The sequence below is a fragment of the Triticum urartu genome, chromosome 5 (assembly GCF_003073215.2).
Source record: "Triticum urartu cultivar G1812 chromosome 5, Tu2.1, whole genome shotgun sequence".
In the NCBI taxonomy this organism is placed as follows: Eukaryota; Viridiplantae; Streptophyta; class Magnoliopsida; order Poales; family Poaceae; genus Triticum; species Triticum urartu.
In genome coordinates this window covers 501060470-501117335 of record NC_053026.1, presented here as the reverse complement: position 1 = coordinate 501117335, position 56866 = coordinate 501060470, and the positions used below count along the sequence as shown (strand labels likewise).

Below are 56866 nucleotides of genomic sequence, written 5' to 3'. Positions count from 1 at the left end.
GGGGAGGGGAGGGGAGGGGAATGGGGGTGGGGTGGGGGGGAGGATGGTTCGATCGGTCTGTCGGGTGGGCGGCGGGGCTCTTATTGGGCCGGGGGAGGGGAGGGCGTGCGGTGCCGTGGCGCCGTGGATGGGAATGGAAAATGGATCCATCTGCTGCTGCTACTGCTACGTGTTGTAGCTGCTGCTGGTTCGACCCACTCCGGCTTCAGTTTCGGTTTGGGTTTCGGCTTGGCTTGGGTTTTGGTTGGGGTTGGATTTCTCTTGAATTTTTCTGCAGAGCACGACAGCGAAGTATTTTGGACTACTACTATAATAAAACATCTTCTTTTGAGAAGAATATGACGATTTTGTTTTAGGTGGAAAACTGTGGGCTGGGCCCCACCTGTCGGCTAGATATTATGAGATATTTGTTGCGCTTTGCACGCACTCGTCATTTGGGAAATGGGGAGCTAGCCCATGCGTGTCATTGGAGATACTTGAGTGCTTTTTTTTTTCTTTAATAACACGGTATAGACACATACCCTTATGCACTCGCCCGTATGAATGCATGCACTCATATCTCAACCCTATGAGCACCTTTGAGAGACTAAGCGGCACGTTGTCTTGAGATTGACAAAGTCGTCATATACGCCTTCATAGTCAAATGGAACATTTCTCCCGCTAAATGCACTCTGAAATGTGCTAGTTTTTTGTTAAATACTCTTAGAATGTTATATTTCTTTCAAACATGGATCCATGGCTCTCACATGACGTCGACGGTTTCAGTTACTGCTTGCTATTTCTAAATATGGATCCACGGGCACACGTGTCACCGAGGTCACATGCAGTCGGTGCTTTCTGAAACCGGCGTAACTTTCCTGACAGAGACAAAACGGCCAGCCAGGGTCCGTCCCTATCTTTCCGCTTGGTCCTTTTCTCTTGTTCTGTAGTCCAGCACGAACAGGGCACTCCTATCCGGGCAAAGATGGCCAACTGCTGCATGGTTTGGCCCCGATCAAATTTCTGCACCACCTGCGGCGCTTGGCCGGTTCAGTCAACAGAGACCCGAGGATTTTGCTTGCACACACACGGGGCCGGTGTGAGACGCAGGCCACAAGGCGTGATGCAACGGCCCGCGCATCACTTCACCAGGCTATGATACTTACTATATGGTCTTTCTTCCTCTCATCATAATTTCCACAGGTTCCAAGAAACGAGGGAATTACCATCAATCACGTCATAGTAACTATCATCGGCTTCCCCCTTTCTTTTCCAGAATAGAGGCGACAAACAAGCATACGGAAGCTAAAATTAACTCTCAAGTTAGGTCATACACATACGCTGCTGTTACCAGTCTCTCTCACACACACACACCGACAAACCTATGTCTGCTGCTGCAATTTTCTCTCACTAATACTTGTAAGCTGTAACTGAAAATATCCTCCTCTGATGGGTGACCCGACGAGTCGTTTCTCCCGTCGCAGACATCCTCCTACACCACCCCGGAGGGTAGCCGTAGCACCAGCTGCCCGCCGACCAGGCTGCACCGCCACAAACGCCCACCGTATTAAGCAATGTGCTTCAGGGTCAGATTCTGACATATGTGCATAGTGGATAGATGGTGAACTTACCTCTTCACATAGTAGTAGCAGAAATCCGCGAGGATGAAGGTCTGCACGATTTCTGACAGGAGAACCATGGATGGCCACAGCCCGTAGCCCAGCGCAGTCAACAGACGCCCACGGGAGTCCAGAACCTACACAATTCACACAAGCGTCAATGAGGGTTCTGTTTTCGGAAACTCGCCGACAAGAAAACTTGCAAATGCACATGTATAGCCGTAAATAGAATTTTTCCTGGCATGTTATTAACCATACAAATTGCACTTCTTGCAAGGTGAACAAGAATGATGGAACATGTCCAGTGAATAATGATGCCCCCCAAAATACACACATTGAGGAAACTAAGACATAATAACTCATACCACGTGACGCATGTGGTAAGCAATCTAAACAAGTCAAAATAAAACACATAATAACTCATCACAGACAACGGTGTAAAGACACAGTTGACAGCAACAAAAATGAAATGAAGACAGAATGCCACCATGCAAATCACACTTACGAGATGAGCAACAAACATGACTCATATGTACTGCATAAAATAGGCTCGGGGAATCTTTTCAGAAGACAAACCTGGAGAACCCAGTGGGCACAGCTAAGAAACCTCGCAACCCCCAGCGCAAACACATAGTGAGCTGTGAACGGTTCCACAATCTGCACAAGATGGTTTGTCAGCAAACTTCACCTCGAGTAAGGAATTGCATTTTTATAGTTTACCTTGGTATTTTGCATCAAACGCAGTTGCGGCAGCACTGAGACAGCTTCCAGGTAAACACAGAACGCCCAGCTAAACCGGTTTGCGATGTTGTGAGACGTTGAAGGATGAACAACTAGTGCCAACACAGCACAAGGTATCACCTACAAATAACGTAAAATAAATGGGAAAAAAATTAAGTCCGCATGTATTACAAGTTAAGAGGAAGAGATTTGCAACTGAATAAGCAAAACAATCTGGTAGTTGTTTCAGCGCTTTAAGTTAGTTATACATGGTTTTCTTAACACTTCTACTCCTACTACCCATTAACCAATAAGATTTTACCACCACAAGTCATCCAGGGTGAGAGCCCATTAATTATCTTAAAACATTTTACCAGAAGATATGCAGATAGATCGGGCAAGATTATCACACTATGTTAAAGATGAAGGTGCCTGTATAGCACTATGATTTTCTAACTGAGCGCAAAGCTTACAGATAAGAAAGGCAGCAGACCCAGTAAAACAAAAAAAAGGAGTGATGCAGAGCACAAGTTGGAATAGTTCTATCTTTCATGCAAGGAAGCCACGGAAAGAATATAAATAGCAAATTGAATATGCAGAGAAGTAAGCAACTAATTAGCTGAGCATTGGTAAGTCAATTTTTAGCTTATTTATCAAGCTGCAACAAAAGTGTGAACATCACAGCCCCAGCTTATGAAAACCCAAATTTACAAAATTAGGTAAAGGAGTTTGTGTATTCTTACCACATAGTACAATGCAAAGTTGTCCTTGTCCACCATATAAGTTGACCTAAGTTTGAACCGAATCATGTAAATAACAAAAAGTGTAGCCACAAGTGTAGCAGTATCCAACACTGTATGGATGTCATATTCCATGACAAAGCTGCAGTATAGTCTAACAGCTAGAAACAATGCAGTTAAATCCTGAGTCTTAAGGGATAGTCCTGCAAGATTTAAGAGAGAGAAGTCATCAGATACTTAGTAAAACAGAGAGCGCAAGTAACACCACAAAGAAACACATAAATCATAAGAGTGATTATAAATGCTAGCAGGTTTATACATTATAATATTACCTATCTCACGTGTTTACATGTTTGAAAAGAGAAACTTTTCTGAGTAAAGCAAATACCGTACTCACAAAAATGTAATATATGGTCACAAACCATGTAGACAAAGCACAATAAAACATACACATGGCTGAAGAAAATTACGGAAATTTTGACAGAAAAACTATTTCTAAGTTGGGATCAGAAACTAAAATTTTGATGATTCCAAGCTGGCTTATCACAATCATACCAACCATCAAATGTAAATTTATTCATCCACGTGCCAAAAAAGTATGCACATATTATTTGCCAGTTGAGGATTGAAGATAGCACTGAAAATTTGTACATTAACAAGGATATGGTTGTTACAAATCAACTTCCTTTTCTACAGATTTAAGTCCAGATGGACCCAAAATGCACTCAGAAGTCAGCACATTACCTACCAACCACACATATAGAACTAAAGAAAATGTGTACGATGCAAATTAAAATTGTAGACTAGTACATTGATATTGCCACATATGATAATTCTAGGAAAAAAGGATAAAGCAGTTGGCTTTGCATACCAACACCAAATCGACCGTAAACATACGGACCTTGAAACAAATCTACATAGTTTCATTGTAAAAGATCATGCAAACACAATTTCAATACCAAGGCCTCTAAGCAGAAGAGGCTAGAAAAATCAAAAGCTGTAAAACAACATAATCGGATAAAAGGAGACATTTTCTCCATCTTGCATCGGCATTGAATCATTGAGCATATTCCCTCTAATTCCGTGCATAACCAAGCCAAATCATAGTATCATATACACCTTAATCAAATGCATCCTCGCAGCCATGATTGTTATCACAACTTTCCAACTTTCTAATAGTATACCAGATCAGTAATTAGCTTCTTCTTATACACCAAAATTCGAAACCAACAGGGTGCCTACGCATCACTCCAGCTCAGTGAAGAAATCAAATCTTAGGAAATTGCCACTACCAAACGCGAAATTCAGGCAAGGAAATACTAGATCGAAATAAAATTCCAATCTGGGTGGCTGCCACCACCTAGATTTCACCAGGACAAACCACCAATCCGCCGATTTTCTTTTTCCTCTTACGAACTGCGCCGGAGAAACGTTTCCGAATCGCGCGGCCAGTCAGAAGGCCCCTAAAAAAAATCACGAGCGGCGTCCACGGATCGATGCGCGGCCGTGAACGGGAGCGGCAGGGGAGGGGCGGGGGCACTAACCGGCGCAGGTCCTCTCCTTGGTGAGCTTGTAGATGAGCACGGCGATGCCGAGCGCGTGCACGGCCTCGGCGGCGACGAAAAGGTTGTCGTGGTCGTGGACGATGAAGCGGATGAAGACGAGCGCGGCCATGCCGGTGACCACGGCGAGGAAGGCCTTGACCTTGGGCGGCTGCCGGCGCACCCACGCCATCACCACGCCGAGCGGCCGCTTCGACGCCCTCATCGTCGCCCGTCGCCCGTCGCCGCCTCCGATCGGAGAACACGGGATTTATTTCCTTTTTCTTTTCGTTTATTTTTCCACCCTGCCTTCGCTGCGGCGGCGTTCGTACGCGTGAGTTATTTTTGGAGGCTACGGGGGGGAGGAGGAGGAGGAGGAGGAGAGGGGGATAGATCGGGCGCAGTTATGGCAGGACTTCGTAATTTCAGCGTTCCGGACGGTATAGGGGGAGGAAATTAATGGGAGGCGTGAGACATTGACGATTTTGGCCCTCTGGTTTAATAATTCCTCCTTTTATGTCACGATTGTTTGGAAGAAAAAAATTGATAAGAACGCAGGCTTTATTGATGACTTAAGGGCATCTCAACAACGACGGCCCGCAAATTTTCTTCCGCATCCATCCGCCGATAAAAGAGGGGTCAGTCTGTGGACATGGATGCGGGAGACGGCCATTCAACATTGTCCGCATACATTTGAACAACAATTCAAACTAATTGGACGAAATTCGTTCAAACACGACCGGATTTCATCACATTTCGGATATACTTCAACTAAATGTGGTGCTCGTCCGGCTCTGGAGGTATAATTAATTAACCTAATCTATGATCGCCGGTGCCCGTTCCCCGTGTCCGGCCATGAGCCCTAAGAACTGAAACTTCGCCTTCTTCAGTTCTGCCTCGGCGCTCTTCAGCTCCGCCTCTGGAGCCACGGGAAGTGAAGTTGTCCGTCTCCACGTCGCCGCCAAGCGGCAAATCGGCCGACGATGTTCAGCCCACCAAGCTTGGCTTCCACACGAGGGGAGGAGCTGTGGCCTTCTTGGGACTCGAGCGACGGTGACTGTTGGGGATATTACTACTAGACGTAAACTGGCCAGGAGTAGCCGGATTAACTTTATGAAGATTAGAAGCCCATGAAGACGTAAGAATGATGGCGCTTTATGAAGGCCCAAGGCCCAAAGACGAGTTAAAGCTTGTAGATGTAAACCGACCTTATTATGTAACTTGCATTGTAAGGTAGGAAGTATAGAGACCGAACCGGACACATTTATGATCCGGCTTCGGGACTCTGTAAACCGGCGGGCGTCAACCTATGTATATAAAGGGACGACCCGGCAGCGGTTTAGGGACAACACACAACAACTCGAGAGCCAGTCAAAGCGGATTCGCTCCCTGGTCATCGAAACCCTAGCAATACCAATCACAACTAGACGTAGGCTTTTACCTTCATCGAAGGGGCCGAACTAGTATAAACTCTCCGTGTCCCCTTGTCCGGTTTAACCCCTTTAAGCTAACCCATTGCGATGGCTTCACGAATAAGTCCTTTCACAAGGACATCTGCCGTGACAAACCCACGACAGTTGGCGCCCATCGTGGGGCTATCGCATGATGGTTTCAAGTTCTTGAAGGGCAGCTTTGATGGACTCAAGGGATACGCTGTGGGCCGGATGACAAAGATCCGTCGCGGCAAGCTCTACATCGACAACGCGGGATGGGGCCCCGAGGCCGATTCAATCGAATACGGGTACCGGGTCCCCTTTGGTGGGATTCACGTCTTCATCGGCAAGATTGGCGAACCGGGCCCTGAGCCGGACACCTGCACCGACATCATCGAGACGGCTCAGCGTGCAAACCCTTCCTCGGTTCAGCCCATGGCAAAGCATGTTTTCGTAGGTGTCATCCACGGAGCTGAATATGAGGACGGACCGGTATCCGATGGAGAAACCGTTGTATGCTCCGACGACGAGTCCTCTGGAGAAACCGAATCGCTCTATCATTTGCAGGATGGTCGGATTAGTGGAGGTTCCGAGGGCAACAGTATTCCGGACTCCCCTGATCTGCCAAACCGGGCCGCTATCTTCATGGCCGGTACACAATCAGCGCCCCACTCATCAACCGCCGCAGCAATGCTCTCCGGTTCAGCAACAACCACGCCGGTAGGGGCAGGGAGCTCTGCGCCACCTCCGGCTCAAGTTCTGTCTGACTTGTTCGACGCTTTGGCAACATTGATGGCCGCGAAGGTGGACGCGGCAGCCCGGGATCAGCACAACGCGGAGATCGCAAAGGTGAAAGATCAGATAACTCAGGCTAAAGCGGACCTAGCGGCAGAGAACGCTAGGATGGCTACAGAACGGGCCGAGTTGGAAGCTCAGGCCTACCGGCTTAGGCTGGATCAGAATGCTTCAGAAGAAGTCATGAGAAGAAGATACCGATCGCATCTCCCGCCGAGTTATGAGCCAAGAAATCTCTTCAACACGCCAGGAGCAGGAACTAGTATCCAGCCAATATTAAACCGGACGGAGGCGCCAGGAACAGGAGCGCTGGTTCAGCCGCGCACGATAGACCCGCCTCGTCAGAACAACATTGTGCCATAGTATGTTCCAACACCCCCCGGGCATTACTCCAACCCGTTGGACAACATTGTGGCCGCCGCTTCACGGTTGGCAGCCCTCCCAACCGACGGCGAATCACCAGTTGCGATTGAGGCACGACGGGCCAGAGATCTCCTTCAAACAGCTCCAAACCAGCAGCAGGCATATTCACACAGTCGTGAGAGGATTCATTCCACCCCCCATCCAAGCCAGAGCTACAACAGGCATGTTGAGGATGAACCGGTCGTGTCAAGCAGTGCACGTCGCCGTAACTCGCCGCGAGGGCACAACCCGGCACGGGGAGGTGCTAATGCGCAAGATGTGGTGGATCATGGTCGCGCAAGTCGAGAGGCCGAGTTAGCAGCTCTGCACGGAGCCCGTCAACCTACTCCGGTTCACCCTACCACTTCAGTAGAGCTAGGTGTGGTATTCAGTTCCTTAGGGGTGCCGTGTCTCACCCCCGCTTTGCGTAATGTGCGATTGCCCAAGGATTTCAAAGGACCTCGTAAGGTACCCAATTACACCGCCGATCTGCAACCAGAGGCATGGGTTGAAAGCTACGAGATGGCAATGGAGATGTTAGATGTGGATGAAGCAGTATGTGCTAAATACTTCACCATGATGTTGGAAGGAACAACTCGTACTTGGTTGAAAAGCTTACCAACTAACTCTGTCGGATCATGGGCTGAATTGAAGCACCGGTTTATCCAGAACTTCAAAGATACTTGTAAGCAGCCCATGTCAATTGTGGATCTGGCCGCTTCTGCATTCATCGGATCGTAGCAATGCAGATACCGCAGTGCTAACGTTGGAGGGCAATTGCCGTTTTCTGCCGCTCAAACAGAAGTTAGGAAGACTCAAACGTCACTGCAATGATATGTCAACACTTATGGCCGCTTTGGTTAAGTATGCTGACTCAGATAATACCAAAGACCCTGACTCAAAGGAGGACAAACTGGGGAAAGGAAAAAAGAATGGCAACACCAAGGGTCAGCAGCATAATCTGGCAGGCCATGGGAATAATGGTAAGCGCAAAGCCGACAACAGTTTGGACTTTGTGGCTAACACCAATGCTCAGGAGAATGGTCAGCGCCGTAAGAGCAAGCAGCCGTAGAGGGGCGGAGGTCCAGGCTCCAATTTGGAGCGCCTGTTAAATCACCCATGTCCAAAGCATGGATCAAAGGAGAAGCCAGCATCGCATCTTTGGAAGGATTGTTATATTATGCGAGATTTCAAGAATTCCAATGCGTTTCAGTATGATAATGGCCCGCCCGGCGGTCCAGGAGGTGGTTTCCACGGGCCGGGTTACGGAGGCGGCAACTCCGGTTCAGGATTTCAGGGCAATCAAACCAGACACAACAATCAAGGGAACCAGGGCAACCAGGGAGGTTACAACCATCAGGGGAACCAGCAGCAGCAGCGACAGTCGGGTTATCAGAGCAATCCTAAGCAGTTAAATAGTGGGCAATATCATGTCTTCACCACTAGCTTGTGTAAGCGTGATCAGAAGCTTCACAAGAGGGCGGTGAACTCTGTTGAACCGGTGGTGCCTCAGTATTTGCGCTTGTCTGAGCAACCCATTTTATGGAGTAGAGAGGATCACCCGCCCCGGGTTGACAATCCGGGTCATCTAGCCTTAGTGGTGGCCCCTCAAGTTGGGGGATATAAGTTCACTAAGGTACTCATGGATGGGAGAAGTAGTATCAACATTCTATATTATGATACCTTCCGTCGTATGGGGTTGACAGATAAAAATCTTAAACCATCAAACACCGTTTTCCATGGTGTGGTGCCTGGTAAGTCTGCATATCCAGTGGGCAAGATAGCCTTAGAGGTGGCTTTTGGAGATGATCATGATTCAAGATCAGAAACATTGACTTTTGAGGTGGTGAAAATCAAAAGTTCGTATCACGCTTTGTTTGGGCGACAGGCTGATGTCTACTACACAACCTTCTTCTTGTAGACGTTGTTGTGCCTCCAAGTGCAGAGGTTTGTAGGACAGTAGCAAATTTCCCTCAAGTGGATGACCTAAGGTTTATAAATCCGTAGGAGGCATAGGATGAAGATGGTCTCTCTCAAGCAACCCTGCAACCAAATAACAAAGAGTCTCTTGTGTCCCCAACACACCCAATACAATGGTAAATTATATAGGTGCACTAGTTTGGCGAAGAGATGGTGATACAAGTGGTATATGGATAGTAGATAAAGGTTTTTGTAATCTGAAAATATAAAAACAGCAAGGTAACTAATGATAAAAGTGGGCGTAAACGGTATTGCAATGCTAGGAAACAAGGCCTAGGATTCATACTTTCACTAGTGCAAGTCCTCTCAACAATAATAACATAATTGGATCACATAACTATCCCTCAACATGCAACAAAGAGTCACTCCAAAGTCACTAATAGCGGAGAACGAACGAAGAGATTATGGTAGGGTACGAAACCACCTCAAAGTTATTGTTTCCAATCAATCCGTTGGGCTATTCCTATAAGTGTCACAAACAGCCCTAGAGTTCGTACTAGAATAACACCTTAAGACACAAATCAATCAAAACCCTAATGTCACCTAGATACTCCAATGTCACCTCAAGTATCCGTGGGTATGATTATACGATATGCGTCACACAATCTCAGATTCATCTATTCAACCAACACAAAGGACCTCAAAGAGTGCCCCAAAGTTTCTACCAGAGAATCACGACGAAAACGTGTGCCAACCCCTATGCATAGGTTCATGGGCGGAACCCGCAAGTTGATCACCAAAATATACATCAAGTGAATCACGTGGTATCCCATTGTCACCACAGATACGCACGGCAAGACATACATCAAGTGTTCTCAAATCTATAAAGACTCAATCCGATAAGATAACTTCAAAGGGGAAACTCAATTCATTACAAGAGAGTAGAGGGGGAAGAAACATCATAGGATCCAACTATAATAGCAAAGCTCGCGATACATCAAGATCGTATCATCTCAAGAACACGAGAGAGAGAGAGAGATCAAACACATAGCTACTGGTACATACCCTCAGCCCCGAGGGAGAACTACTCCCTCCTCGTCATGGAGAGCACCGGGTGTTGGGGAACGTAGTAATTTCAAAAAAATTCCTATGCACACGCAAGATCATGGTGATGCATAGCAACGAGAGGGGAGAGTGTTGTCTATGTACCCTCGTAGATCGGAAGCGGAAGCGTTAGCACAACGCGGTTGATGTAGTTGTACGTCTTCACGGCCCGACCGATCAAGCACCGAAACTACGGCACCTCCGAGTTCTAGCACACGTTCAGCTCGATGACGATCCCCGGACTCCGATCCAGCAGAATGTCGGGGAAGAGTTCCGTCAGCACGACGGCGTGCTGACGATCTTGATGTTCTACCGTCGCAGGGCTTCGCCTAAGCACCACTACAATATTATCGAGGATTATGGTGGAGGAGGGCACCGCACACGGCTAATAAATCTCAAGGATCAATTGTTGTGTCTTTGAGGTGCCCCCCTGCACCCGTATATAAAGAAGCAAGGGAGGAGGAGGCCGGCCCTAGGAGGGGGCGCGCTAAGTGTGGAGTCCTACTAGGAATCCCTAGTCCTAGTAGGATTCCACCTCCCATATGGAATAGGAAAAGAGGAAGGGAAAAGAAGAAGGAAGGAAGGGGGCGCCCCCCCTTCCCTAGTCCAATTCGGACCAGACCAAGGGGAGGGGTGCGACCACCCTTGAGGCCCTTTTCCTTCTTTCCCGTATGGCCCAATAAGGCCCAATACGTATTCCCGTAACTCTCCGGTACTCCGAAATATACCCGAATCACTTGGAACCTTTCCGATGTCCGAATATAGTCGTCCAATATATCGATCTTTACGTCTCGACCATTCCAAGAGTCCTCGTCATGTCCCCGATCTCATCCGGGACTCCGAACTCCTTCGGTACATCAAAACTCATAAACTCATAATATAACTGTCATCAAAACCTTACGCGTGCGGACCCTACGGGTTCGAGAACAATGTATGTAGACATGACCGAAGACATCGTCTCCGGTCAATAACCATAGCGGGACCTGGATGCCATATTGGCTCTACATATTCTACGAAGATTATCCGGTCAGACCGCAATAACAACATACGTGTTCCCTTTGTCCATCGGTATGTTACTTGCCCGAGGATTCGATCCTCGGTATCCAATACCTAGTTCAATCTTGTTACCGGCAAGTCTCTTTACTCTTTCCGTAATACATCATCTCACAACTAACATATTAGTTGTAATGCTTGCAAGGCTTATGTGATGTGTATTACCGAGAGGGCCCAGAGATACCTCTCGACAATCGGAGTGACAAATCCTAATCTCGAAATACGCCAACCCAACATCTACCTTTGGAGACACCTGTAATGCTCCTTTATAATCACCCAGTTACATTGTGACGTTTGGTAGCACCCAAAGTGTTCCTCCGGCAAACGGGAGTTGCATAATCTCATAGTCATAGGAACATGTATAAGTCATGAAGAAAGCAATAGCAACATACTAAACGATCGGGTGCTAAGCTAATGGAATGGGTCATGTCAATCAGATCATTCAACTAATGATGTGACCTCGTTAATCAAATAACAACTCATTGTTCATGGTTAGGAAACATAACCATCTTTGATTAACGAGCTAGTCAAGTAGAGGCATACTAGTGACACTTTTTGTCTATGTATTCACACATGTATTATGTTTCCGGTTAATACAATTCTAGCATGAATAATAAACATTTATCATGATATAAGGAAATAAATAATAAACTTTATTATTGCCTCTAGGGCATATTTCCTTCTTCACTTCGGACCAACAAGGTTGAAATTAACGCAATAAATAGAACCCCAGTACCACAACTTAGTCCAATAATAACTCCTGCAAAAGTATATACGTAATATTTAGACACATTTTTTTAAAAAAAGGATATATTCTCAGCCTCTGCATCTGGACGATGAATGCATCCATTTTATTAATTATTTATAAAGACCTTACAAATAATATATCAATATGCTAGAAGCCATCATCTTGTCAACACACATGTCGCTACTCCTATCCCCTTGATGAAGATGTGCCAAATGTCCGAGCCTAATACCAAACATACATCACATCAAATCCTAACATCTAATGTCGGATGCCCCAACTAAGCCACAATGCCGGAATTGGGTCACACATCGGTCTGACGCACTCTCATAGGCCGCCGCCACCTCCAACCGCGTATCCATCTCTAGAGCAGGTACTCATGCACCAACCTTGGCAGGCCTACCGTCGACGCCACCATGGCGTCAGACAATGCCACCATCCTGCGCGTGTCCATTCACACACGCCCATCCCTGAAACTCCGCAGCGCCATGCCGCAGTGATCCGCCGTCGGCCTTGCGGTAGATGTAACACCGTTCCTCCTCTTGTCACCTCCAGCCATCACTTGCTCCAAAACGATGCCCCCAGGAGGAGAAGCGATACTGAGAACGCCATCATCGTCCGATCTGGGAGACCCAACTCTAGGGTTTCCCCCAGAGCATCCCGAACCTGGTCACGCAAACTGCAACGACGATGCCCCGACAAGGAAACGACATCAAAGACGCCGCCAATGTCCGCCATGACCATAGTCGGCGTGATTTTCCTCAGCAGTTGCACCACCGGGCATGCGCTATCGGCGTCGCTGCTCCCTTCAACTGGAGCAAACTCCAAAACAATGCCCTGAAGAGGGTACGATACAAAAGCAACACAATCGCTAACAAGGACCAGACAAGGATGGAATCTCGTAGATCCACCCAGCTGCCGACATGTCACACCCACCACCGTGCCGACCGTGACTCCAAGACCAAGCCCACGCCTGGGCACAGATCCGGCCACGCCACCACCGTCCCTGGCGACGGCGACGTCCCAAATCGAGATCGAGACGACCCCGACCGAAACCCCGCCACCAGCGCCACCACGACGCACCACTGCCTCCTAGCCAAGAGGCCGCCGAATCCAGCCATCCCCGCCACCGAGAATCCAGCCAGACGTCGCGCCCCTCGCCGCCGCATAGCCGACCCATGATGCCGCCACGACGACCAAAGGAAGGAGGAAGAGACCGCGCCGCCGCCCGCGCCGCACGGGCTTCGCCCAGCGGACGCACTCCGGCGGTGGCGAGGCGGGAGGGGGGGAGGAAGCGTTGGAGAGGAGCGAGTCGCTGGCCGTCGATCTAGGGCACCCGTGACGTACGCGCGGGGCGCGTCGAGGGAGGAGGGGTGTGAATAGTTTTTTTTTGTCTGTAACTACTTTGTCGTTATTTATGTGTTGCCGAAAACACTTTCGATTCCATTGTTTTTAGATTCAGCGGACCAATGCTCTGGTCCTAGTTGATGTTAAAAATAAAAATAACCAAAGTTTGGCAGTGGGCCAGTGACAACTGACAAAACCTCTCTACATTGCCAGGCAATGAAAAGAAAACTACCGTGTTGCTCTCACCAAAACATAATATTTAAATGATAAATAGCAAAAATCTCTTTTCAGATTCTAAAATGGTTGTAATGTTGTCAATGGTTATAAGACGAATAAAGCAAGGTGATAACTTCAGGAGGTTTACCTATCAATCCATTGGTGCAAGAGTTTGTTTCCTTTGCAAAATTACCGCCAAAAGGACATAAACAATGGTATCCTCCAACTATGTTTTAACAAGTTGCAGACTTAGGGCAGGGACTTGGACTATGCTCACATTCATTGACATGTGCAGTGAATATCCAAGAAAAAACACCTAATCCCATGTGAGACTTTTGAGGTAAGATAAGAAAGATATGGATATTGGGGTATTAGTAGATAACTATAGAATACCACTTGATCTAGGCTTCTTATTTATTCTAAGAAATGATTTGCAATTCTACTTAAATGAATATATATCAGTCAACATCAAAAGTTACAAACAAAGGTATACGTACCATTTTTCAATCAATGATGGAACTGAAATGGCATTCAAGATGCAAGACAAGTATAATGAAACAAACTAACAATTTGATCAATATGAGATAGAAAAAAAGTGAGTACAAGACTTGAGTATGACGGTATGTTCTCCTTTACAGTTTTTCCAACAACATATTCATCTACTATTACATAAGTACTCGATTCTCAAGAGACAAAACTTACATATTATAACCCCTACTTTGCATTTCTCTATTCGGATTTTTTTGCATGCATATATGAGAGGGGAAATGGTACACATGAAAATTAATACAATCTAGGTGTGTGTACCGCTTATCCGCTAGAGCAATTGCATAGATACCCTAAGCCATTGGGTGAATTCACGCACACAGTGTTTCCGGTCCGACATGCATAGGAAGACATGTTTCTGCTCGCCACCTCACATGTTACATTTCCAATTGCCCAGTCAAGCACCACCGGTTGCCGCCCTTTTTAGGTATCATTGAACCTTGTCGTGGTTATATACTGAGTTGAAAACAAAATTCTCCGCTTCCACCACCATGGAGTAGCCGCATGGGTTGAAGTGCCAACTAGTCGTACTGTTGAGGTAGTCGACATCATAGAATACGGCATGGTAGCTTGTTAATCCCATGGTAATGGTGTTTTGGCAGCAGCCTATGCCGACGCACGAGCCATTTGCCAGTTCGTCCGGGCTCCAACACACCGATATACACCCTGCTACATACCTCGATTTGCCTGTGTAAATGTATCCCATTGAGTTGCAACCAATGCTTATGAACTTGTTCTGCACGTCCGAGAACCGATATGGCCATGCTAAGTAAAAATCCCAAGGGCGCAAATCCATTTTTGCTGTACTAGAATTGTAGCAATATGATGGGATGGTCATTAAAACTCTGGATTGACCGCGGGATGCTGAGATGTTTAGAACCTCCTGTTCATGAATGAATGGCCTCTCAATTCCATCAACAGTCCTGCTGCAGTTGACCTCGAACCTTTGTTCGATGGCACAACCAATAGCAATGCCACATGGGTAGGGAATCTCAATGTCACCGCAATGTGTTCTGCATCTGTGCTTAGGTTGCGCCAATGACATAGATGCGAGGTTCAACAGGATTATAACGGCGCCGAGCAGTATCATCGAGGCCATATTAATTCTCTGAAATTGGTGTCACCAAATTAAGTGTCTGTTGTGCTAAAGGAGAACAGAAAACATCTTGAAAAAACTTTGATTTTATCACTTTTAATTGGCTGGTAGGTTGAAAGTTTCAATTCCTGTGTATGTTCTTGTTTAACTTTTATATATGCTAAAGAAACAACAACCTGAAAAATAAGAACAGGGTTGAATGAATGGGTTTCAATATTTGTATCAAAGAGCAGTAATCTTACAAATAAAAATGGCATGTTAAATTTCTGGTCAGTCCGTCCGACTCATATTAATTCACGCACCTTTAGTACAACGTTAGTACAAAATTATACTAAAGCAACATCAATTAATATGGATCGGGGGGAGTATTACTTTTTGACACTAGACAAAGCATACATTATATTAGAAGGTCTCTTCATATTTCATTTATATGTTCAACAATACATCTTGCTTTTGGGTTGTTGTGCGCCGCTTTCGTCCAAAATATATGACGCCTTGTATGGAACGACGAATTAGTTTTCCCTAGTTTCTAAAAGATCCATGACATGTGAATTACCACTGTTGTAACAAAAAGTGCCATCAGAATCACAACATCAAAATTATCAAGCCAAACCAAAACGTGAATTACTAATGTTGGAACCAAACATATATTATTTTTTGGACAGTACACAGAACATATATATTAGAAGGTGTCTTCATATTTATCTCTCAATTTCTAAAATTTCCATGGCATGCATGTAAATTGCTAATGTTCGAACCAAATGAAATTGTAGTACTACATGATTAATCATAGTCAGGGAGGCAACTCTACAAGGCGGCTTGCGGTGGTCCTAATTGCAATTGGTGAGAACTTTTGGAACATAGATAGCGGAAAATGAACTTTAAACATTAGGAATTTATTAGATGCTAGTATTTTCTTAGCTTTATTACCGGTCGCTTCCAACAATTAGCTCTGAACATTAGTAATTAGGATTGTGGACACTTCCGATTCCACAATTTTATCAGAGCCAAGTCACTGGATCACATATTATTTACACTAGAGTGCTATTTGAAAACATCGAAACCATCAAGTCAAACTAGAACGCTAACAACAGAAACAAAGGGAGAAGAAGCAAAATCCAGAAAGTCCACTAATCTCGGAAGGAAGTGGGTACCGTACCAGGGGTAATGGCTGACTGGGAGCACAATGATCGATGTGATTGAGGTGATGCCGGAGCGAAGCGAGCGTGTAACCAGACAAGGGGACGAGGTGGAAATTGAACATATATAGGGACAGCCTTTTAACGTGGTGACTCTTTTTGAAATGTTCAGCAGGGAGATTTGGTCAAAACTCCAACCAACCGGTGCCACTAATTGATTGTTAACCTGTTGAGTGGGGCGTAAGGTTTTGATTTATGGTGGAACTAATTGTATTATTTTGGGAAAAAGTCACCATACCATTACTCAAAATCTAGCATCACAAAGCACACACAAACACCCCCCCCCCCCCTCTCCAAAAAAGAAGAATTTTTTTTAGAGCAAAAGGGCACGCAGCCCCGATTCCATTGCAAGCAACGAAACCAGTGTGACAAGCATTCACCAATACAGCCCGCGGAGCACAACAATACAGCTGTCTCAGCACAAGATAGAAGCTACCTGGGACTAAACTGCACCAGGCTAAACAGCTAACATCAAGCTCAAGTCTACTGAATAGAAAGTAAAATATAAAAGGTACACAGGGGGATCTTCATCTAGTCTACTCTTCAAACAGACAGAAAGAGAGTAACAGCAGCATTTTTCAATCCTCTTTCTTCTTTTTTACTCATCAGTCCCGCCCCCCTGTGCAGCTTGAAAGGATCAACCGGGGTCTGGCCACATCAGCATAGGAGGATCTCTGGCCAGCTTCTCGAGTTTTTTCACCATAGCAGAGACCTGTGTTCTTGCATCGCTTGAGAACAGGACCTCCCACGCTGCTAGCTCCAAGGCCACCTGTCTCCAGATTTTCTGCATACCACACCATATAGATCGATTGAAACACAGGTCATTCCTGATCTTCCAGAGAGCCCACATCACAGTTGCATGTAAAGCATTCACCACTGCGTGTTTCTTATTGGACACCCACCAGGTCGCAAGATTCTCAATATTAGAGATCTTGCCAACTCCTGATATGTCCGCAATAGCTCTCCAGAGTTCAATCGACACTACACAATCAAAAAATAGATGGTGGCAAGATTCTACTTCAGAGCAAAACACGCAGGTCATGTCTGGGACATGCTGCCTCTTATCAAGATTGTCCCTGGTTAAGATCTTATTATTATAGACTAACCAAAGAAAAATTTGTACTCTAGGGACAATCTTCAGCTTCCACACATGCTGTGTATGGACAGGGAATATACCTCTAAAGTTTACAATGTTGTAAAAGGATTTAACCAAGTATTGCCCATTTGCACTATACTTCCAAACTGGAGTATCCTCACAATCTTTAAAAGTAATAGTACCAGCAATGGAGACAAGGTCCATCCAGTCAGAGATTTGATCACCCCTCAGACACCTCCTAAAATTGATCTTAAGATCAATTCCATCCCAGATTTTATAAATAGAAATGTTGTGCTCATTAGCCAAAGAATATAAATCCCAGAATTGAGTGGATAGTGGTGCATTCCCAAACCACTGATCCTCCCAAAAACGAATCTTCTTGCGAAGTAGAAATTATATGTAGGTCTTTGAGGATATCGGACGGTCTTCCACCTCCACTGATGGCGCGTTGACAGTGCCACTCCACTATTGAAGCAAACCTAGATTTGTTGCCTGTGGCTGGGAAGTCATCGAGGCTATGGTTCAGCCGGACTAGCGCGAGGAGAAGTCAACCCGAAGTGGTGCAGTCATCGTTGAAGCAGGGTACAAGCCTGAGAACAAAAACCCTAGACTTTGTCGGCGTCATCTTGTTGGTAGCATCAAGGTAAACCAAATCCTCTAAGACAGCCCTCACAGCCTCAACCTCACCACTCAGGCCTAATTTGGTTTCAAGAGTGGGCCTAATTTGGTTTCAAGGGTGAGGTAACCCAGGGCTCTAATCCCCCACGAAGGGATTTCCATGGACGTAGGGGATCCTGTCCTCCCAGCACAGGGATACCAGCACGTTGGTTTGGACAAAATAGGGGAGAGGGGAGAAGATCAGATCACGTCCCGAAAAAAATGCTAGAAACCTTCATGCTGAGGAAAGTTGGTTGGATGACAAAGCACGGAGGCTGGAGAAGGCGGAGGCCATCAGCTCAGTCGCAAGGAGAGTCACAGGCGAACGAGGCGAGGATTTTCTCCCTGACCTGTCGACACCAGGATATCTGACCCGGGGACAGGCCGTGGAAAGGCCAAGGATCTTCTCCCCTCACATCCTACCAAATGGGTTTGTTTACTTCCCCAGGTGCAACTTAGCCCGTGGTTTGCCCAACCGGGGAAAAGGCTGGAATCGCCTCAGGATCCCTTCGAACCAATCAGGGTGCCAGACCAGGGAGATTTAATTCCGACAGCCGATGCCATCACCATCCAAACACCGCCGGGTGAGACACAAACCTAGCCTAGACTATTGGACACACGCAAAACAAGGTCCCGTCGTTTCCACCACCCCTCCCCCTGCGAGTATCCGACAAAGGTGAGGAAACCCTGGTAACACTGTGTTGGTCGAGGCGTCCTTCTCTGTCTCCCCTCTCTAAGAGCATATCCAGCCGTTGCGCCCCCAAGACACGCCGAAAATCGCCGCTTGGGGGCGAGCCGGCATTTTTTTCGGCATGGGGGCGAGCACGTCCCCAGCCATCGCCCCTAGGTCGGGCCTCAGACGTCCCCACAGTTCGGCCAAATTTCAACAAACACGGCCAAATTTCAACAAACACGACATATTTCGACGAAATTTAGACGTTTTTTACATGAATAAAATGAACGGAAAAAAACCATAAACTACGGGCCGAAGTAGGCGCTGAGCAGGGCGTAGTCGTCGTCGGCGTCGTCCTCCTGCTTCTCCTCCTTGACACGGCCGGCGCCGCTGCTCGACCCCTCGCCCCGGCGCGCTGCTTCACGGCGGCGGTGTTCGGCGATCTCCTCCAGAGCGCGGCGCTGGCGGTCCAGCTCCATGCGCGCGTAGTCCTCGCGCGCCCACTTCAAGGCGGCCTCTTCTTCGTCGGCCTCCTCGGCGAGAGCAGGCTCCGGCTTCAAGGCGGTGAGCCCCGGCTCCGGCTTCACCGTCGCCAGCCCTGGCTCCCTCTTCGGCTTGACCAGGCGAGGAGGGCCCGAGGAGGAGGAGCCACGGCCGCCGTCGTTGATGACGAGGCCAGCGTCGCGGGTGCGCCTACTGAGCGGCGTCTCGGACGGCTCTGAAGGAAATATGCCCTAGAGGCAATAATAAAGTTATTATTTATTTCCTTATAATCATGATAAATGTTTATTATTCATGCTAGAATTATATTAACCGGAAACGTAATACATGTGTGAATACATAGACAAACAAAGTGTCACTAGTATGCCTCTACTTGACTAGCTCGTTAATCAAAGATGGTTATGTTTCCTGACCATGAACAATGAGTTGTTATTTGATTAACGAGGTCACATCATTAGTTGAATGATCTGATTGACATGACCCATTCCATTAGCTTAAGCACCCGATCGTTTAGTATGTTGCTATTGCTTTCTTCATGACTTATACATGTTCCTATGACTATGAGATTATGCAACTCCCGTTTAGCCGGAGGAACACTTTGGGTGCTACCAAACGTCACAACGTAACTGGGTGATTATAAAGGAGCATTACAGGTGTCTCCAAAGGTAGATGTTGGGTTGGCGTATTTCGAGATTAGGATTTGTCACTCCGATTGTCGGAGAGGTATCTCTGGGCCCTCTCGGTAATACACATCACATAAGCCTTGCAAGCATTACAACTAATATGTCAGTTGTGAGATGATGTATTATGGAACGAGTAAAGAGACTTGCCGGTAACGAGATTGAACTAGGTATTGAGGATACCGACGATCGAACCTCGGGCAAGTAACATACCGATGACAAAGGGAACAACGTATGTTGTTATGCGGTCTGACCGATAAAGATCTTCGTAGAATATGTAGGAGCCAATATGGGCATCCAGGTCCCGCTATTGGTTATTGACCGGAGACGTGTCTCGGTCATGTCTACATTGTTCTCGAACCCGTAGGGTCCGCACGCTTAAGGTTACGATGACAGTTACATTATGAGTTTATGCATTTTGATGTACCGAAGGTTGTTCGGAGTCCCGGATGTGATCACGGACATGACGAGGAGTCTCGAAATGGTCGAGACGTAAAGATTGATATATTGGAAGCCTATGTTTGGACATCGGAAGTGTTCCGGGTGAAATCGGGATTTTACCGGGTTACCGGGAGGTTACCGGAACCCCCCGGGAGCCATATGGGCCTTCATGGGCCTTAGTGGAAAGGAGAAAGGGGCATCCCAAGGGGGCTGCGCACCTCCCCCCTCCCCTAGTCCTATTAGGACTAGGAGAGGTGGCCAGCCACCCTTCTCCCCCTTTCCCCCTTGGGAATCCTAGTTGGAATAGGATTGGGGGGGGGGAGTCCTACTCCCGGAAGGAGTAGGACTCCTCCTGCGCCCTCTCCTTGGCCGGCGCCCCCCTCCCCCCTTGGCTCCTTTATATACTGAGGTAGAGGCACCCTAGAACACACAAGTTGATCCACGTGATCTATTCCTTAGCCGTGTGCGGTGCCCCCTGCCACCATATACCTCGATAATACTGTAGCGGAGTTTAGGCGAAGCCCTGCTACTGTAGTACATCAAGATCGTCACCACGCCGTCGTGCTGACGGAACTCTTCCCCGACACTCTGTTGGATCGGAGTTCGGGGATCGTCATCGAGCTGAACGTGTGCTCGAACTCGGAGGTGCCGTAGTTTCGGTGCTTGATCGGTTGGATCGTGAAGACGTACGACTACTTCCTCTACGTCGTGTCATCGCTTCCGCAGTCGGTCTGCGTTGGGTACGTAGACAACTCTCTCCCCCTCGTTGCTATGCATCACATGATCTTGCGTGTGCGTAGGAAATTTTTTGAAATTACTACGAAACCCAACAGTGGCATCCGAGCCTAGGTTATTTATGTTGATGTTATATGCACGAGTAGAACACAAGTGAGTTGTGGATGATACAAGTCATACTGCCTACCAGCATGTCATACTTTGGTTCGGCGGTATTGTTGGACGAGACGACCCGGACCAACCTTACGCGTACGCTTACGCGAGACCGGTTCCCTCGACGTGCTTTGCACATAGATGGCTTGCGGGCGACTGTCTCTCCAACTTTAGTTGAACCAAGTATGGCTACGCCCGGTCCTTGAGAAGGTTAAACCGGAGTCTATTTGACAAGCTATCGTTGTGGTTTTTGATGCGTAGGTGAGATTGGTTCTTACTTAAGCCCGTAGCAGCCACGTAAAACATGCAACAACAAAGTAGAGGACGTCTAACTTGTTTTTGCAGGGCATGTTGTGATGTGATATGGTCAAGGCATGATGCTGAATTCTATTGTATGAGATGATCATGTTTTGTAACCGAGTTATCGTCAACTGGCAGGAGCCATATGGTTGTCGCTTTATTGTATGCAATGCAATCGCGATGTAATGCTTTACTTTATTACTAAACGGTAGTGATAGTCGTGGAAGCATAAGATTGGCGAGACGACAACGATGCTACGATGGAGATCAAGGTGTCGCGCCGGTGACGATGGTGATCATGACGGTGCTTCGGAGATGGAGATCACAAGCACAAGATGATGATGGCCATATCATATCACTTATATTGATTGCATGTGATGTTTATCTTTTTATGCATCTTATCTTGTTTTGATTGACGGTAGCATTATAAGATGATCTCTCACTAAATTATCAAGAAGTGTTCTCCCTGAGTATGCACCGTTGCCAAAGTTCGTCGTGCCCAGACACCACGTGATGATCGGGTGTGATAAGCTCAACGTCCATCTACAACGGGTGCAAGCCAGTTTTGCACACGCAGAATACTCAGGTTAAACTTGACGAGCCTAGCATATGCAGATATGGCCTCGGAACACGGAGACCGAAAGGTCGAGCGTGAATCATATAGTAGATATGATCAACATAAACGATGTTCACCATTGAAAACTACTCCATCTCACGTGATGATCGGTTATGGTTTAGTTGATTTAGATCACGTAATCACTTAGAAGATTAGAGGGATGTCTATCTAAGTGGGAGTTCTTAAGTAATATGATTAATTAAACTTAAATTTATCATGAACTTAGTACCTGATAGTATCTTGCTTGTTTATGTTGATTGTAGATAGATGGCTCGTGCTGTTGTTCCGTTGAATTTTAATGCGTTCCTTGAGAAAGCAAAGTTGAAAGATGATGGTAGCAATTACACGGACTGGGTCCGTAACTTGAGGATTATCCTCATTGCTGCTCAGAAGAATTACGTCCTGGAAGCACCGCTGGGTGCCAGGCCTGCTGCTGGAGCAACACCAGATGTTATGAACGTCTGGCAGAGCAAAGCTGATGACTACTCGATAGTTCAGTGTGCCATGTTTTACGGCTTAGAATCGGGACTTCAACGACGTTTTGAACGTCATGGAGCATATGAGATGTTCCAGGAGTTGAAGTTAATATTTCAAGCAAATGCCCGGATTGAGAGATATGAAGTCTCCAATAAATTCTATAGCTGCAAGATGGAGGAGAACAGTTCTGTCAGTGAGCATATACTCAAAATGTCTGGGTATAATAATCACTTGATTCAATTGGGAGTTAATCTTCCGGATGATTGCGTCATTGGCAGAATTCTCCAATCACTACCACCAAGCTACAAGAGCTTCGTGATGAACTATAATATGCAAGGGATGAACAAGACTATTCCCGAGCTCTTCGCAATGCTGAAAGCTGCGGAGGTAGAAATCAAGAAGGAGCATCAAGTGTTGATGGTTAACAAGACCACTAGTTTCAAGAAAAAGCGCACAGGGAAGAAGAAGGGGAACTTCAAGAAGAACGGCAAGCAAGTTGCTGCTCAAGAGAAGAAACCCAAGTCTGGACCTAAGCCTGAAACTGAGTGCTTCTACTGCAAGCAGACTGGTCACTGGAAGCGGAACTGCCCCAAGTATTTGGCGGATAAGAAGGATGGCAAGGTGAACAAAGGTATATGTGATATACATGTTATTGATGTGTACCTTACTAGAGCTCGCAGTAGCACCTGGGTATTTGATACTGGTTCTGTTGCTAATATTTGCAACTCGAAACAGGGACTACGGAATAAGCGGGCACTGGCAAAGGACGAGGTGACGATGCGCGTGGGAAACGGTTCCAAAGTTGATGTGATCGCGGTCGGCACGCTACCTCTACATCTACCTTCGGGATTAATATTAGACCTAAATAATTGTTATTTGGTGCCAGCGTTGAGCATGAACATTATATCTGGATCTTGTTTAATGCGAGACGGTTATTCATTTAAATCAGAGAATAATGGTTGTTCTATTTATATGAGTAATATCTTTTATGGTCATGCACCCTTGAAGAGTGGTCTATTATTATTGAATCTCGATAGTAGTAATACACATATTCATAATGTTGAAGCCAAAAGATGCAGAGTTGATAATGAAAGTGCAACTTATTTGTGGCACTGTCGTTTAGGTCATATCGGTATAAAGCGCATGAAGAAACTCCATACTGATGGACTTTTGGAACCACTTGATTATGAATCACTTGGTACTTGCGAACCGTGCCTCATGGGCAAGATGACTAAAACACCGTTCTCCGGTACTATGGAGAGAGCAACAGATTTGTTGGAAATCATACATACCGATGTATGTGGTCCGATGAATATTGAGGCTCGTGGCGGATATCGTTATTTTCTCACCTTCACAGATGATTTAAGCAGATATGGGTATATCTACTTAATGAAACATAAGTCTGAAACATTTGAAAAGTTCAAAGAATTTCAGAGTGAAGTTGAAAATCATCGTAACAAGAAAATAAAGTTTCTACGATCTGATCGTGGAGGAGAATATTTGAGTTACGAGTTTGGTATACATTTGAAAAACTGTGGAATAGTTTCGCAACTCACGCCACCCGGAACACCACAGCGTAATGGTGTGTCCGAACGTCGTAATCATACTTTACTGGATATGGTGCGATCTATGATGCTCTTACTGATTTACCGCTATCGTTTTGGGGTTATGCTTTAGAGACGCCCGCATTCACGTTAAATAGGGCACCATCAAAATCCGTTGAGACGACGCCTTATGAACTGTGGTTTGGCAAGAAACCAAAGTTGTCGTTTCTTAAAATTTGGGGCTACGATGCTTATGTGAAAAAGCTTCAACCTGATAAGCTCGAACCCAAATCGGAGAAATGTGTCTTCATAGGATACCCAAAGGAGACTGTTGGGTACACCTTCTATCACAGATCCGAAGGCAAGACATTCGTTGCTAAAAATGGATCCTTTCTAGAGAAAGAGTTTCTCTCGAAAGAAGTGAGTGGGAGGAAAGTAGAACTTGATGAGGTAACTGTACCTGCTCCCTTACTGGAAAGTAGTACATCACAGAAAACTGTTTCAGTGACACCTACACCAGTTAGTGAGGAAGCCAATGATAATGATCATGAAACTTCAGATCAAGATACTACTGAACCTCGTAGATCAACCAGAGTAAGATCCGCACCAGAGTGGTACGCTAATCCTGTTCTGCAAGTCATGCTACTAGATCATGATGAACCTACGAACTATGAAGAAGCGATGGTGAGCCCAGATTCCGCAAAGTGGCTTGAAGCCATGAAATCTGAGATGGGATCCATGTATGAGAACAAAGTATGGACTTTGGTTGACTTGCCCGATGATCGGCAAGCAACTGAAAATAAATGGATCTTTAAGAAGAAGACTGACGCTGATGGTAATGTTACTGTCTACAAAGCTCGACTTGTCGCAAAAAGTTTTCGGCAAGTTCAAGGGATTGACTACGATGAGACCTTCTCACCCGTAGCGATGCTTAAGTCCGTCCGAATCATGTTAGCGATTGCCGCATTTTATGATTATGAAATTTGGCAGATGGATGTCAAAACTGCATTCCTGAATGGATTTCTGGAAGAAGAGTTGTATATGATGCAACCGGAAGGTTTTGTCGATCCAAAGGGAGCTAACAAAGTGTGCAAGCTCCAGCGATCCATTTATGGACTGGTGCAAGCCTCTCGGAGTTGGAATAAACGTTTTGATAGTGTGATCAAAGCATTTGGTTTTATACAGACTTTCGGAGAAGCCTGTATTTACAAGAAAGTGAGTGGGAGCTCTGTAGCATTTCTGATATTATATGTGGATGACATATTGCTAATTGGAAATGATATAGAATTTCTGGATAGCATAAAGGGATACTTGAATAAAAAAAATTCAATGAAAGACCTCGGTGAAGCTGCTTACATATTAGGTATTAAGATCTATAGAGATAGATCAAGACGCTTAATTGGACTTTCACAAAGCACATACCTTGACAAAATTTTGAAAAAGTTCAAAATGGATCAAGCAAAGAAAGGGTTCTTGCCTGTGTTACAAGGTGTGAAGTTGAGTAAGACTCAATGCCCGACCACTGCAGAAGGTAGAGAGAATATGAAAGATGTTCCCTATGCATCAGCCATAGGATCTATCATGTACGCAATGCTGTGTACCAGACCTGATGTGTGCCTTGCTATAAGTTTAGCAGGGAGGTACCAAAGTAATCCAGGAGTGGATCACTGGACATCGGTCAAGAACATCCTGAAATACCTGAAAAGGACTAAGGATATGTTTCTCGTATATGGAGGTGACAAAGAGCTCACCGTAAAAGGTTACGTTGATGCAAGCTTTGACACTGATCCGGACGATTCTAAATCGCAAACCGGATACGTGTTTACATTAAACGGTGGAGCTGTCAGTTGGTGCAGTTCTAAACAAAGCGTCGTAGCGGGATCTACATGTGAAGCGGAGTACATAGCTGCTTCGGAAGCAGCGAACGAAGGAGTCTGGATGAAGGAGTTCATATCCGATCTAGGTGTCATACCTAATGCATCGGGTCCAATGAAAATCTTTTGTGACAATACTGGTGCAATTGCCTTGGCAAAGGAATCCAGATTTCACAAAAGGACCAAACACATCAAGAGACGCTTCAACTCCATCCGGGATCTAGTCCTGGTGAGAGACATAGAGATTTGCAAGATACATACGGATCTGAATGTTGCAGACCCGTTGACTAAGCCTCTTCCACGAGCAAAACATGATCAGCACCAAGCCTCAATGGGTGTTAGAATCATTACAATGTAATCTAGATTATTGACTCTAGTGCAAGTGGGAGACTGAAGGAAATATGCCCTAGAGGCAATAATAAAGTTATTATTTATTTCCTTATAATCATGATAAATGTTTATTATTCATGCTAGAATTGTATTAACCGGAAACGTAATACATGTGTGAATACATAGACAAACAAAGTGTCACTAGTATGCCTCTACTTGACTAGCTCGTTAATCAAAGATGGTTATGTTTCCTGACCATGAACAATGAGTTGTTATTTGATTAACGAGGTCACATCATTAGTTGAATGATCTGATTGACATGACCCATTCCATTAGCTTAGCACCCGATCGTTTAGTATGTTGCTATTGCTTTCTTCATGACTTATACATGTTCCTATGACTATGAGATTATGCAACTCCCGTTTACCGGAGGAACACTTTGGGTGCTACCAAACGTCACAATGTAACTGGGTGATTATAAAGGAGCATTACAGGTGTCTCCAAAGGTAGATGTTGAGTTGGCGTATTTCGAGATTAGGATTTGTCACTCCGATTGTCGGAGAGGTATCTCTGGGCCCTCTCGGTAATACACATCACATAAGCCTTGCAAGCATCACAACTAATATGTTAGTTGTGAGATGATGTATTACGGAACGAGTAAAGAGACTTGCCGGTAACGAGATTGAACTAGGTATTGGATACCGACGATCGAACCTCGGGCAAGTAACATACCGATGACAAAGGGAACAACGTATGTTGTTATGCGGTCTGACCGATAAAGATCTTCGTAGAATATGTAGGAGCCAATATGGGCATCCAGGTCCCGCTATTGGTTATTGACCGGAGACGTGTCTCGGTCATGTCTACATTGTTCTCGAACCCGTAGGGTCCGCACGCTTAAGGTTACAATGACAGTTACATTATGAGTTTATGCATTTTGATGTACCGAAGGTTGTTCGGAGTCCCGGATGTGATCACGGACATGACGAGGAGTCTCGAAATGGTCGAGACGTAAATATTGATATATTGGAAGCCTATGTTTGGACATCGGAAGTGTTCCGGGTGAAATCGGGATTTTACCGGGTTACCGGGAGGTTACCGAAACCCCCCGGGAGCCATATGGGCCTTCATGGGCCTTAGTGTTAAGGAGAAAGGGGCAGCCCAAGGGGGCTGCGCACCTCCCCCCTCCCCTAGTCCTATTAGGACTAGGAGAGGTGTCCGGCCACCCTTCTCCCCCTTTCCCCCTTGGGAATCCTAGTTGGAATAGGATTGGGGGGGGAGTCCTACTCCCGGAAGGAGTAGGACTCCTCCTGCGCCCTCTCCTTGGCCGGCACCCCCCTCCCCCCTTGGCTCCTTTATATACTGAGGTAGAGGCACCCTAGAACACACAAGTTGATCCACGTGATCTATTCCTTAGCCGTGTGCGGTGCCCCCTGCCACCATATACCTCGATAATACTGTAGCGGAGTTTAGGCGAAGCCCTGCTGCTGTAGTACATCAAGATCGTCACCACGCCGTCGTGCTGACGGAACTCTTCCCCGACACTCTGCTGGATCGGAGTCCGGGGATCGTCATCGAGCTGAACGTGTTCTCGAACTCGGAGGTGCCGTAGTTTCGGTGATTGATCGGTTGGATCGTGAAGACGTACGACTACTTCCTCTACGTCGTGTCATCGCTTCCGCAGTCGGTCTGCGTTGGGTACGTAGACAACTCTCTCCCCCTCGTTGCTATGCATCACATGATCTTGCGTGTGCGTAGGAAATTTTTTGAAATTACTACGAAACCCAACACGAAGGTGGAACCAAGGTATTAAAAGTAGAGTTCGAAAGGCGCACTTCCGCAGAAACAAAGGTCTTTTCTTGGAACAACTGATCTCATCGGATGAAAGTGCCATGCATAGCACTAAAATATTTTTTTTGGATGGGTTAGAAAAGGCAACCGGCAATTTTGACTCCACACGCATTCTAGGCCTTGGAGAGCATGGTACCGTTTACAAGGGGATTTTATTAGATAGGCGCGTGGTGGCCATAAAGAAGTCCAAATTGGTTGATCAAATAGAGATTGATCAATTCATTAACGAGCTTGCCATTATGTCACAAATCAATCATTGAAATGTGGTAAAACTTTTTGGATGCTGCCTCGAGTCAGATGTACCTTTGCTTGTGTATGAGTTCATATCCAACGGCGCATTGTCTGAAATCCTCCATGGTGACAACCTCAGTTCCAGGATCTCTTTAACATGGGACGATCGTATTATAATTGCTAGTGAGGCTTCAAGTGCTCTTGCTTACCTGCATTCCGCTGCTTCTATACCAATCTTTCACAGAGACGTGAAATCTGCCAATATACTCTTGACTCATAACTTCAGTGCGAAGGTTGCAGACTTCGGAGCGTCAAGATCCATCTCCATTGATGAAACTCGTGTAGTCACAGCAGTGCAAGGTACATTTGGATACCTGGATCCCGAGTATTACCACACAAGCCAACTAACTGAAAAGAGTGATGTTTATAGTTTTGGTGTGATAATTGTCGAGCCCCTTACAAGGAAAAAGTCGATCTTTCTCAATTCCCATGGTGAAAATAAAAACCTATGCCATTACTTTGTTCAAAGGCAACAAGATAACACCATCAAGCAGATCGTCGATGTTCAAGTTCTTGAGGAAGGTACGGAAAGACAGATCGACGAGATGGCCTCCCTTGCGATGGCATGCTTAAAGCATAGAGGAGAGGAGAGGCCTACCATGAAAGAAGTGGAGCCAAGACTGCAGGCCATGAGAGGGAAGATGGTGATGAAGTGAAAGTGCGTTATATCGACTAGAGGGGGGGTGAATAGGTGATTTTGATGAAAGTCTTCAAAACGTGGGAGTTATGAAGACAAACAGCGAAGATATGCCTATTACTATGCAGCGGAAGTTAGATTACACTAGGCAAGCCATGGTCAAGTATTCAATAGAGTGAAAGCACAATGACAAACAGCTGCAGTGTAATAAGGATCAGGTAGGAAGAAGTTATGAAGCCAAACAGATCATACATTCACGTTGTGAAGACAAAAGATGGAGCAAGCATGCAATGGCTTCACAATGAGTAACAGTAAGAAAAAGGAAGTGAAGATGTAACCAGTGACTCGTTGAAGACAATGATGTGTTGGACCAGTTCCAGTTGCTGTGACAACTGTACGTCTGGTTGGAGCGGCTAGGTATTTAAACCTTAGGACACACAGTCCCGGACACCCAGTCCTGAACACGCAGCTCAGGACACCAAGTCCTCACCGTATTCTCCTTGAGCTATGGTCACATAGTCCTCGCCCAATCACTCTGGTAAGTCTTCAAGGTAGACTCCCAAACCTTCACAGACTTCGTTCACTGGCAATCCACAATGTCTCTTGGATGCTCTGAATGCGACGCCTAACCGTCTGGGGATGCACAGTCCTCAAGTGTAATAAGTCTTCAGATCACACAGACAAGAAGACTTAAGTGATGCCCAATGTTCTCTGGCTCTGGGTGGTTAGGGCTTTTCTCCTCGCTAGGAATTTTCTCTCAAAGGCTTCGAGGTGGGTTGCTCTCAAACGACAAAAGCCGTGCACTGAAATCTGAGCAGCCAACCGTTTATGGTTGTAGGGGGTGGGCTATTTATAGCCACTTGGCAACCCGACCTGATTTGTCCGAAATGACCCTGGGTCACTAAGGAACTGACACGTGTCTCAACGGTCAGATTTCAAACTCTCATGGCAACTTTACTTGGGCTACAAGCAAAGCTGACTTGTCTGGCTCTGGACAAGATTCGCTCTCATTGTCTTCACTTGAAGACATAGGTTTTTGTTTTAGGCATCACTTCAGTCATTCTGACTGGTTCTCCTGGACCCCACGTATCAGTACGGTGGTTCCTATGACTCAACACAAAAGAAAAAGAACTATGAAAGATCTAAGTCTTCGAGCTCCATAGGCTTCATAACGTGTCTTCTTTTGTCATAGTCTTCAATGTGAATATCTTCATATACCACTTTTGGCTTCAATGTCTTCATACATTTTTAGGGGTCATCTATGGTAGTAAAACCGAATCAATGAGGGACTTCTACCTGTGTTATCCTGCAATTCTCACAAACACATTAGTCCGTCAACTAGGTTTGTCGTCAATACTCCAAAACCAACTAGGGGTGGCACTAGATGCACTTACAATCTCCCCCTTTTTGGTGATTGATGACAAACTAGTTGAAGTTTTCAACGGGGAATATAGTCTGTGAAATTGTAAAGGATAAGGAATTGTCTTCATAAGTTGCAAGGGCTCCCCCTGAAGATGTGCATATAAGTTAATTTGCTTTTGGAATGCAAATGCACATGGCAGGTTGTACTTGGAGATCCACTTCAGCTTATGATGACAATCCACTATGCATGTGAAAGTATATAAAGATAAAGACATGCATAATGGAAAATGGACGTCTGCAGAATGAGATAAGTGCGGAATTTATCTTCGCACAATAGGGTGGCAAACAAGTAGCAGACGACCATCTGGTTTAAGTGTTACAACTCGTAAGAACCAAATGTAGCAAAAAACGAGAGTTGTAAGCACGAAGCAAAATATAACAAAACATAAAGCACCCGCCCATATGGACCCGCTTGAAGACTATCAACCCATATGCTTCTCCTCCTTTTGTCAGTAAGGACCAAAAAGGTTTGAAGACATAGAGTGTCTACTCGTTCCCAGGAGCAGCAGGGTCGTTGGAGGTGTTTGGCGGTGCAGAAGAGCTTGGAGGTGCTGAAGCAGGTGGCGGTGAGGTAGCATCGTCTTCTTCATCAATGATTCTGACAGTGACTGTGGCAGCAGATGAAGAAAACTCAGAGTCTTCAAGTGATGGTGTGCTTCGCATCACAGCCCTTCTAGGAGGTGTGGTGTCAAACTTGAATCGCTCAGTGAAGCCATCCTCTTCAAGTTCAGCTTCAGTACACATCATTGATAGCCCTTTCCATGTACGACGACAGGTTTCATGGGTAACGAAAGCATTCTTGGTGGCAAGATTTCGAAGACGGTTGACATCCACCAAGAGGCTTTTCATCTAACGCTTTAGCCAGTCATGATGCCTATCTTGTTTTTGATGAAGGGCCACAAGAAGCTCTCGGTCATTGAGAACACGAGCACGCTTCTTGGGTCTTGAAGCAGTTGCACTATCAGTGGCTTCAGTTGAAGCAGGGTGTGGCGCACGTGTAGTGCCAGCCAAAGGATACACCCTGGAGATGGCTTCAACACCTTCATCGTTCTGAGTGAAGCTCTGGTGTTCTGCATTCTGAAGACTCAAAGGTTGCTTGGCAGGCTCAGGATATATAGCTTCAGCAGAGGTATCCACATCTGGCAAGAAGATCCGATGGTTGCGGGCTGAGGGCTGATATGAGATCGCAGAGTGAAGCTTGATCAGTCTCATTACCCAAGGAGCATAGTACTTTAAACCAAACAGATCTGAGCCTGATGCAGCTAGTTGGCGTATGAAGAGATTCTGTGCGTTGAAGCATTTGCCATGAAGAATACAGAATATCAGAGTCTTCATTGCACCCTCGATCTTGGCATTTGGAGAGTGCCCTTTAATAGGCCAGAGAGTCCGTCGGAGAATGTGATAGATGGTTCTGGGCAGGTACTCAAAGTCTTCAACAAAGAACTCTGTTGGATAAGGAGCATCGTGGGGCAATGGCTTCATCATGGAGAGCATCTGACTCATATTTGGTCCAGGCCTCTGGAATATGCTCTCAAGAGCTTCAGTGTGTAGTGGACAGCCTTCCTCGAAGAGTTCGCCGGGAGTGGGCAGGCCGGTGAGCACAATGATATCGAATGCATTGGCTTCGTGATGGACATTGCCGGTCATCCACTCCAAGGCCCAAGTCTTCGGATCTCTGTTGTATCCTTTGATGTGTAGGGTGGCATAGAATTGCAACAGAAACTCTTCATTCCAGTGCTCTTCATCAGTTATAAACTGCAGCAAACCCACTTGCTTGAAGCAATCCAGCGCTTCCTCTAAACAGGGCAGACCAGCAATGGCTTCAACATCAAGGCGCTTGTGCGGGAAGATGCGACCTTGGTTGTATAGGATGCATGAATAGTAGCTGCGCTGAGGATAGCTCCAGAACCTATCTGATGAAATCCTTTCCCTTGAATAGGGGTTCTTGGAGCTGTTGAAGAACGTATTATCTGCCTTGAAGCTATTGATGTTAAAGGAGCCAGGTGCTGATGCAGGACCTGGGAACCTTGGCAGCCTTGGGGCTGGCTTCTGGACATGAGGCCTATGCTCAACATGGTAATCAAATTGAGGACCTGCAGCAGACTCAGGAATAGAAGTGTCTGGATCAGTAGCTTCGCTGTCTTCTGAAGCTTTTGGTGGGGAGGGCTCCACATTGGCTTCAGTGTTGGTTGTGGCAGCCTCAATATTTTCAGCCTCCGCTTGACTAGCTGGAGGGTCAGTCACAAGCACGTTCTCCTAGAGAACTGCTTCTTGGTGGAGCATAGGAGTGGGCTCTTGTGGTGCTTCTTCTGCGGCTGATGCAGCCGGAATGTCTTCAGCATAGAGTTGAGGCCTTGGACCTTTGCGAAGCCTGCGGAATGCAGACGACACCTGTGGGGTTGGTGTGGGCTGGGCCTCATTGTCTTCTTCCTCTTGAGGGCGATCCGCCCATGACGCATCTTGTGCAATTGGCGTCAAAGGACGACCAATGCTGATGAGTTCGCTTTGTTCAGACTGAGGAAGGGCTGCATCATCTTGTACATTGTCCTGATGACCAATGTCTTCAGCAGCAATGGGATCGGCTGCTGGTATGTCTTCAGCTTCAAGAGCCTCTGTGGACACAGGCTCATGAACTGTCAGTTGTCGTTCTGCGTTGGGGTGAACCATAGAAATAGGTTCAACTATCAAGGGCTCTGTGGGAGCAGCCCGAGATTTCTTGATCTTTCGCTTCTTCTTGCTGGGGGCAGTAGGAGAGGCTTCAGAGCTTTTCCTCTTCCTGGCTTCAGCCTCAGCAGTTCTTGTCTTCTTGAGCTCTGAAGCTGTTGACCGGCTCTTTGGCTTCGAGCCAGTCGTTGCAGTTGGGAAGACAATTGGAACTGCTTCTTGCCTAGGTGCCTCTGGTTCAGCCATAGCAGGCTTCTTCTTCTTCTTCGCGGCCATCTTGGGGTCGATGCCAGGACGCCCAAGTGCCTTGCGCTTCTTAGCCTCATTGTAGGCTTGTACACATCTTTCAGCCAGAGACTTCATCCGCTCACGTGAACCCTGAGCTTCTGCACGCTTCTTCAGAAAATTTTCCTTTAGCTCATGCAACATGGTCTTGAAACTCTTCACTTCTTGCACGCTGAGCTTGGCCATATTATTCTTGAACTGAGCCTTTTCATGATCAATTTTCTGCTTCAGTTCAACAATGCGCTGGGCAATTGCAAGTTCTGAAGCAATAGCGCCTTGGAAGGCGACGCTGAGGCCAACGGGCAGCTGCAGATCTTTGAAGCTGATGTTTGGTGTGGCAAACCATTCGTCGATGAAGTTGTGGATGATGGCGACATCAAAGAGAGGCAAATTGTTGAAGATTTCAGCTTCTTCTCTGCTCTTGATGAGCTGCTCTAGAGCGTCATCTCCAAGATGTTCATCACTTGACAGATCAATGGCTTCGCTGCGCAGAATGGCAGCAGCTGTGAGCTCTTTGCCGGTGTGTGGCTGAGGCACCTTGGCCTTCTGGGGCTTGGAGACGCGGAATACGTCTTCAGACTGCACACTGTCTTCAGGAGGTGCAGTTGCCAATGGCTTCGCCCTTGAGATTTTTGATGAAGGGGCCGGCTTTGAAGCTTTTGGCTTCTTCGACTGCTTTGGCTTCGGTACAGCAAAAGCTTCATCAGACTCAGTGTCAGCTGGAGGGTCATTCACGGCAGTCCCTTGGGCTAAGATGCGGGTGATGAGGCCCTCAAGGATGGCATACGGACCGATGATATTGGGTTCTGCGTCGCGTGTGCCATCTGCCCTTGGTGTTGAGGGACCAGGGTTGAAGTCTAACCCCAACTTCTTCTTGTTCTGCTTCGCTGATTGTTGGGCAAACTGAAGTTGTGCTTGAACAGATTGTCGTCACGACACCAGAGTAGTGACGACGGATGTGCATCATCAGGCTGTGGCCCACGAACCATGCATGGATAGAAGCTTTGGGAAATAGCTTCATCTCTGGACCTGGGTACAAGGTTCTTGTATAAGATGTCTCCCCACGGTCTTTTGATGGCACTTTTCTCAGCATACTCTTGGGTTGTGAAGCGGTATTTGAACCATTGTTCTGCCCAATAGCGTCGAATCCATTGGATTCGGGTCTTGCGCTGCCCATAATTCTTTTCAGGATCTGTTTTATACATTTCTGCCAGGTCTTCAGGCAGATCTTTGGAAGTTCCTCCACGTCGCTGTCTGCCCCCCTTCCTTGCTGCTGCTTCTGAAGCCATAAACTTTAACTTGAAAGGCTTCAAAACTTTCAAAGGCTTCAAAGGCTTTCTTTTGCTGGACCAACAGGAACTGGCTTCAGGAGAATTTATGTGATGCTGTAGGAATTCTGCAAATGAATGCAGACTATGAGAACCAAAGGATTCTCCCACAGACATGTACCTGTGACAGCATTAAGGTGCGAGGGAAGGGGAAGAGGTCATATGCATTCTCAGAAGATTTTGAAGATTAATCAGTTTAGAAGACATTGACCTCATCGTGCGAAGACATTCACTCATAGATAAGAAGTTGGTTCCAGATTTGTACGAACCCACAGATCAGTACAAGTGTGGAATCTAACTACTTCATGAAGCACAAGTGAATATACTAGGCATGTTATGAGATGCAGATTGAGAGATCTAACTTGTGTGAAGAGAAACTTCTTATGGTAGAAAGTGACAGAACCATGAGATCAAAAGGGGCTGTAAAAAGAAGTTTTATTTACCACACTTGGAACTGCTAGATGGAGTGGGAGATGATGCCGAGCAGTTCAATCCTCCGTGCCCTAACTTGGCGACGGAAGACACCTACGGCGACGGCGAAGAGGACGATGTCCGCGATCGGCGTGAAGACGGCGTCGGAGAAGTTGCGGCAGCGAAGCGCTTCGTCGCCGGCGTCGTCGAGAGCTAGCGGTGGCGCTAGGGTTCGTGCGAGGGTGGAAAAAGGAGATAATGACCGCGGTAAGTGTGAATTTATAGGCACAGGGGCGGCACTGTGCTATTACACAGGTGCCCCTGGCGATTCGCATCTGAGGAACGCGTGGCCAGTTTGCGGAAGTTTGGGGTTTGTTCCACATCCCACGCACGCCTGGATTGTCGGGCGGTCGTTCCTGCTTCTCCGGATTTTATGTGGAGGAATGATCATTGAAAGCGGACTTTTATGGTTGTCTCTATATCTTCTGCTGACAAGGACGCAGTGAAGACATTCGACAGTTTCAATAGAATGCATATGACTTAGAGAGATAGAGTTTGAGATAGAAAGCATAGAGAAGATTGGGGTCCGATCACATTCACTTAGTTCAAAAGATTCAACACGAAGACATAGCTATAAGTGAATGCTGTAGAAGACAGAACACTAGCATATATATATATCTGTAGTCAACATAGTGAAGATAATCATGAAAATATGTTGAGTTCGAAGCCAAATCAAATGTGAAGACATTGCAGGGTAACGCCATGAGTGAAACACTTCAAAATGAAACGTTTGGTGGTGGCGTTACCCACCGTATAGGAAGTATTAGACCCAGACACGGCGCACAATTATCGTGGCGCTCCAAAGTCAAATTCCACATTAATGTATTCACACTTAGAATGTATGTCTTCATTGATTGAAGATATACTTTACTTTGTGCGTTGTACATCTAAGTCATCATATGCATAAGTGTTAGGATGTGTGCCTGATCACAGGACATTTGAGGATTCCAGGATATTTAGCTCACACCGTAACTTGCAAAACCTCTTCTCATCCAAGGGCTTGGTGAAGATATCTGCCAATTGCTCTTCAGTGTTGACGTGTATGATATCAATGTCTTCCTTCACAACATGATCTCTGAAAAAGTGATGACGAATTTCAATGTGCTTTGTCTTCGAGTGTTGAACTGGGTTGTTGGCAATCTTGATGGCGCTTTCGTTGTCGCAGTAAAGTGGCACTCGCTTCATATGAATGCCATAGTCCTTGAGTGTTTGCTTCATCCACAGAAGCTGAGTGCAGCAAGATCCAGCAGCAATGTATTCAGATTCAGCAGTGGAGAGAGATACACAGTTCTGCTTCTTTGAAGACCAACATACAAGTGATCGTCCCAGAAAGTGACATGTGCCTGATGTAGACTTGCGATCAACTTTGTCACCAGCATAATCAGCATCCGAGAATCCAACCAAATCAAACTCTGAGCCCTTTGGATACCATAATCCTAGAGTTGGGGTGTGAGCCAAATATCGAAGAATTCGCTTCACAGCTAAGTGATGCGATTCCTTTGGTGCCGCTTGAAATCGAGCACACATGCAAACACTAAGCATAATATCTGGCCTAGATGCACATAAATAAAGCAGAGAACCAATCATAGAGCGGTATACCTTTTGATCGAACTCTTTACCATTGTCGTCAAGACCCAGATGATGTTTGGCTGGCATTGGTGTTGTGAAGCCTTTGCAGTCTTGCATACCGAACTTCTTCAGGCAATCTTTAAGATACTTCTCTTGAGATATGAAGATGCCATTTCGTTGTTGTCTTATTTGAAGACCAAGGAAGAACTTCAGCTCCCCCATCATGGACATCTGATATTGCTCTTGCATCATATATCCAAACTCTTCACTGTACTTCTGATTGGTGCAGCCGAAGATAATGTCATCCACATATATTTGGCACACAAACAGTTCACCATCATATGTCTTCGTGAAAAGAGTGGGATCCAGGGAACCAGGTATGAAGCCTTTGCTCTTCAGGAAGTATTTGAGTGTGTCATACCAGTCCCTAGGGGCTTGTTTGAGGCCATACAGTGCCTTGTTGAGCTTGTATACCATGTCAGGATGTTTTGGATTTTTAAAGCCAGGCGGTTGTGCAACATACACTTCTTCTTCAATCTTGCCATTGAGAAAGGCATTTTTCACATCCATTTGATACAGAAGTATGTTATGATGATTTGCATAGGCCAGCAGTATGCGTATGGCTTCAAGCCTAGCCACAGGAGCAAATGTTTCATCGAAATCAATGCCCCCCACTTGAGTATATCCTTGAGCAATGAGACGAGCTTTGTTTCTGACAACTTGACCATGCTCATCTTGCTTGTTGCGGTATATCCATTTGGTGCCTATTATGTTGTGCTTCCGTGGATCAGGACGCTTAACCAGTTCCCATACATTATTTAGCTCAAACTGTTGAATCTCTTCTTGCATAGCTTGAATCCATTCAGGTTCCATGAAGGCTTCTTCAACTTTCTTGGGTTCTGATATTGAGACGAATGCAAAGTGCCCATAGAAATTTGCTAGCTGAGTTGCCCTTGAACGAGTGAGTGGACCAGGTGCATTGATGCTGTCAATTATTCTGTCAATCTGCACTTCATTGGCAACACGAGGATGTAAAGGGCGAAGACTTTGCTCTTGCTGATCTATGTTGTTGTTGGGAGGAATGTCTTCAGGCTGAGCATTGTCTTCATGTTGATCAGGTGCTGAGATGATAAGTTCTTCTTCAGGATGAGCTTCAGAAGGTATAATCTCTCCAGTTCCCATAAGCTTGATTGATTCACTAGCTGGAACTTCATCTAGCACATTTGGCAGTTGCTCTCTTTGTGAACCATTTGTCTCATCGAACCGCACATCCACTGTTTCAACCACTTTGTAATGAAAGAGATTGAAGACTCTGTAGGAGTGCGAATCCTTTCCATATCCAAGCATAAAACCCTCATGTGCTTTTGGTGCAAATTTTGAAGTGTGATGTGGGTCCTTGATCCAGCACCTTGCGCCAAATACTCTGAAGTAACTGATATTTGGCTTCTTGCCAGTTAGGAGTTCATAAGATGTCTTGTTCAGAAGCTTGTGAAGATAAACACGATTGATTGTATGGCATGCGGTGTCAATGGCTTTAGTCCAGAACTTTCTTGGAGTCTTGTATTCATCTAGCATCGTTCTGGCCATCTCAATGAGTGTTCTGTTCTTGCGTTCGACGACGCCATTCTGCTGTGGCGTGTACGGAGCTGAGAATTCATGTGTGATGCCCAAGGTATCAAGATATGTATCAAGGCCAGTGTTCTTGAATTCAGTGCCATTGTCACTTCTGATGTGCTTTATCTTGGCGCCAAAATTGTTCATAGCTCGATTGGCGAAGCGTCTGAAGACATCCTGCACTTCAGTCTTGTAAAGGATTATGTGCACCCAAGTATATCTAGAGTGATCATCAACAATGACGAAGCCATAGAGGCAAGCAGTAGTAGTAAAAGTTGAGTAGTGAGTGGGACTGAAAAGATCCATGTGGAGCAGTTCGAAGGGTTGAGTAGTAGTCATGATTGTCTTCGAAGGATGTTTTGCCCTCGTCATCTTCCCTGCTTCACAGGCACCGCATAAGTGATCTTTCTTGAACTTGACTCCCTCGATGCCTATGACATACTTCTTCTTCGCAAGGGTGTGGAGGTTCCTCATGCCAGCATGCCCAAGCCTCCGATGCCAAAGCCAGCATTCTGAAGTTTTTGCAAGAAGACATACTGCAAGTTGTGGCCCTGCTGAGAAATCTACCACATACAAATCATCTTTCCGATACCCTTCAAACACTAGAGACTTGTCAGATTCCATTAGTACCAGGCAACGATATTTTCCAAATATTACGACCATGTTCAAATCGCAAAGCATTGAGACAGACATTAAGTTGAAACCAAGGGATTCAACAAGCATGACTTTATCCATGTGTTGATCCTTTGAGATTGCAACTCTACCTAGACCCAATACCTTATTTTTACCAGTGTCAGCAAATGTGATGTGGCTCTTGTCAGATGGACGTAAGGTTGAGTCCATAAGAAGGCCTCTTTTGCCAGTCATGTGATTTGTACACCCACTGTCAATAATCCATTCTGAAGACTTTGAAGACGCTGGTGTCATACCTATAGTGCAGTTAGGGGGATAGGCTTCACGAAGAGAATTGTGAAGCAAAAACATTTGACGAACCAGTGGGTTATGAAAACTTAGATTCAGATTAGGACTAATAGGGGGAGTAGCATGCGATTCAGGAACGAAGTACATAATGATGCCATTCGGGCATTTTATCTTGCGCCCTACAAGATTTTTAAGGTCCCCAGCAATAGCGTTAGAAGATTTTGGTTTTTTGCTGGAGACCTTTCCCTGCAAAAGAGAGTTAAGCCTTCTTAACCACCTACATCTTCAAGGGTGGCTTAGAAGCAATAAGTCTAAGTGCAGCATCTGAAAATTTTGGCTTTGAAGCCTTAGCAAACAGTCTTGCAGGTGGACAATAGTACTCATAAGAATAAGCAGAATAATTTTTGGTCATATGAACATGACGGTTTGATGAGCTGCTCTCATATTCATATGCCTGAATATGGTTTCCCTGCAAAACATTTGTGTTAGTGTGACTCAGGTGAGTCCTCTGTTTGTATGAAGCCTTTGGACCGTATGAAGCCTTTGGTCTGAGGTTTGTCTTCTTCAAGTGAGGTGTCATGAAGACATTCACAGGAAGATTTTCCAGACACTTTTTCGGAACCCAGATCTTCTTCATAGGCGGTCCATTCCTGCAGTTAGTACCAATATACCTGGCAAACACTTCACCATTCTAATTCTTAAACAGTTTATAGTTTGCATCAAAGGATTCATCAATAATAATGGGGTTAGCACAAGTGAAGCCAGATAAATTGGATGGATCTGCTGAAAGTTCCTTTGCAGCAACCCATGTGGTTTTGGGGTACTACTCAGGTTTCCAGTAAGAGCCATCTGAATTTATTTTCCTTACGAACCCAACACCCTCTTTCCTAGGGTTTCGGTTCAGAATCTGCTTCTTGAGGACATCACATAATGTCTGATGTCCTTTAAGACTTTTGTACATCCCTGTTTCAAGCAATGTCTTCAACCTAGCATTCTCATCAGCAATAGCAGTGGTATCCTCAGCAGAGGGGTTAGTTACCACATCAACAGTTGAAGATATTGCAACAGCAGTAGCAGTGGAACATTCAGCAACAGAAGTAGCATTATCACGCTCAATGCATTTAAGACATGGTGGTTCAAATCCTTCCTGAGCGGAACTAATCTGTTCGGTGCGAAGTGACTCGTTTTCCTTTTGAAGATCTTCATGAGCCACTCTCAATTTCTCAAGTTCTTGCTTCCTTTGAAGATAATCATAGGAAAGCTTTTCATGAGTTGTTGAGAGAGTATCAAGACGATCTTCAAGTTCCTGATACTTAACGTGAAGATTTTTTATGTCTTCAATTAAGGATTCAAATCGAGTCATTTCAGCACCCAACAGATCATCGCTTCTGTCTAACAGTTTTTGAATATGTTCCATGGCCTTTTGTTGTTCAGTTGCAATTTTAGCAAGTGTTTTGTAACTGGGTTTTGAATCACAATCAGAGTCATCATCACTGGATGTTTGATAGCGAGTAGTGCGTGTGTTTACCTTGGCACTGCGTGCCATGAAGCAGTAGGTAGGAGTGGAGTCGTCCTTGTCATTTGCATCGGTGTCGGTGATGAAGTCATTGTCTTCAGTGTTGAAGATGGACTTGGCGACGTATGCTGTAGCCAGACTTGCAATGCCAGAATCAGACTCCTCCTTAGACTCCACCTCCGCCTCCTCAGAAGCGGACTCCTCCTCAGAATCCATTTCCTTGCCAACAAACGCACGTGCCTTGCCAGATGAGCTCTTCTTGTGTGATGAAGACTTTGAGGAAGACTTGAAAGAAGACTTTGAGTATTTCTTCTTCTTCTTGTCGTCAGAGTCATATTCCTTGCTCTTCTTCTTCCTTCTGTTCTCATTGTCCCACTGTGGACACTCAGAGATGAAGTGTCCAGTTTTTTTGCACTTGTGACATGTTTTCTTCTTGTAGTCATGAGCAGAAACTTCATCATTCCTTGAGTTTGATCGTGAAGATTTTCTGAAGCCTTTCTTCTTGGTGAATTTTTGGAACTTCTTCACTAGCATTGCAAGTTCCCTTCCAATGTTTTCAGGATCATCAGAACTGCTGTCAGATTCTTCTTCAGATGAGGAAACAGCTTTTGCTTTCAAGGCACGAGTTCGCCCATAGTTTGAACCGTAGATATTTCTTTTCTCAGAAAGCTGAAACTCATGTGTGTTGAGCCTCTCAAGTATGTCAAACGGATCGAGTGTCTTGAAATCAGGACATTCTTGAATAATCAGGGCTAGGATGTCAAACGAACTATCAAGTGATCTCAGCAGCGTCTTGACGATTTCATGTTTGGTGATCTCAGTGGCGCCGAGGGCTTGAAGCTCATTTGTGATGTCAGTGAGCCGGTCAAATGTGTGCTGGACATTCTCATTGTCATTTCGCTTGAAGCGGTTGAAGAGGTTGCGAAGAACACTGATTCTCTGATCTCTCTGGGTTGAGATGCCTTCATTGACCTTGGAGAGCCAGTCCCAGACCAGCTTGGATGTCTTCAAGGCACTCACACGGCCATACTGTCCTTTTGTCAGATGACCACAGATGATATTTTTGGCAGTAGAGTCCAGTTGAGTGAACTTCTTGACATCAGCAGCAGTGACACCTTCTCCAGCCTTGGGAACGCCGTTCTCGACGACATACCATAGGTCGACGTCAATGGCTTCAAGATGCATGCGCATCTTATTCTTCCAGTAGGGATATTCAGTTCCATCGAAGACGGGGCACGCAGCGGAGACTTTGATTATCCCTGCAGTCGACATAGCTAAAACTCCAGGTGGTTAAACCGAATCACACAGAACAAGGGAGCACCTTGCTCTGATACCAATTAAAAGTGCGTTATATCGACTAGAGGGGGGTGAATAGACGATTTTGATGAAAGTCTTCAAAACGTGGGAGTTATGAAGACAAACAGCGAAGATATGCCAATTACTATACAGCGGAAGTTAGATTACACTAGGCAAGCCATGGTCAAGTATTCAATAGAGTGAAAGCACAATGACAAACAGCTGCAGTGTAATAAGGATCAGGTAGGAAGAAGTTATGAAGCCAAACAGATCATACATTCACGTTGTGAAGACAAAAGATGGAGCAAGCATGCAATGGCTTCACAATGAGTAACAGTAAGAAAAAGGAAGTGAAGATGTAACCAGTGACTCATTGAAGACAATGATGTGTTGGACCAGTTCCAGTTGCTGTGACAATTGTACGTCTGGTTGGAGCGGCTAGGTATTTAAACCTTAGGACACACAGTCCCGGACACCCAGTCCTGAACACGCAGCTCAGGACACCAAGTCCTCACCGTATTCTCCTTGAGCTATGGTCACATAGTCCTCGCCCAATCACTCTGGTAAGTCTTCAAGGTAGACTCCCAAACCTTCACAGACTTCGTTCACTGGCAATCCACAATGTCTCTTGGATGCTCTGAATGCGACGCCTAACCGTCTGGGGATGCACAGTCCTCAAGTGTAATAAGTCTTCAGATCACACAGACAAGAAGACTTAAGTGATGCCCAATGTTCTCTGGCTCTGGGTGGTTAGGGCTTTTCTCCTCGCTAGGAATTTTCTCTCAAAGGCTTGGAGGTGGGTTGCTCTCAAACGACAAAAGCCGTGCACTGAAATCTGAGCAGCCAACCGTTTATGGTTGTAGGGGGTGGGCTATTTATAGCCACTTGGCAACCCGACCTGATTTGTCCGAAATGACCCTGGGTCACTAAGGAACTGACACGTGTCTCAACGGTCAGATTTCAAACTCTCATGGCAACTTTACTTGGGCTACAAGCAAAGCTGACTTGTCCGGCTCTGGACAAGATTCGCTCTCATTGTCTTCACTTGAAGACATAGGTTTTTGTTTTAGGCATCACTTCAGTCATTCTGACTGGTTCTCCTGGACCACACTTATCAGTACGGTGGTTTCTATGACTCAACACAAAAGAAAAAGAACTACAAAAGATCTAAGTCTTCGAGCTCCATAGGCTTCATAACGTGTCTTCTTTTGTCATAGTCTTCAATGTGAATATCTTCATATATCACTTTTGGCTTCAATGTCTTCATACATTTTTAGGGGTCATCTATGATAGTAAAACCGAATCAATGAGGGACTTTTACCTGTGTTATCCTGCAATTCTCACAAACACATTAGTCCCTCAACTAGGTTTGTCGTCAATACTTCAAAACCAACTAGGGGTGGCACTAGATGCACTTACATGAAGAGAAATCATGAGTTAGAAAGGCATGGTGAAACTGTGACATTGTTACCTTCAAATTATTCCAACTATTTCAGCACTAGTTTTGGGGCTGCTAATTCATCAAATCAATGTGTCACTCGATGTTGTACAATGGAGCGAGAACTAGTTTCTTGGACGGACCTACCTCGCTAAATTGTCACATTTCCCCTTCTTTTGATAGAAAAAAATGCATAGTTTTTTCCTTTGTTCTACTTGCTAAAATACCAATTAGATGAACTTTTTCTACTTTGTTCTATGAACAAGAATAATCTGGGTTTTTTATAACACGAATATGATTGTATACCAATGTTGGCAACGCTCCAAGAATCATGTCCTCTCCAAAGGTTCGTATCAACTCCCTGTTGTGATCTCTCTTCCTGAGACATGATGAACTCTCCATTTGGCACTATTGTTGGCCAGACCATGGCGATGACAACCCGCAAGGTTGAGATAGCCGAATAAATAGTCTCGACAAAGAAGCATCTCATGTAATGTGATCTAGTAAGCTTATCAAGTGAAGTTTATTCTGAAGAAGGTTGTGTAGGCATAGGAGAGCTGTTGGAAGAGAGGGGAGATGGGAAAACTTTTGATGTATGTTTTAATCAGATATAAAGGCATTTGCATGAAATTTGTTTATCTTAGAGCATCTCCAACAGCCGCGCTACACGCCGCGCGCAAAAAAACTACTTTACCGCGCGCCCTTCGCCTGGTTTTGCGCGGCTGGCAGCGTTAGCTCCAATAGCCGCGCTAAAATGCAGCGTGCGCGCGCCACTCCAGTAGCGCGCAAAAAATGCAGCGCGCGACTCGCTGGGGCATTGGATATGTTGCATTTTGGACACAAAATGGATTTGAAACCTTCAAAATGCAATGAACATGACATATAAATTTCACGCAAACAAGTTGATGAATAAAAGTTCATGCCCACAAGTTCAAAATCATGCCCACAAGTTCATCCAACCAAGTTCAAAATGCAAACCAAGTTCATGACACAAACGAAAGACACGTCAAGCCTCGTCCTCGTCTTCGTCCTCATCTTCGGAAGACGATTCTTCCTCCTCCGAAGATGATTCTTCCTCCTCCTCCTCATCGCGCACCGCATCACGTGAAGCTCCGACGGTGTTGGCAAGATCTTCAACGACATCTTCATGGAAATGTGTGTGAGGAGGCACACCGGAAGACATTCCGCCCATCGCGGCTGGCCCATGCCTCCCATGAGAGAAGCAAAACTCATGCCTCCCATGGCGGCCATAGCATCGGGGGGTGCTCCAAAGCCACCCATGCCTCCCATGGTCTCCATGGTAGCTCCAAAGCCATCCATGGCACCTAAACTGCCCACGGTATCTCCGAAGCCACTCATGCCTCCCATGGCGCCAAAGCCACCGCCACCCATGGCGCCAAGGCCACCGCCACCCATTGCGCGAATCATGGCTCCTTTTTGGATCAAGACTTCTTCACGGGCAAGATTGACATACTCCTTTTGCACCTCATTGAGGATAGATGTGTCCAAGAAGAACAAGTGCTTCTCCCATTCCAACAATCTAGTTCGCTCCTCATTGCTCACCTTCCTCTCCTCCAAAGCCACCTTCCTCTCCTCGGCCGCCACCCTCCTCTCCTCAGCCGCCAACCTCCTCTCCTCGGCCGCGGCATCTTGGTTCCTTTGCTATTTTCCTCACATCGTTGGCTTCTTTTCTTGCCTTCACAATAGCTTCCATATCATTTTTGAACTCATCATCTCCTTTCCTCTTTTCTTTTCTTTTGCGTCTTTCTTGCACCCATCCGGTCGTTTTGGCTTCGAGTATGAAACCGAGTTGGGTGTGGGGCTTCTCTTGCCGTCAGTTGATGCATCATCCTCCTCATCATCATCATCATTCAACTCAATTGTTCTCTTGCGTTTGTTGCTCAAATGCAAATCATCCAAATCATCACGCTTCTTCCATTTCTCATCATCCTTCAACACTTCATAGCAATGAGGCAAGGTAAATATCCTTCCTTTCTTGATCTTCCCCTTCTTGGTTCTCTTCTCCTCTCCTTTGAACAAGTTTTGTGCAATGTTGTACTACATGAAAACAAAACAAGTTAGCACTTTGAACACCAACAACAAGTATGATGAACATGTATGAAATGCTACTTACTCTATCGTCCTCATTTGTGCCACTTGGGTTCAACTTGTCAACCGCCTTTTGTGCAGACGCCCACCTTTGACAATCCGAGTTAATTGTCGACCACCCGGACCAAAGTGATCTCTCGGAGTGGTCAATTCCACTCACGTTGCAAACATCAAAGTGTTTTTTCATCCGCCCCCAATAAGCATCTCTACTTTGATCACCTCCAACGGATGGATCCCTCGACACTTGCAACCAAGTATTGCATAATAAGATGTCATCGGCGTTGGTGTAATTGCCCGCTTTTCCTTTCGGCGCGTCGACAACGCCCTCACCATCTTCGTCCACCTCGAACTCATGCTCTTCGAAATGCATGTCATTGGTTTGAGACCAATGCGAATTGTTGGAGCCAACACCCATAGTTGGCATGTATGCATCATCGTTGACACTACAAAATATATAGAACAATGCAAATAAGCTATCTATATGGATGCATTCAAAAAATAACAAGAAAAGTTGGAAAAAAAATTCTACCTTTGGGGCACATCGTCGAACACGTTGTGCGCGTCGGCCACCGGCTCAACGAGTGAGCTCGTCGGCGCTTCGGTAACCGTCGCATCCGTCACACGCCCTGCAAGCTTCTTTCTCCTCACCTTCGAGGTGCCGGAGCCGTCCGCCGCCTTGTTCTTCTTCGCGGATGTCTTGCCCTTCTTCGGCCGCGCCGCATTGGGGAGCTTCGGGGGGGGGGGGGGGGGGGGGGGGGGGGGGGGGCGGCACAGGGCGGTGCCGGCGCGACGCCACCCGCCGCCGTGGTCATCCGCAGCGGCATGAAGAGGCCGCGCGCGAGGCCGATGCTCGGAGGAGCTCCGGCGGTGGCGAGGCCAACGCTCCCCGCACTAGGGTTTCCAGCGACGGCGGCGGGAAGGGGTTGCGGCTGTAGGATGGGGTGAGCGGGGTGCCGGCGCGTGCGTCCATCGGGTCAAGTTCGCTGGCGCCGGTGCGCGCGGGGCGAAGGTGGCGGGGTGGAGAGAGTGCGGCGCGAGCGCTCGTGTCTGCCACGCGCGGAAGTCGGCGCCCCAAATACACAGCGCGAGTTGGCGTGTCGGACCGCGCACCCAACTACATATGCCGTGCGCGCGGTTATTGCGCGCCCGCTGGAGCTTGTCTACAGGTTGCGCGCGCGCTAAAATGGCAAAATTTACAGCATGACGCTTGTTTAGCGCGGCTGTTGGAGATGCTCTTAGCTAGTTTAATGACATGCCTGAACAACATTGATTTATCTGCAATATGTTTTTTTTGAAAAGGAGGGTTACCCTGGCCTCCGCTTCAAAATGATGCATGCAACCATCTCTATTAATTTATTCATCATAATTTGACAAAATGAATGCAAAGATGAATCCAAAGCCACCTTCGAGGCGAATAAAGTCACTATACCTATAAGTATAAAGATGTGCCCCGACCGCGTCAACTGACACTATCTAATCCAGTGTCCTCCAGAAGCCGCCCGCCTAACAAAGCTGAGAGTACCAACCGATGTAGACGTCTCACAAAATGCATCACATGCGCACGCTCTAGGATCCGCCGCTGTCCCATCTTCAAGAGGGGTCAGGTAATGTTACAATCTAGCTATCTGGACAAACGTAAATGCAGACATGCCTGTCTAGGTTATCTGTGATTTAACCATCCTCCTATACTTCCGTTGCAGGTTCCGTAAACGCAGCAAAATGTTCAGAGCTCACAAAGAAGGCTTCCATGTTGGTGGCGCGTCTCTGAAGCTACGAGGAATCGACATATATTTCATTCGGATCGGATGGCATGTCCTTTTTTACTGGTCTATCTACCGGGGCTATCAATGTTTTATCTTGTCGCGGTTCTTGAAGTAAAATATTTCAGTTTGTGTTGCAGGGTCCGGATCGTACTTCGCCACCATTTGACGTTCCAAGAAATTAAAGCTACAGCCTGATGGAGGTGCCCCGTGTGAAATTAAACCATGATCTGGCACCATATATTTGTCTTGTCATGGACCTTTTGCAGGAGGAAAACAGGAGTTTGCTTGTTGCAACTTGCAATTGATGAATTGACAGGAGTGAGAGCAGTCACACTCACGCCTGAAATAATGCATGTTAGCAGGCACCAACCCGTGGAATTGTTCTTTGGTAAAACCTTCACTTCAGGTGTGAAGCGACAGCATTGACGCGGTGCGCACCTACGTTGCAACGAAAGTTTCTGCAATTTCGATCTACATAGACGAAAGGGAGGAATTATGCCATGAAGGCAAGATTGTCTAAACCCCTTTTTGACACGCAATATCAACCAATATGCCCACTCCACTAAAAAAGTCAACAATTGGCGCCGTCGTAAATCAAACCCTGAACAAGTTACCGGGAGAAAAGTCGCACTAATTAGCCACCATATCCCATATGTCATGAGTGCCACGTTTGGTTGGAGTTTTTGCCCAGTTTAGTCTCCATGTATGCTGAACATTTCAAAACTCAAAAGGAGTCACCACGTTGAAAGGCTGCCTGCCTAGCCTAGAGAAACAAACAATCTTTTACCAGTGACGCCTCTATCACATCATCAGACAACCTCATCCTCTGCTCCGGTTGCACGCTCGATCAACTGCCTCCGGCGCCGGCCCCGCATCGGTCGTGCTCGTGCTCCCAGCTGGCCATACCCCTGGTACGTACCTCCGTTGGAGATTAATGGGATTCACTTCTGCTCCCCTTGTCTACAGCTAGGGCTGGCTCTTTTGCGTTTTGATTTTCACCCTGCTTTGGCCTTCTGATGTTAAGTGATTCGATTCAAATGGCACTTGTGTGTACTGATAGCCTGTGATCCCCTGCCATGAAGGAAGTGTCCGCGAAGAATCAAATCTACTGCCTCTGTACCAAAATATAAGACGTTTTTACCAAAATTTCTACCAAACGTTCAAACTTATGTTTGCGCTATTATTAAGTTCCAAAACAACTTCTTACCATCTGCAATTAGCAGGACCCCTGCAAGCTGCCTGATGGATGGATTGCCTCTCCTTCTCTCCCAGTCCGCACTTGGCCACAAACTCCCCACCCCACCCCGCGTTGTCTTTTCCACGTCCGGCGAGGTGATGACGCAGCTCCGCCATGGCCCAGGTTATCACGCCCTCCGCAGGAGGTGGCGCGGGGCGGCGGTGCCTCCGCGTCCGCGCCAACTCCCCCGGCCCGGCCAACCATGCGCTTCGCCGCCTCGTCAGCACCGCATCCTGCCGCCGCCGCGCGCTCGCTTCCCGCTTCCGGCCGCTCTCTAGGTAAATCCGAACCGAGTGTTCATATCGAGCTTGGCGTATTTTTAGAGAAAATTAGTGGACTGCCATTAATTGATTTCAACATCAGTACACTAATTCACATGTCATGAATCTTTTACAATTTGGGGAAAGTAATTCACCATTCTCTGCAAGGCGCCGTAATACAACAGTCAACAGCCAAAAAGCAAGATGCATGTTGTCGTTTTTTATTAGTACATATTATCATACATTTTTTTTAAAAGGAGGATGACCCAGGCCTTTGCATCTGGACGATGCATGCAGTTATTTTATTAATTATTCACAAAAACCTTACAAAGTAAGTCTAAAGCCACCATCTTAACAACATATGTTGCTACTCCTACCTAGTTGATGAAGGGGTGCCGTTTGTCCGAGCCGAATACCAAGCAGACCTCGTACCAAAGCCTAACATCTAAAGCCGGAGGCCCCAACCAAGCCACATTGATGGGTCTGGGGCACACACCGGTTTGGCACAGTCTCAGATGCCGACGCTGCCGTCATACGCCGATCCATCTTCTGCAGGTACTGACGCATCGACATTGTCAGGCCTGCCGTCAACGCCACCACGACACCAGACAACGCCACCTCTCTACGCGCGTCCACCATCACACCTCCAGCGCCAAGACCCTGCTGCACCACGCCGTCGAGGCTCCACATCATCGATGCTTGACATGAATCGCCGCTCCACCGCTAAAACCGTCCACTGGTCCCTCGAGGCAATGCACACCTCTAAGAATGACGCCCCCAAGGGGGGAACGACACAAGAGCGTTGCCATCACCCGACCAACTGATCAAGGGTTTCCCCCAAAGATAGCAGGAGGAGTTGGGAGCTTCACCTCGATGATGTCTCCATGAAGGAAACGACGCCAAGGGCATCACCATCACCAGCTCCAGCCACCAGCCGAAGACCAGGTTTTCACCCGGATCTGTCCTAAGAAAATCCAACCGACAGCCTGTGCACCATCCAGACCGCCTCAAAGCCCGAGATCTAGCCACCCAGATCCGACGACCATCCACAACAACACTACCACCGTGCGAGCCCTGGCACACCGGCCAATGCCTGTGTGTGCTACCACTGGAGCCTACGAGGAGGGCTGCCACCCCACCTCGCCAAGCTGCAAGAGCCACCGAGAGGGAACCCGCGCGCTCGTCACCGTCTCTGATCCGAACCAATCCAAAGCCAAAGCCACCAGATCGCCGGCGCAGATCCGCCTTGGACAGGGACAACACCACGCCATGCTGCCGCGAGAGGTCCGAGCTTCACCTGCCACCACCTTCCAGGGCCGCCGCCCCAGGATCCAGGCCGGACGTCGCCGCTGCCACCAGTCACATCCTGCCGCCGCCGACCACCGTAGCCATGGCCGTCGTGACCGCGCGGACGCACTGATCGGCCAGCACCACCTGCTCTTCCACGTCGCCATGCAGCGCCGCCGCCGCCTTGCGCCGTCGCCGGAGGCGATCGGCTGCGCTGCCGTGACCCAAATCCGGGAGATAAATAAATATATACTTATGTTTTATTTGCAAGGTTAGCATATCATTTTATTTGCAAGGTTACTTCCGTTTGATGTAAATCTCTGAACCCATCCAACCCCTGCTATTAACTTCAGTTGTTTCTATAGCATAAGCATACACAGGTGTTTTCACTTTCAACTTTCAGACAATTAAGAAGTGATAACATCGATGTTTTTTCGAGATGTTCTCTTTTTCCTTCAGCATAGCAGACAATTACTTAATTTGACCACACTAATTGCAGTTGCAGGGACTTGATATGGCGCCGGTGCTAGTGCTCGGTGCCATTGTACTCATGCTGAACCTTGCATCTATATCATCAGCGCAGCCTCACCACGGATGCAAAACGCGGTGTGGTGATGTAGAGATCCCCTATCCATTTGGCATTGGTGCTGGCTGTGCTATCGAACAAAGCTTCGAGATCAGCTGCAGCAGGACCGCCGCCGATGGGATCGAGAGGCCATTCATAAATTACTGGGAGGTTCTAAGCATCTCAGCATCAAGTGGCCAATCCCGAGTTTTGATGTTCATCCCGACATATTGCTACAATTCTAGTACAGGAGAAATGGATTCCTACATTTGGGATTTTTACTTAGTTTGGCCGTATCGGATCTCTGACTCGCAGAACAAATTCATAAGCATTGGTTGCAACACAATTGGGTACATCTACAACACCGAAAAATCCACAAGGTATGCGACAGGGTGTGTGTCGGTGTGTGGGAGCCCGGGAGACCTGAAAAATGGCTCGTGTGTTGGTGTAGGCTGTTGCCAGAACACCGTCCCCAAGGGCTTAACGAGCTACCATGTCTACTTCTATGATGTAGACTATGTGGATGTTTCAAATAGTTGGCACTTCAACCCATGCAGCTATGCCATGGTGGTGGAGGCAGAGACATTCACTTTCAACTCCGAGTACATAACCACGAAGAGGTTCAATGATACCTACGAGGGGCGGCAGCCGGTTGTCCTTGACTGGGTGATTGGAAATGCAACATGTGAGGTGGCACGCAGAAACATGCCTTCTTATGCATGCCGGAGCGAAAACACCGTGTGCGTGGATTCATCCAACGGCCCAGGGTATCTGTGCAACTGCTCCGTTGGATACCAAGGGAATCCTTACCTCTCTGGTGGATGCACAGGCTAGTTTCTCCCCTTATTTCAAAAGGATTTGTGGAATGGAAAAATGTGTATAATAGCATTTTCTCTCTGAAGAAAATCAGGGGTTAAACTGTGGATTTTATCTCTTGAGCAATGCGGGTCGCAAATCAACTTTTATATATACTTATGTAGTATGTAGACGGATATTAATGGAAACCACCAACATATAAAAAAGGAAATGGAGAACAGACCAGTATACTACAACTCTTTTTTTTTTTCCATCTCATGTTGATCAAATTGTTACATTAGACTTGCCTTGCATCTTGAATGCCATCTCACTTCCATCGTTGATTAAATATGGTGCAGAAGTACCTTTGTGCTTAACTTTTCACTTTGACACCAGATTACTCACTCGAGTAGAATTGCAACCCAGGTCGTTGAAAAAGAAGTTTAGATCAAATGCCACTTCATAGTTATCTATACTCCAATCTCCTTCAAACGACTCACTTGGGTTCAGATATTTTGTTTGATTTTCACTGCAGATGTCAATGAATGTGAGCACACTCCAAGCCCCTGTCCTGAGTCTGCAACTTGCCAAAACACAGTTGGAGGGTACCATTGTTCATGTCCTTTTGGCAGCAGTTTTGCCAAGGAAACAAACTCTTGCACCAACCGGTTTATAGGTAAACCACCAGAAGTTAGCACCTTGCTTTATTCATCTTATTACAATCAATGATGCACTGTTTTAGAATCTGAAGAATGATCTTTCTATGTAATCTGGTAAAATATTTTGTGTTTTGTTGAGAGTAGCAGAGTTGTTGTTATCTTTATTGGCTAGTACTCCCTCTAAAAAAATATAAGAGCGTTCAGATCACTACTTTAGCGAGCTAAATGCTCTTATATTTCTTTACAGAGGGAGTACTAATGTATAATAGGCTTGTCACTGTTGCACTCTGGCATGGACAAAATTTTGTTTTTTTACTTTAGTGTATACTGGGACCAGAGCATTAGTCCCTGGATTGTAAAGACGATGCAATTGCAAGTATCACCAGCAATCCACACAAAAAAGAAAAGAAAAGTAGTTACCTACACAAGGAAGACTTTTATGCGCCTAACTGTTACATATGCTTACTTTTTCAGGAGTTGTTATTGGACTAAGCTCCGGCATTGGGGCTCTATTTCTTGCGTCAGTTTCAACTTTGTTGGTTCGGATGTGGAAGAGAAGCATGAAAAATAGAGTTCGAAAGGCATACTTAAGAAAAAACAAAGGCCTTGTCTTGGAACAGTTGATCTCATCTGATGAAAGTGCCACACATAGCACTAAAATATTTTCCTTGGATGAGTTAGAAAAGGCAACGGATAATTTTGACTCCACACGCATTCTAGGCCTCGGAGGGCATGGCACTGTTTACAAGGGGATTTTATCCGATCAACGTGTTGTGGCCATAAAAAAGTCCAAAATGGCCGATCAAAGAGAGATCGATCAATTCATAAACGAGCTTGCAATTTTATCACAAATCAGTCATCGAAACGTGGTGAAACTTTTTGGTTGTTGCCTTGAGTCAGAGGTGCCTTTGCTCGTGTACGAGTTCGTCCCCAACGGGACATTATCTGAACTTCTTCATGGTGACCACCTGAGTGGTAGAAGCTTGTTAACCTGGGGCGATCGTATCAGAATTGCTAGCGAGGCGGCAAGTGCTCTTGCTTACCTCCATTCCGCTGCCGCAATACCAATCTTTCATAGAGATGTGAAATCTACCAACATACTCTTAACAGATAACTTCACTGCAAAGGTGGCAGACTTTGGTGCCTCGAGGTCCATCTCCATCGATGAAACTCGTGTGGTCACAGCAGTGCAGGGCACATTTGGGTACTTGGATCCTGAGTATTACCACACCGGCGAGCTAACCGAGAAGAGCGATGTTTACAGTTTCGGTGTGATAATCGTCGAGCTTCTGACTAGGAAGAAGCCGGTTTTCCTCAATTTCCGGTGTGAAAAGCAAAACTTATCTCATTACTTCCTTCAGATGCTACAAGATAACACTTTGACAGAGATCGTTGATGTTCAAGTTCTCGAGGAAGGCAACGACAGACAGATCACTGAGATGGCTGCCCTTGCGAGGGTATGCTTGAGGCACATAGGAGAAGAGCGGCCTACCATGAAAGAAGTGGAGCTTAGGCTGCAGCTCCTGGGGGGCAAGATGATGATGGAGAAAAAACACGGGTTAGAGAGCGATGGTGAAGCCATGCCATTGTTACCTTCAAACTGTTCCACTTATTTCAGTGCTAGTCCCGGTCCACGGCATGGTGAGTTCTTCTCTGCTGCCAATCATTCAGCTCAGGATGTCACCAGATGCTACACTATGGAGCAGGAGCTTGTTTCCTGGACCGACATACCTCGCTGAATTTTAATGGACTCCCTTAGTTTGCTATGGTAACAATTTTGATCTTTTATGTATCACGAACTGGATTGGTGTGCTTCGATTTCCGACTTTGTTTCAATCTCCGAGTTGCAATTCATATTTGATTGGGATATATGTCAGGCTAGTGTGGGGTGTCAGAGACAATCAGTGTCAGACGTCGTAATCTGAAAGGTCTTCTCTTCTGTGAAACAACTTACCCCCAAAAAATGTATGGTTTTGTGAATTTCTAGCCATAATAGTTACGATTTTGTGATATTTGCTCCGAATAATTCCTGTCCATCTCCTCCTGCATTTGTAGTGGTCGCCTCTGCTGGTAGTTCCTGAGCAAGCCAAGTCTCATGTTTTAGTGTGCAGTTTCAGAAGAAACCAACAAATAAACAGCTGATCCTTCAATTCCCAAATCTGTGTTTTGGCTCGCTGAATCCTTTCTTTTCTGTCATTTTCCAATCGAACTGGAGTCCAAAAACCAGGCATTTATATATGTGCCCATCTCTGCAAGAGCCATCGGAAAACTTCTCCGGCCGGCGTTTGAGCTGGCGGTGGACGGCAGCAAATTATCCATAACACGACTTGTATTTTTTTTCTTGTTTCTCAACATCTGTGAACTGAAATCGGATCTGAATTTCTGTGACAAAGTAAATGCACATAGTATTTAATTTACACGCAGTGTTTATCACAATGAAAGCCTTAAGAGCATCTACAACCGGCCTTGGCAAATTCGGCCCCTCAAGCGCCCGCAGACGCGACTGGGCACATCCGGCGGCGCATCCGGACGGGCCCTCATATTTTTTTTCAGGTATCCACATATCTCAAATACGGACTCTCAAATCCATACAAATACATGCACGTCGATCATGCAACACAATGTCGCATGTAAATTGCAATTGTTGGTACCAAGCATAGATAGCGTTTACATAAAATTTATTTTAAGTGCGAAATCAAGCATTGTCTCCTTGGTTACCATTGTGGGTCCACATGTGCTTCACAAGATCATTGAGTAGTTGCGTGTGCACCTGCTAATCTCGAAGATTCTGATGCATCTGCAGGAAGTTCATCAGCTGAGCCACATCTTGATCTTCCGGGATTTCAATTTGTTCTCCAGGTGCTTCGAAATCATGGGTTTGGGCTACACCATCACCCTCATTCTCGACAATCATATTGTGCAGAATAACACAACATGTCATAAGCTGCCACAAAGTTTCTGATTCCCACATCATTGCAGCGCTCCGCATAATTCCCCCACGAGAACCAGTTACTAGGAAAACTCACTAGATTTTTTTTTGACGGGGACACTGGATTTTTTCCCCCTTTGTCAGCTTTCATATGTCAGTACTCATGAGCTGGTTGTAGTTTTGCCAAGCCCATGTCCACGTGTATTTGTTCTTTGGCGAGTGAACAAGTCTCCACGTTGAACATTTCAAAAGGGGCAAAACCATGTCCAAAAGCCGCGCGAGAAGAAAACAAGCAGTGCTCTATCACTCGCGCCTCTCTTATCAGACAGAAACGACGTCCTTCCCATTCATTTTGACACCAACTGCCGTTCCTTCTGCCGTCTGCTTCGGCCCCGGCGCGGCCTCGATCACATCTCGGCCGGCCGTGTTCGCTGCACCCAGTTTGGCCGGCCATTTTTCACCCCAGGTAAGGTAATTCTCCAGTTCGGGATCAATGGATTTCCAAACTTCACTTATAGTACTAACTACACATGCTCCTCTGCTGCAAATTAAGTGGCTAGCCAGCTCTTTGATTTCTCTTGGTCGATCATCGTCCTGGTTTGGCTTGGTGATTTAATTAGGTGCCAAATGAAATGAAACCAGTTTGGCTCTGCGTAAGCTCATCTCAGAAGAGTCTACTCTGCTAATGTTTTCTCCAAAACTGAACTCTAATGTGCAAAGTCTGGGGTAGTAATAGTATTTATTTCTGTTTCCGCCGTCAAGTTGAAAAAGTTCGTTTTTGCTATATCTCAAGTGCCTGAATATTTTTTTTCGCGTCAGTCGCTTTTTTTAGTTCATGCGAGCTCGTCGGAGAAAAAGGGATCTCAGTGGAGGAGAGGCACTATGTATCTTTGGGGGAAGCCATTGCCCCATTATCTATTCTTAAGGGTGTTTGGGGGGGGGAGGACCCAAGGGATCGCCGAAGGGGCTTAGAGGGAAGGCCGGAACGGCGACCAACAATAGCTGTGGGAGGAGGTTGAGGGGAGGGCGGGGAGGCGAGGCAGTGTGCAGTAGTGCCCACCGGCTGCGTGTAGTGGAGGCCGGCGGTTAGGGCGGGGCAGGCTGGGGGTACCCTGAGGAGGAATAAGATAAACAATGCGCGATCTATTATGGGCAGTTGGATGAAGATCTGATTGTCCATATAAAAAGGTGACTAATGCAATCATATTTTTAAGTACATGACAAATAGAGGCCCTCGAAAAAGTTTCCACCTCTCCCAGTTAGAGCATCTCTAGAGATCCCGCAAAAACTCGCTGACCTGTAAACTCTAGCCATTTTGCGGGATCTCATGTTTTTTCGGTCCGAATAGATCCACTAATTGCCCAACCCATTAAAAAATTAGAAGTGGCCGGCCCAAACATCCCTCTGACGCTATATCTACGGGCCTGG

General features: G+C 46.3%; 2 protein-coding genes and 1 pseudogene across 2 annotated transcripts; 2 read left to right on the top strand and 1 right to left on the bottom strand.

The window, feature by feature from the left end:
- Positions 1 to 1276: 1276 nt before the first annotated feature.
- Positions 1277 to 5002, bottom strand: LOC125510131 (ER lumen protein-retaining receptor erd-2.2-like). The gene is made up of 6 exons (XM_048675221.1): positions 4603 to 5002; positions 3062 to 3261; positions 2319 to 2459; positions 2175 to 2255; positions 1611 to 1735; positions 1277 to 1520 (listed from the first exon to the last, which is right to left on the bottom strand). Exons 1-6 carry the CDS (start codon positions 4823 to 4825, stop codon positions 1472 to 1474), a joined length of 819 nt encoding a protein of 272 aa, XP_048531178.1. The 5' UTR covers positions 4826 to 5002; the 3' UTR covers positions 1277 to 1471.
- A 14356-nt stretch (positions 5003 to 19358) lies between these two features.
- Positions 19359 to 43989, top strand: LOC125507239 (annotated as a pseudogene).
- Positions 43990 to 48430: 4441 nt separating this feature from the next.
- Positions 48431 to 54561, top strand: LOC125510130 (wall-associated receptor kinase 5-like). The gene is made up of 5 exons (XM_048675220.1): positions 48431 to 48617; positions 48930 to 49221; positions 50990 to 51884; positions 52386 to 52526; positions 52984 to 54561. The coding sequence occupies exons 3-5, from the start codon at positions 51005 to 51007 to the stop codon at positions 54246 to 54248; spliced, it is 2286 nt and encodes a 761-aa protein (XP_048531177.1). The 5' UTR covers positions 48431 to 48617; positions 48930 to 49221; positions 50990 to 51004; the 3' UTR covers positions 54249 to 54561.
- The last annotated feature ends 2305 nt before the right edge of the window (positions 54562 to 56866 follow it).

Bases quoted from the DNA above. Each gene is read 5' to 3' on its own strand.
- LOC125510130 (XM_048675220.1), top strand. From the start codon at position 51,005: ATGGCGCCGGTGCTAGTGCTCGGTGCCATTGTACTCATGCTGAACCTT. The intron at 51,885-52,385 runs GCTAGTTTCTCC...TTTTCACTGCAG, and splicing joins CCTCTCTGGTGGATGCACAG to ATGTCAATGAATGTGAGCAC. The intron at 52,527-52,983 runs GTAAACCACCAG...TTACTTTTTCAG, and splicing joins TTGCACCAACCGGTTTATAG to GAGTTGTTATTGGACTAAGC.
- LOC125510131 (XM_048675221.1), bottom strand. From the start codon at position 4,825: ATGAGGGCGTCGAAGCGGCCGCTCGGCGTGGTGATGGCGTGGGTGCGC. The intron at 2,460-3,061 runs GTAAGAATACAC...CGTTATTTGTAG, and splicing joins ACTTTGCATTGTACTATGTG to GTGATACCTTGTGCTGTGTT. The intron at 1,521-1,610 runs GTAAGTTCACCA...GTGGCGGTGCAG, and splicing joins TGCTACTACTATGTGAAGAG to CCTGGTCGGCGGGCAGCTGG.